Here is a 60,948-nt window from a genome sequence, read left to right as displayed (position 1 = left end):
AGAGGCCTGTCCTATGAAGCCAGATGAATGTTGCAGCAAATGTGGAATCTGATGTTTTAATAAACAGAGCAGTAAAATAAACATTGTAGTTCCACTAAATTGCTTTTCAGTGAAGTTGCTTAAAGTGCTGTTGTTTATTTGTAAGGTAACATCGACACATTAGAGTCTGAAAATTTAAACTGGACTCACTTAAACACTAAAGCTTACCATCCCACAGCCTGATAAAGGAGACATGAAAATCACGTTAGTTTGTCTGTAGATCAAAGTGAAATCAATTTCACTAAACAGATATTTTAGGTTAACTACAAATTTAACTGATTAGTTTTCTAAACTGTGTTCTAGAAGCTGCAGTTCAAGCAGAGTAAAAATGACTCAGCAGCAAATTAGAATCAAGTACAAAAACATTTACACATTTTTCTAACTCACTAAATTTCTATGTTCATTTGTAAGTAAAATGTGGTTTTGAAATGCAAATTCACTGCATTCTGGTTTTATTTACACTTTACACATTATCCAAACTTTCTTTAGTTGAGCTTGTAAAAATATATCTTGTCATACCTGGGTGATCATGATGGTCTTAATTTTTCTCCCTTGTACTCCACCCTTCTTGGCATATATCTTCATAAGGTTTGCCGAATAACTATCCAGCTGGGAGAAGAACTTGGACTGCAAATGGAGTGTCGTAATCCTCTTGAATTCTGCACTCACCTACAAAAGGCAGGATAACAATCCAATAGACAAAACTCAGTTTGGCTAACAAACACACACACATGGTCTGCCATACTCATAAAGAGAAATGTCAACATTTTTCCAATACAAATATTCCAGAAACATTTAGAGGATAGAGAAGTTTACATTTTCATGTGGAGAAATATTTTAGTAAATCAAAATGATGATGAGCAGTGATAGCCTCCATAAACAGTCACAGGAAAGATCTCCTTTAAAAACTCAGAAACATCAAGAGAACAACTAGAAGATGTGGAGGTACCACCCATAATGTTTGACTGACAGCTGATCTCTGTGCAGAAATGATGGAGAGAAAATAAAATGAAACTAAAATACAGATTTAAACCCACAATATGAAAGACTTCAGACTATTTCAGTTTAATCAACTCAGCAGTGTCTCCATAATTATGAAACCAAAGTCCAGCATAGAGTGGCTGAGTGAATGTGGTCTGGACTCTGTGGAGGAGAGTCATGGTTTCAGAGACGCTGTAGAAGGACAAAATACCTGCTCTGTGATCCAGGTACACTCCTACTCTGGAGGAACGAGGACCTGAGACAGGAGTTTGGATGTTGTTGTACCAAAATGTGTAACTGTTATTGTTACACTCTAATGCCCAAGATTTGTCATTACATCCAAAAACACATTCACTCCCACTCCCTGCTCTGCTGATATTCTTGTATGCGACTGCTACATCAACTCCTCTCCGTTTCCGCTCCACCTCCCAGTAACAACGTCTAGTCAGACTCTCTCTACTCAGGACCTGACACCTGTTAGTGAATCTGTCTGGGTGATCAGAATAAGACTGTTGTTGTTTCATTACTGTTACTTTTCTGTTCCCCTCTGATAATAACAATATTGTCTTTGCTGTGTTTGGATCCAGTGTGATTTCACATGAATATTTTAAGAATTCAGCTCTGGTCTTTGGCTCTGGTGGATCTGACAGTAAAACATCCACTTCAGTGACTGTCAGTGAGATGTTTGTCCATTCCTCTCTCAGAATGTCCTGTAGTTTATCTCTGACCTCTGACACAGCTGCTGTCACATCCTCAAAGTAGCTCAGAGGACGGATATTGATGCTGGATGAGTCTGTAGACTCACTGAGTGCTGACAGTGAGGGGTAGTTGTGTAGAAACTGGATGTGATCCTCTGTGTGTGAGAGCTGCTTCAGCTCAGCATCTTTCCTCTTCAGCTCAGTGATCTCCTGCTCCAGCTTCTCCTCAAGCTCTTTGACTCGACTCACTTCAGTTTCCTGCTGGGATCTGATCTGCTGCTTCACATCAGAGCTTCTTTTCTGGATGAGATGGATCAGCTCAGTGAAGATCTTCTCACTGTGCTCCACTGTTTGATCAGCAGACTGATTGATGGCCTCCACCTCCTGTTGAAGCAGCTTCACATCTTTCTCTCTGTCCTGGATTCTCTGCTGGATGTTTTGTCGACTCACCTCCAGCTCTCTCTGCCTCTCAGTCCTTTCTGCTGCAGCTGAGACTGTGTCGTGGCCTTTATGTTCATCCACAGAGCAGAGATAACAGATACTCTGCTGATCAGTACGGCAGAACATCTTCATCACCTCATCATGACGAGAGCAGATGTTCTCCTGGAGCTTCTTGGAGGGCTCCACCAGCTTGTGTTTCTTTAATGGAGCTACATCATAATGAGGCTGAAGGTGTTTCTCACAGTAAGATGCCAGACACACTAAACAGGACTTGAAGGCTTTCATTTTTCTTCCAGTGCAGACATCACAGGCCACATCTTCAGGTCCAGCATAGCAGTGATCAGCAGGAGCAGCTTGGAGTCCAGTCTTCTTCAGCTCCTCCACTAAATCTGCTAACATGGTGTTTTTCACCAGGACAGGCCTCGCTGTGAAAGTCTGTCTGCACTGAGGGCAGCTGTAGATTTTCTTCTTTTCCTCTTCATCCCAGAAGCTTTGAATACAGTTCATGCAGTAGCTGTGTCCACAGGGAATAGCCACCGGATCCTTCAGTAGATCCAAACAGACTGAACAGCAGAATTTTGTTTGGTCCATTTGATTCATGTGCTGTGCCGTTTCACCGTCTCTCAGTGACTGTCAGACAGTTTCACTTCCTCTGAACAGAAACAACCTCTGTGCTCTGAAGGGAAACAGATCTCTGCTCTTGTTCACCTCCTACAGGAAATGAGGCTCACCAGCAACTGCATTTACACCATGTTGTTTAGACCCATCCTGATACAGACACATCTGTGAAGGGAGGCACTAAAGAAATATTCTTACAGAGCGACGAAGAGCCATTCAGTTGATTACAGCATGCAGTAAAAGGTCTGACCCAGAAAATAATAAAAATAAATGACACTTTATATTTTGACATTTTCTAATCTTAGTTCATTCTCACACTTACAGAATGATGCATGGGAACAACTGCCTCCACTAAATCAAACCTATGTTCAAATGAGATTATGATCATTAAATAGTAACAAATATTTAAATTTAGCAATAACAAATGCAGATCGGTCCACAGTGTTTACAAAAACAAACAAACAAAACATTATTTTGTAGTTTTTCCTGTGTACACAGTCACAGTGGATTTTAAATGAAAACATCAAGATGTGCTTGAAATGAAAACTTTCAAGATTAATTCAAGGTTTTAGTAAAACTTTACCTGAACTGTTTAGTAATTTTTCACAAAGTGTCCATGTCAGTAATTCATTCAAATGTATTTTGGTCTTAAACTGATCCAGTAAATGTAACTTTGTCTCACCTACTTAACAGAGTATTTTAGTTGTTTAACTGTCATTATAACTAAACTGAACATCCAAAGCTTTTCTCACTGCAGTTTTGTTGTGCAGTTATAGCAGCACTTTGAATCATCCACAGTTTTATAGAACTGTCTGTTGAATTGTTGTTTTGTTTGGTGCGATGGTTCTTTTTATTTAAATAATTGATGATAATTTGATGTATTTGATTATTTATTACTGGTGCAAACAATTCATTTCTTCATGGTGCAAATATATAGTAGACTCAGGAGTTTAACTCAGTTTTCTTGCCCTTTGTTTATCGTTTCATTTAAAATCTTAATGGGTAAAGATCATCATAATTACATATGAAATTATATGTACAAATTATATGTTCCATTAGACTATTAACAGCCAGGGGCGATTCTAGGATCAGAGCTTTGGGGGTGCTGAGCACCCAGAGAGCTGCCCAGCCAGGCAAGATAAACGTTACACGTCACAATGAGACTTCTTCCCTGTCTCTGTCAGTCCCTGCATCCTTAAATGTCTCCAGTTGTCCGGAGTTCCCTCTGACTGTCTCCTTGGTGCATTTAAACCCCTGTTCCTCCCTGTCCTCATCGTCTGTTGTCTTCATCTCCGCTATCAGTCATCATAATTTTACCATCTCTGTGCAAGTCTGCAAATTTCTTTATTAAATCATAAGATTCTTAAATTCATCAAGTCTCTCTGTGCCTGGGTCCTCGTCTCAAAACATGACATCACTGTTTTGTACATTTTAACACAATTTAATCCCCACATTTGTGAAAGAAAAGCAAAACACTTTTTTGGGAAGTCTGTAACAAAACCATCAAATCTGATAAAGGTTATTTAAATGCTGCTCATAGTGAGTAAGAAGTAAACTGAGTGCATGTTTTGGACAGAGATTCACTTTTAATGTGTATGTATAATATAATACAGATACATAAAAAACACTCCCGAAACAGAATAAATTATTACAAAATATTAATAAAAAACTATAAAAATGGAGGCAACTTTGCCTGTGGTAGAATGTATACAATGTATGAAAAAACCTTTACTGCAGATACTAATTTAACTAATTTAATAATACTGATTTTGTGTTGTAAGTTTTATGAGTTTCATGCTTTCATAGTGGTATTTGGGAGAGCTTGACATTTTTCTCAGGTGGTACACACTGTAAAAAGTTGCCGCATAAGTCTGTATGCGGCAGTCATACAGACAACTGGACGGTCCAAAAGTTGGCCTACCTATTACTGGCTGAGGTTTTAGTAGAGTTGTGGGTGAACCACACAAAAATATATCATTAATTTTAATCTCCCCAATCAATGATAATGTTCTATTGGAATGTTGTTAAAGAGGGTCAAAAATGTTTCAACCCAGTTTGTTTTGCAGATTCTGTATAGCAGCTTTAATATAGGGCGAGCACAACTTCCAGACTGTATGAGTAAAATCAGGTTTTTTCTCTTTGTCAGTTTAACAGTTTCTGTTTTGCCTGTCACTGTTCCCTGTCTGTTTTCTTACCTGGTTCTTCCTGACCTTGTACTTTCTCCTCACATTCCCCTCTTTCCTCTCTTCCTCTTTGGACTGACAATCATACACAAATAGATTGTTTTCAATTAGATGAAAAAATTACATTAATATGAAAATTTTTTTTATTAAGATCACTAACGAAAAGTCCTCTCTCAGTGTACTTTCAACCAAAAGGCAAATAACCAAACCACATGTACACCTAATAAAAGATATAAATATTGAAACACTGATCCAACATTATCCTTTATTGACGGATCATTTGTTCTTACACTTTTACCTGAATGTGGCTCCTGTTTTTGAAAAAACTTCCTTATATCCATTATGAACCTGGCTGTCTCTCTCTATACACACACACACACACACACACACACAACAAGAGTTATAAGGTTAATGGGCATTCAGTCAGTTAGCTAGTTAGTATCCATTTCAAACAGGACAGTGGTAACAACAGCAGGCTACGGACAATTTTAAGTTTTAGATTTTAAATAGGCTGTATACATTTCAGTGGGAGCAACAGGACGGTCAAATGTCACTGAATTTACTACAGAGTAGGACGGATTGTAGGGTAGCAAACATCGTCGGAAAACATGTTTTCAACACTGCAGGTTACCTGGTGTAATGTTTTTCAGCTAAAAAGAAACATGACTCCTATCTAACTACATAAAGAGTAACTGAAGGTTAAATGCTGCTAATATGTCCCGTTTTAATCCAGGCACTCCATCTCCGCTCCGCTGCGTCTCAGCTACCATCGCTCTGGCAGCAACGACCCTAGAGCCAGAGTGGGGGCGAGCTGGAACAAACCATTTTGGGAGGGGGGAGGGGTTATCTATACTTTTGTTGTTAAAATGTTCCGTCTCAACCAAGTACTGTATGCTTTTTATATTTTTAGTAGTGTGTCACACAAACAGCAAATATTGTAAAAAAAAAAGTAAGAAATCTTTGGGGGTGCTTTGATTCAAAAATGGGCTAAAATCGCCCCTGTTAACAGCACAGATTATACAGCAAATATCAGATTCATGGATGGAGCCAGAGGTTAAATGACTGTTCAGTCCTCTTTAGGAAACGATCTTCATATGACGACAAACACGACAACAATCAGCTGTCAAACTGTACAAGAAGTTCACAGTAATGTAAAAGAAGTTATATCACTTTATTTTTAAATGTACGCACTCAGGGTCAGGACTGAAGACACTGATCGAGAAAATACTCTAAATAGAAATATTCACCTAAACATTCAAAATTATTCAATTGCATGAAATTAAATATGAACTCTCTACAATACTGGCTTCTGATTGGTTGAAAAAGCAGGTGCTGAACTTCAGAAGAGCTAAACCTGCAAAACTGTGTAAACCCAGAGTGGATGCTGCCCTCTGACCTTTCAGAAGTACGATCTTTTTATGAAGACACAGAGGCAGAGTTATTATTCATCACTTTAAAGATGATATTCGTTATATGTTCTTCACTCGTTGTCTAGTAAAGTCCAGAGAATGAGACACATCATTTCAAAACATACAGCTGCATGTTAGAGATCACAGAGTTCTTCAGTCTTATGAGAACTCATGGAGACTAAATGTCAGACACATCAACAGTAAATGTCCTTCCTCCCCCCGTGAGTTTGTGTCCTCCACACTTGTTTACACAAACATCTGAGGTTTGAACAGTGTGCAAAACCACATGTTACAAAGCTGCTGAGCTACTGAATACTGGAATATTTCATTCAATATCACCATCTGACCAAAGGACAAACACAGAGAGGATTAGAGCGCCAAACTTTGTTTCAAACTGTTTCAGATTTTAGAGGCAAAAAGCAGAATTTCTACCTGGACAAAGAAATCAAAGCAGGAGAAAAACAAGCTTTTTACATTTATTCAAAGGCATTATGTGAATGTACTCTGAGCCACAGCCTCCTAAAGTAAAGACATTTTATCATCTAAACCAGACAGAGTCATGTTTTCAGCAGTGTCTGTATCCTCCATATAGACCATGCCATGGTCCACCTCGGGTGACCAGGTGTCTGACTTTATGTGGGACTACACAGCGCTCAGTCCTTGTTTCCCTGTGCCACACACACATTGAGCCAATGTCCAGTTTTTTTATTGACTCTAGTTTCTGTCGATCGGTAGGCCCACAAAAAAACCCTGTACAGGAAGTAGATTTCATCTCTCTGATAAAAGGAGTTCTAATCCCTGATCCTGTGAGTCTGACCCAGTAGATAATATTTATATGATCATATTTATGCCTTTGTTGTTTCACAAAGGGTTAAAAACATTCACAGGTTGGACTGTGGTTCTCCTTTTAGTGTCTCTGCTGGAATTTTAACTGTGAACCTCTTAGATCCAAACTTCTGAACTGCTCATCTCACAGAGGACAAAAGGGAAGAACCCCGAATCTCTTCTTCACCTCACTTTCATACCTGCTCACCCTTTCTCCCCCCTTCCCTCAGTGAATGTCACATCTTCACACTTGGGCCAATCAGGTTGTTGAAATTTAATCATCCGATATTTACCCACACCTCATCTCTCCCTCTCTCTCTTTTTATCTGACGTACAAGATTTAACACAAAGTTTAAACTTTAAAATCACTCAAAATTCACATTCAAAAACTTAACACAGAATAAAACAGAGTAGCCCAGTAGTGGGACATGGTTCCAGCAACTCTGATGGTGACGGCCCGTTTGAAGCTGAAGCTCCGGCACGTGTGTCAAAAAAAAAAAATCAACACACTGCTTCAGAAACACTGTGCTGAGGCTTGGTTTGTCTGATCAGAGTCACGTGATCAATGACGTCTGAAGCTTCATTCAGCACGTCACTGCTTCAGTATCTGATTCAATTATTTATAAGGAATTGAATCATTGGTGGGATTTGTGCTGTGTTTTGGTGATTTTGTGAGTGAATCAGTGTGTGACATAATTATAGACATGGAGCCAGGAAGAGAGGACGCTCTGCCTGTTCCTAAATAAAAACCAGTTTATCAGCAATTCTACGGGTCTAATATGTACATAAGAATATGATATAAACATACTTATAACTGCATCTTCCCATCGAATGTTTTTTTTAATTTCCTTTCCCTTTGGAGCTAAAAGAGGCCACCCAAACACATGGGCTATCAATAGAAAGACAGGATTTCCTCTATTTAGTAGATCGAGACTTATTATGATAGCTCAAATAAGTCAAAATAGAGACCAAAAACAAATGTTTATCATAGAGGAAATAAATGAATAGGCTGGCTCTCAGGAGGATATAAACGTACCTGACTGCTGGTTAATTACTTAATCAGGTGGAAGCAGGGACCTCACAGCACAAACATACTCACAACCTATTATAACATTGTGTTTCACATTGTTATATATATATATATATATATATATATGTATATAATATTCCATTTTTTTATTAGTAAAAAACATCAAGAAGTCACAAGCAACAGGAGAACACACCATGTTTAAACAATGATTTATTATTTAAATAGACATAACATAATACCCTACCACACACAATTCTTATCTAATAACCTTTATTAATATCAAATCAATGCTGTAGAGATAAAAACTATAATTAGAATTATTAAACAACATATTTCCCACTTTGCCAACTACGGAAGCGCAGAGCTGCCACCCAGGCAAAAGAAAAATAGAGCCATATCACGTTATAATGTGAACTTTATTGTTCTAACAATATACTTTTCATGTTTGTACAATATAAAATCACGTTATTACAATATACATAACTATCACATTGTAACAAAAACATAATATTATTTTGTACGAATGTCATAATTATATTGTTTGAACAATAAAGTTTTCACATTATAACATATCTTTTATTTTTTGAACATGATATATATGTTTGCCTTAAAACATAGTGAAGTGGATGACAGTGCAGATCAGAGTTCGAGGAAATGGCTCGTTTATCGGAATTAGTTAAGTTCAGTTTTATCCTTGGATTGAGGCAAGGGGAGATTTTGTTATAACGTGATAGTTATGTTGTTCAAATGTGAAAAGTATATTGTTAGAAGTATAATGTTTTCACGTTATAATGTGATGTAGTTCTATTTTTCTTTTGCCTGGGTGGCAGCTCTACGCTTCCGTAGCCACCTGAGTACAATAAACTAATATGTTTATTCAATCCTCTCTTCAATCACTTGGTACCACCAGGAACTTTTAAAAGGGCACTCCAGCTCCCTGGGGACTCTTTTGGCTGGCACACCATCAAGAGAAACCACAGGTAAGACAATCTTATCGAAAAGGTTAGTGTAAAAGTATTGTTTTCCACCAGCTTCCCATACTAACTGAAATTTCTTTACTTAGACAGACAGTAGCAGCTGGAAAACTGCCCGCAAGGAAAACTTAAAGCCAAATAATCAATAAAACATAAAAAACCTATGTATGAGTGCCCTTTCCATTAAAATAAATATTAAAATAATCCATGTTATGTCTTCATTACTTAACCATTATATGGATAAGTAATAAAGACGACCTTTATTACACCCCCATCCTGCACTACACACTCACACACACCATGGTCAGACTCTTGGTAAGGTCTGTTATTAGAATCACTGTAATTCTATTTTCTGATTATTATACTTGTTAACTTAAACATATTTATTTTTATTCATTTAATTTGTTTTCAACATGCCAGTATTGATAAACTGAGCATAATTAAACATCAGTGAAACACATATAAGTTCTTGTAACTGGCACATATTTATCTTTAATATGTTGTTTTGATCAGTTTTAGGTGTTTGTGCAACGGTTTTAACCATTTTTTTTTCAAGATGGCGGCACGGACACAGGCAACGACTGCTTCCTCTCCCAACAAAACAGTGTTCACGTCTTTGTTTTGCTCTTTTTCTTCTTTTCTTTTTACAATGCGCATACAGTCGTAAGCTCCTCAAAATCAAGAGAAGCAAATCCATGAACTTGTCGATCACGGAAGAGTTACGAATCACACTGAGGAACTGTGGACTGCTTCGGTGGCATTAGAGCTGGGCGATATAAGATTTTTTCATATCACGATATGTTTTTTTCATTTCAGGTGATACGATATATATCACGATATAAGCCAAATAACTACATTTGTAAGATTTAAATGTGCCGTTGCTCACAAGTAAAATGTGAAATAATTAGCAGCTTGTTTTAATTAAAATATTTATTTCCCATAATAAGTTCAACAGGGTAGATGTACTTAAGGAACATGAGACTTCAGTTTCAGATAAATAAAGGCAAATATTGCAAACTACACAAAAGGCAGCCGCTAAAGCGTTTAAGTTTCAAAATAAAACAAACAAAACAGACCACTAAATTGTCAATTCCACTTAGAAACAAAATATTAATTCTAAAAATAAATCTTAGGTCGTTTTACAGAAGAACAGACAAAATTGACTAACTTTTGTCAATATCAAATAAACTGAGAACTAAAAGGAAATTCTCAATCTCTCCTTGTTGTATAGCTTAGCTTTTCAAACAGTTTTAACAGTTACTTTAGTCTGACAAAAGCCGAATGACGAATTAGCGCTTTCAGTCAGAGATTGAGCATGCACCGCTTTATTGTATTTCCAGACTTGCTTTCGGCACAATTTACAGTGCGCGCTACTCTGTTTTTTGTCAGACTTGAAATAGCTGAAATACCTTCACACTACGAAACTTCTGTGGCCCTTCCGTTCGACAAGCTCTCCGGCATTGGAACCATCATCTGTTTTTTCTTCGGTAACCTTCGCTCACGCTCTCGGTTGATTTTTCTCTAGTCAGCAAACTCATTTCCTTCATTACCCGGGCTGCACGGCTGCAAAAACAAATACACATGTGCGCCATGGCGCTTGTGCTGTACGTAGCAAGTCACGTGACGTGACGCTGCGGCTGTGATTGGTTCGGCTCTGCGCTACTTAATTTGGATTGGCTGTTCTTTTTTTTTTTTTTAAGATGACAAGAGAGATGAGGCCTATCGCAATAGTTTAATTTTTCTATCGAGAAAAAGTTATTTCGCAATACATATCGTTATCGTTTTATCGCCCAGCTCTAGGTGGCATCTACCATTAGTGACCCCCGCTACTAGATCTGGAAACGTCTCAGGTGGCGTGAGAGGAGACAAAAGAGGGGTAAGCGTGGAGGCATCCGGAGCAGGCTAGTGGTTAATCCACACAAACCTGCTATTCCCACCATCGTACTGTCCAACGTGCGCTCCCTGGACAACAAGCTGGATCATGTACGCTTACTTTTGTCCACCTTGAAGTCAGTGAGAGAGTGTTGTGTCTTCATCTTTGTGGAAACTTGGCATAACAATAACATTCCTGACAGTGCCATTCAACTCGACCGGCTAACATGCTTTCGAGCAGACAGAGGTCTCGCTAAAGGCAGTACTCCAGGAGGATTTCACAAAGCTTCAGTCACTCTGAGGCTATGACGAGGAATACAGACCATCACAGACAACAAGCCCACTCCGCAGACCGTTGTTGGTTCCATGTCTTTACCGGATGAGCTAAACAAATTCTTCGCTCACTTTGAGGCACAGACCTTCACCCCCGCACAGAAGACCAGCACAAGAACACTGAGTACGGGGGCTCCCCAAGGATGTGTGTTGACCCCCCTTCTCTTCACTCTGCTGAACCACGACTGCACACCATCACACAGCTCCAACCTTTTCATCAACTTTGCAGACAACACAACTGTGGTAGGTCACATCAGCAACAACTATGAGCCCTACTACAGGTGTGAAGTTTACTATCTGTCCGAGTGGTGCAGCAACAACAACCTGTCCCTGAATGTGGAGAAGACTAAGGAGATCTTCATAGACTTCAAGAAAACTCAAACCCTGCACACCCCACTAACCATCAGTGGTGCTGCCATGGAGAGGGTAAGCAGCTGCTCCAAGTTCCTGGGTGTGCACATCTCAGAAGATCTCTCCTGGTCAAGAAACACAGCATCACTGGTCAGTAAAGCCCAACAGCGACTCTACTTCCTCCACAAACTGAGGAGAACAAGAGCCTCAACCCCCATTATGAGCACAGAGGCACTGTTGAGAGTATCCTCACCAGCTGCATCACTGTGTGGTATGGCTCCTGCACTGGGTCCTGCTGGAAAACGTTACAACAGGTAGTGAGAGCAGCGGAGAGGATCATGGGTACTTCTGTTCCCTCCCTCCAGGACATCTACTGCACCCCCCTCACCTGGAAAGCCCTCTGCATCACAGGTGACTCCACTCATCTGTCCAACACCTTCTTCAGTTTGCTGCCATCAGGAAGGAGACTGAACAGCCTCCGGGCCACAACCAGCAGACTGAGAGATAGCTTCATCCATCAGGCTGTCAGGATGCTGAATTCACTCCCTGCTCTCACACACTAACTCCAGACCTGCATTAACCTCTTTCCTCTGAACCCCCCAAACATATAAACCCTGACCCACCACCATTACCTTTTCACTGACCGCCCCACCCCCACTTGCACAGGAACTTGCCCACAATCACTATGATTGTATTGGACTCTGCTGTTTAAATAATTGTATAGTATTGTATTGTGTTGTACATAAGACTTTTATTTTATTTTTTACCCTTTTATCTTTATATTGTTTTAGTGTACACTGGGGGCCATAGGAGGATTGCAGTTTAAAATTCTCGTGTATGACTGTACATATATGGTCCTTGACAATAAAGCTGACTTTGACTTTGATATAAATCACACTTCTGTGTTTAACAATTACAACACTTGATGCTGTTTTTCTGATTCAGGATTATGTGTGTGATGAGTTGGCCACACAGTTCTTATCTTTCTGCTTCACACACACACAAAACTGCCGAGGTTGAAGCTGGCTTCAGTCTCTTTCTACCCCAGGTCTCACCACATTTCCAAAATGTAAACTCTGAGTCTCATAAGAAATGTGGTTCAAAAAGATGTGCTGATCTATGAATGCATCCTTACTGAAAGCTAAAGATGTCCAGCAGACAAAAACAGCAGCTGAATGAACAGTTATCATGAGCGAGTGTACAAACACTATCACAGGAAATAACAGAAATAAACTGTAGTTTCCATTTATACCTGTAGTATTTTTTCAGCATCTTCCAATATGTCAAAATATGATTTCATTGTATCTGAAACAAATACAAACTTCTTTCTTTTCCCAGAATTTAGACAAATGAACAAAAAATAAATGATTATTTATTTAGGTATTAAAATAGGAAAAATCAGTTTAAATTAGAGAACCATTAAAACAAGAAATTAGCACAGAAATGCCAAAAGACAAAAACAGAACAATAAAGTGTCTTTAAAAATGATTCAAAAACAGTTGTAGGAGCAGTTTTATGAACCATGTTCTGTTAATACAGGGAGTGCAGAATTATTAGGCAAATGAGTATTTTGTCCACATCATCCTCTTCATGCATGTTGTCTTACTCCAAGCTGTATAGGCTCGAAAGCCTACTACCAATTAAGCATATTAGGTGATGTGCATCTCTGTAATGAGAAGGGGTGTGGTCTAATGACATCAACACCATATATCAGGTGTGCATAATTATTAGGCAACGTCCTTTCCTTTGGCAAAATGGGTCAAAAGAAGGACTTGACAGGCTCAGAAAAGTCAAAAATCGTGAGATATCTTGCAGAGGGATGCAGCAGTCTTAAAATTGCAAAGCTTCTGAAGCGTGATCATCGAACAATCAAGCGTTTCATTCAAAATAGTCAACAGGGTCGCAAGAAGCGTGTGGAAAAACCAAGGCGCAAAATAACTGCCCATGAACTGAGAAAAGTCAAGCGTGCAGCTGCCAAGATGCCACTTGCCACCAGTTTGGCCATATTTCAGAGCTGCAACATCACTGGAGTGCCCAAAAGCACAAGGTGTGCAATACTCAGAGACATGGCCAAGGTAAGAAAGGCTGAAAGACGAGCACCACTGAACAAGACACACAAGCTGAAACGTCAAGACTGGGCCAAGAAATATCTCAAGACTGATTTTTCTAAGGTTTTATGGACTGATGAAATGAGAGTGAGTCTTGATGGGCCAGATGGATGGGCCCGTGGCTGGATTGGTAAAGGGCAGAGAGCTCCAGTCCCACTCAGACGCCAGCAAGGTGGAGGTGGAGTACTGGTTTGGGCTGGTATCATCAAAGATGAGCTTGTGGGGCCTTTTCGGGTTGAGGATGCACAACAGGTGTATCTAACAAAAATGTGGCCAGTGAGTGTACATGGTACTTTTTAAATGGACAAAATGAACTGCACTGGCAGCTGCCCAGTGCCACTATGAATTAGTTAAATAATCACTACCATGGATAGTTTGGTGCATGATTCAATTAAATAAATATTACAAAAAAAGATCCTTATAGCCCTCACTTACCTTGATAATGTTTTCAATCTCTAAGTCCTGTTTGTCTTTCTCTTTTTCTGTCTTCTCCGTCTCATGGATAGTCAAGTCATCAGATTGGCTGCCCCTGCTGCTGCAGCTGCTGCGGGCGCTCCCGCTGCGTTCCCGCTGACTGTTTTCCCGCTGGATCCGTCTCTTCAGTTTGAGTTCATGGTGAAGGGAAGACTTTCCCTCACTCTGAAGACAGAGGGCAGTTTGAATGGCTGAATACCAGATGTAAAATCTTGGGTGTACTTTCCATTTAACTTTCCGAGTCAGACTGAATAGGATGGGTTATCTTAAAAAAATGAGGACTGGTGTAGCTTTACAGAGTAATTGAATGCATGTTTCAGAAAATATGTTAATCCCTTTTGGATAAAGTGGCTGACTGACCTCCACCTGCCGGAGCACCTCTCTGAGGGGTTCAGTAGCCGATGCCATCAGCTCAGTATGGAATGCACCACTGACTGGGAGAGTTTTGGTCCGCATGAACTTTAGGCGCCGAGAGTTTTCCTGGAGGAAATCCAGAGCCTGAGAAGTCAAAGAAGACAGCAGAAATGACAAGAGCAGCTCTAACAACTTTTTTGATGGTTGAGAGAAGACAGAAAAGAGAACACAATAGATTCACGGTATATTAAAGCAGCAAGAATATATGAATGCATTACCTGCTGGTGCCCTGCAATAACCCTGCCATCTGGAAACAGGTAGTTGGCCACAGAGCACACAGGATTCTCCATCCCCAGACTCTTGCAGTGCTCTTTTGCCTGCAGACAGGCATAATTATACTGATCCTGAGGTCTACCAATGACTGACAGCATCCCACTGGGAACCAGTTCTGAGGCCTTCTGCATAGTCTCCGCTCGCACCAGGCTGAGATGCAGGTGAAGGAAAAGGAGGCTGAACAACAGAAGAAGAGGATCAGGGAGCTGGAGCTGACACAGCAGCAGCTGGAAGTTGCCCTTAATATGGAGATCCAGGCTCGGCTGGAGGAGGAGAGGGCCAGACTGGAGCTTGAGCGGTAAAAATGGATTTCTAACTCTTATTATGGCCCTTTATTATTTTATTTGTGATGGAGATCTGATATATCCATGAGAAGTATTAACATTTTCAGTTGCTTCTTCCCTTTTTCCCCTCCTTCAGGTTGCTGCAGGCTGAAGATGAAAAGAGGAAACATTTCCAGCTCCTCCAGGAGCAGCAACGTACAATGCAAAACCTCAGCCCCATACAGGAGCTGTCAGATGGCAGTCCCGATGAGGACACCCCCTCAGCCCTCAACTCTGCCTCTCAGGAGCTCCAGGATCTGCAGGCATCTCGCCAAAGAAGCCACCAGCGTCTGGAGGTGAACAAGTTTGTTTTGACTGGCTTTGTGAGCAGCATCTTATTTAGTGCTCTTCTAAAACAACACTGAGGATGCCTGCATGATTTTTGTTTCCAGGAGGTTCAGGAGAGGCTGAGGAATGCCAGTCAACATGTACGGCACTGGAACATCCAGCTGAACCGACTGATGACCCCCATTACTCCTGCAGGTGCCGTATTCACTTTGCCTCTTTGCAGCACAGACTTCTGGAACAGAGTGTTAGTATAGTTAATAACAGTGTAGACCATATAATCTGTCAGATAATTGCATTAAAATGCTACAAAAGGCACCTACCCCCAAACATGTCAAGAGATTCATTCAGTGACTTGAATGAAAGAATCTGACTCGCCTCAAGTTAATTAAAATTAAAACTAAATCTTATTATGATTTAAACACGGAAATCTTAAAACGAAAAATAACCGCATGCACAGTTGTTACAGGCTGCAAACATGTTTTATACTGCTTTGAAGTCTGGGACAGCATCATAAGAGACATAACTGATCTCACCGTAGTCCCATGAAGACTCAAGATGAGTGTTTTCACGACTGCCATCTTGGTGTTTTGAAATCAGGCATGATGAATGAAGGGAAGAACTGTCTGTGAAGGTTCTCAGTCGTTCAGGTCATCGTAGTCTAAGGAGCTTGGAAAGAAAAGCATCTGGACTTCTTTAAGTTTCTTGAAGAGCGTTTCACCTCTCATTCAAGAAGCTTCTTCAGTTCTCTGAAGAAATTCTGAACTGAAGAAGCTTCTCAGATGAGAGGTGAAACATCTTCAAGAAACTTAAAGAAGTCCAGATGCTTTTCTTTTTAGTTAAATAAAAATGTTTTGGGGAATGTATATGCTTTTTAAAAACCAATTGCTTCTTACCTGATGCATGCTATAACTTTCAGCAAAACTGAACTAAAATTTGTTAACAAGCTTACCAAATAAGAAATGTTTTGTGAATTTTCTTTGCAGAGCGACTGGAAAGCCGGCTGTTATCAAAGCCCACATGCCCTAAAAAGGAGGACGCGCTGGCCAGTAATGAGTTCATCACTAAGTTTAAGATAAGAGTTGATCAGAATAGAGGCGATGATGAAAGTCTGGAGCATCAGTTGGAGGCTGCCAACCTGTCTGATGAATCGTTCGAGGCCCAGACAGAAGTCAACGGACAAATATGATCACAGACATTTTAAAAACGCGAGTTGAGAGTTAAGGGGGAAAAATATTGTAATAAGTATATATTTGAATTGCACACTAAGATATAAAGTGATGGCAGCGAGCACAGTGTTGCAGGATTTAATTAAAAACACATCTGACTAAGACCAACTGAAATTTAGAGTTGTGTATAATAAAGTTTATTCATGATTAATAAAACAAATCTGTAATATTTTTCTTTCTCTTTTGTCCATTTGAATCTCGCTACAGCTTAAATAAAAGAAAAGAATGTGTTTTGAATAAATTAAACTCTATTCTCTCTTTTTCTTTCTTTCTTTCTTTTCTTGGTGGGTTTTCATTTGCAATCAAACGCAACATTATACAATTATATAGTATAGTAAGAAATATCCTTTAACTTAATTTAGTATTTGTTTTTTAATTTTTGTTTTTATTGTTTCCCCTTCAGTTTTGTGCTTATAACATGTCTGACATATTATGCAGTAAATTATTTTTGCAATAACTTAACAGGCCATTGTGGGAGCCAACATTCACTTATCAAGGACATATTTGTATATTCTGTGGGCTGCTTTATGGTTGTGTCATTTAGAAACATAAGCCACAACAGACTTCCACCGGAGAGTACTTAAAAATGTATTTTTATGTAAAGATATTTTAATTAACTACTATATTAAGAGCGAACCTATTGTTACATGGATTAATTGTACAAACTGTAGAGAAATAAGTTTAAGCGTGCAACTTTTTATTCATTTTTAACTGTATTAATGTTTTTATGTTGATACAGCCGCCTCATATCTGTTTCCTCAGTGTTTTTTAAACCATGTACTCCATCTATGAGTAAGAACATGAATAAATTCCTTTCCAAATTTGTAGTTCTTTTTTCCAGCTGTTTTTAGTATATATGTAACATTTCTTTACACACAAATGCAGGTATTCTTTTGCACCAAGACGTTAAAGAAATGCTAAGAAAAAATGAAAATACTACATTGCAACCTGTGTGTGTGTGTATATATATCTGTATCGATATAGATATATATGTGTATTCGTACCCTTTTTTCATCATCTAGTTTCCTGTGCCAGATCTTCTACTGATCCACTGAGGCAGACATGTAAAAAAACATGAACTAAAGCATATTTCTGTATATAAACAGGACTTTAAATCTTTATCAACAGCTACTTAGAGGAAATTCTTCAATAAACTGCAACCAAAGGCTCAACTCAGAGGACAAAATCCAACCTGTTATAAATAGTGTGACAGCAAACTTTCTCTTGTGTAAAGTTACAAATAGGAGTAATTATCCACAGGAGCTTTTATACATAATGAAGTTATAATTCATCCTGTAGAAATTGTACATTTAAGCTATATAGTTCCCGCTGTGATAACTCTGCTATGAATGCCTCTTATTAACTTTTATGCTTTTACAACCCACTATGAGCAAACACTCAGCAACAGTGGGAAGGAAAAACTCCCTTCTTGAAGGAAAAAACCTCTGGTAGAACCAGGAAATCTGTCTAAACTAGTTGGGGGTTAGAGCAACAGATGCAAGTCTTCAGATCATTTGCAGTGTGACTGTCTTTGTGCACACTTTAACCTGATTCAGTTTTCTTATTTGTCAAAATGCACCATGGGTAAAAAAAAAAACAAAACAAAAAAACAAAACAAAATAGTAATGAAGGAGAATCCTCAGCAAAGATGAATTAAACAAGTTTTATTTTGATCAAATTTTACTTTAAGTAAAACACATCTTTATTTTAAAGTCATCAAATAAAGACAGTTTTGATGGAGCTCCTGACCCAGCCCAAGCTCTCTATGAAGACGAGGAAAAACTCCCCAGGGGGCCAGATCGATGGGAAGAAACCTCGGGAAAGCCCATTCAAAGAGAGATCCCCTTTCCTGGGATGGCTGGGGGGGTTACAGGAACTCCAAAAAAGCTAGATTTTTATTTATTTATTTTTTAAGATTGACCCATTCTATCTATTCCTGTCCAACAGAAAAAAGAAAGGAAGTTACTACAATGTATCATACTTATATGATAAGGTGTGAATTGTGTGTTTGTGTGTGTTATCTTAGCCAGGGGTGAAGCTGGAGCTCCTCCAGTGTTGGGCGCTTCTCCGGGACTATAGCTAAACATGCGTCCAAGAAATTCCGGCATTCTTGAAAGAAAGAAAAGATGAAAAAGATGAAGATGATAGTTCTAGTGATCCAAGGCATCAGTGAATCTGGAAGTGTGAAGTTTTCTTACCTGTGGACAGACGCTTTTTGATGCTCAGTTTCTTTGTGAGGAACCTCGCGGTACTAAAGTATCGTGCATGAAGCGCTTCATACAACACCACTCCCATTTGCCACACCGTGGTGGGTCCACACCTGTAGCAGCTCCTAATGTACCACTCGGGAGGGATGTGAAGAGGAGTGCCTAACAAACAGACACAATTGCAATTTCTTCTAAAACAAAAGACACAAATTGTTACATCTGTGAAAAGCAGGAGCAGAATATGTTACCATAGAAGATGCGATACAGAGATCGCTGTTTAACAAAGCAGCTCAGTCCAAAGTCAATGATGCGAACACGAGGCACATCTGAGCCGGTCTCAATCAGAATGTTTTGTCCCTTGATGTCCCGATGAAAGATGTGTTTATCCTCAAGTTCCTTTACAGCATCAACTAGTTGCTTCAGAATGACCTGGAAAAGATGAAAAACACAATAATGAGTTCATGCTTTTCTGCCTTGATTGAATGCTGTACAGTCTAAGGTTCTTCCAGTCAACCTACCTTGGCCTTGTCCTCTGTTAAAGTTCTTCCATTTTCTGCTTTGTATTTTTGCAGGTCCACAGCGGGGACAGGTCTCTCCAGCACCAGGATCAGCTCTTTGCCAAGGTCGAACCACTCCAGCAAGGACACAGGTGCAGATATTCCCACTGACCCTTCTGCTTCACCTGCAAGTTTAACCATAATGGCCACTTCCACTGAGAGCTTCTTCCCGCTTTCATCCTGAAATATTACAACAAAGTGGATGATGAGGAACGCCGCATTCAATCCAGTAATGTAAAACTGATTCAAGTGTTGGACGCTTACCGCCACTTTGCAGTAGACTTTATTTTTGGGAACGTGTTTGATGGCAACCTAGAAGACACAGAGCATTGGTGAGCATTTCCTCAGTATGACATAATGAAAGGTGGAAACACAGCAGACGTCTCAGTTTACGATATTATCCATTATCTGCGTTACTGCCTGTCTTACTACCATCATCTGAACACTTACTGGAAAACGATCTTCTATCCGGTAGCCAGCAAACACTGCTCCGCAGCCTCCTTCTCCGAGCTGGTGCTCCTCCACATATCTGGCTTGGAATTCACCTGAACAGACAAAACAACAAATCTTGTTTTATTACAGCTGTGACACAAATTACTCTCCTCTGTAGCCTAAATGTTCCTTTTGCCCTTCCCCTGAATATAAAACCCAAGCTGCTTGCTACTTACGTTTTTGGTCTGCCACTGATTTTTTGTCCTGGTCCACATTCCTTTTTTTTTCTTGGGTGACTCTCTGTTGTCTCCCGCGGCCTTTCTTTTGCCATTTTTTGCGCACACCTGTTTGTTATTCAAGTCTGGAGATGTGGAAAACACCAAAAGCACATCAGCTCACTGGATGATAGACACAAACACTAAACACTAATATCTTAAACCTAGCAACCACACTTAATCTACCCCCTTATTCAACTAATTAGCCTACCTTTACCAGAGTCCAACAAGGAGGATGCTTGCTCCTTGTCACCGCTCATATGGTCGAGAAGTTTAGCCTTCTTTGCTTTCTTTGTTGTGCCCTCTTCATCTTGCACAACCTTGCGCTTCACTCCTTTGACCACATCTGAGCTGGTGGAAGGACCAGCCTGCTCAGCGACCCTCCTCCTTTTTATTGGGGTCTTCTTTTCAGGACTGGCCTTTCTTTTAGCAGTCCTGCTCTTACAATCTATAAACGACAACAACACAGTGGTGAAAAAGAGTCCCCGACATCAGGACTGGAAGCAGTTTGGCAAAGAATTTGAAATTGCTTTTGCTTAAATTATCACAAGTTTATTCTTGGGATAAAAAAACTGACCAGTGCGAATTGATACTAGGTTTACTAAGTCTTAGATCTTGATGACACTTGTTGGTCTGTTTTTACTGTTGAGTCCAAGAATAAACTTATTACATTATTTTACCAAAAGACCGGTAACCTTTCTTTGATTAGACATCTTGTATTAAAGCTATTTTCAATCAAACATATGATTCAATTGCTCTAAAAATGATTCACACAGTGTCAACATTTCTAGGATTTGGATTTTACCAGGATTTGATTTTATTATTTTACTTACCTTGATCTCCTGAATCTTTCTTATCGGCTGGAGTGGTAATTTTTCTTGTTTCCTTTTTCATTGTAATTTCTGAGAACTTTTAAACTCGAAAATGTAAACCGTAATGAGTTAATATTGAGTTAATATTCCTTCAAATGTGCGCCCTTCAAATGCTTGACTTTTCTAACTGAATTCTGTAAGTGAGCTTTATAAGTAAACTCTGGAAACTACGGCAACACAACATAGAATCTTGCCTTTCAGTGACTTCACTGACTGCCAGTAGTTCAAAGTAGTTTACAGAAAAACACTCTGGCAGACAAAGCCATAATATTTCATATAATTCAATCATTTCATATCAATGAAACAGTTTCTTTCATTATCTTTCATCGTTTGTATAAAGACCTCATGTATGGATGACAGTATGAAGATTTGTGGTTGACCACACACTAATAAACACAGTGTCAGCTACATTGTCATCTGATTTAAAGTATTTATTATTGTACATTTAACTGTCATGGTACTGAGTCTGTGACCCAGTGTTTTGTGTTTGTTCATTTATATTCATTGATTATTCTTATGTATGTTTTTGGTTCTCTTTATTGTTTTCTTCTTGTGTTATATTCTTAGGCTTTAGGTTTCTGTTACTTTGCCTTGCCCCTGTGTCCCACGTGTCATGTCTAGTCATTCTTCTTTCCATGTTCCCCAATTTCTCCCCAGTCAGTCATGTCTCTGTGTCAACTCTGTGTCTTTGTAAAAGTCTCTTGTTTGCTGTTTTACTTTGATAGTCTTGTGTGCTATGTTAGTGTTTTCATGTCTGTCATCTAGGTCATCGTAGTCTAAGGAGTTTGGAAAGAAAGCGTCTGGACTTGAAGTTGCTTGAAGATGTTTCACCTTCTCGGATGAAAAGAACTTAAACTTTGCTTGAACGTCTTCAAGCAACTTAAAGAAGTCCAGACGTTTTCTTTCTAAGCTCCTTAGACTATGTTAGTGTTTTCAGTTTTCCTTCCCCATGGTCTTGTTGTTTGTGATTTCTGGCAGCTGTGCTCTCATCCTGTGTCTTATTCCCTCATTTATCCCTCTGTGTATTTAAGCCCATTGTTTTCCTCTGTTTGCTGTTGGGTTGTCTGTGTATCATCCATGACAATTAAATTAAATAGCAAATGCAACTACAATTTCAATGAGATTCATTCCTGGCATTCTACTGCGGTGGCTGAAAGTAGACACCAAGCATTATCACTGTAACTGATGTAAATATTGGACTTGGAGGGGATTCATCTGATAGACTGATGCAAACATTACTGTGAGGAAAATTTTGAATCTCCCAATTTTCTTTTTTTCTGAAAGAAAGAAAGTTGGTTACTGTATCACATTTGTATGGCAAGATGTGAATTCAGTATGCGTGTGTGTTTGTGTCAGAGAGGAGTTTATCTGAGCCAGGGGTAAAGCAGGAGGTCCTCCAGCATTGGGCACTTCTCCAGGACTTTGTTAAAACTTGTTTTCAAGACGTCTGAAATGAAAGAAGGACAAGAGATATCGAGATGATAATTCCAGTGATCCAAGCGATCACATTGATTTTCTGCAAAATTTTCTTTTTGAGAGTCATTCGGCTGGGCAGGGGGTATAACACATCTGCAATGCAGCAACATCTGCTCTCTGGGCCTGTGTGAGAGTGTTATCTCAATGGCGGGAATGAGGATGTTGGAATTTGGCATCTCAGGCACCAACTCATCTCTTTCCTTAACCGGGCTCACTAGAGATTGGTTTCAGCCTCTCTCCATGCTTTAAGGAGGTTGAGTTGATAAATCTGACTGGCCCCTCCCCTGTCTGACCATATCTCTTCATAGTCAACACCAATGTTCTCACCGTGTGACCATGAACGGTCCTTACCACTTGGCAAGTAATTTCGAGCTAGAAGAAGGGAGTAAGACAAGCACTTTATGTCCCTGTTAAAATACAATTACATTTGATCAAATATCACTAAGCAGTCCTTACCTTTAAATACAGCCTGGTTTCTTTCTCTTTCTTTCTATATCTCTGAGTGAAGTTAGCTCTCATTCTTTTCTCTTCCTGTGAAATACAGCAAGTGGAGCTTTAGCTAGCAACACACTGTGACACAGTTAGTGTTTGTTGAGGTGATAGAAATGCTGCATTTGAAATTACCTGCCACAACATTTTACTCCCTTTTATGTTCACTCCTTTTTTTCTGAAGTACCGCAAATTATGGGCACGTGGGGTTGTTCTGGTGTTGTGCTAAAAATAAATAAATCAAAACTACGGTACATGGTTTGCTCTTTCATCTCTACTGATTAAAACGCGACTGCCTTTCATGTGTCACTGTTTAGGCTCAAATCTCGTTGTTTGAAGGCCTGCAGTGACGTGAAATATTAACTTCCCCCAAATGCGTTAAACCCAAAGTAACGAGCTTGTTTTGAAAATATACGGAGTGGAAACTACAGATATTTGTTTAAAAATGTAGGGAGTAAAAATTAAGTACAGCAAGGAAGTTTTTTTTTTACTTTTTTACTTCCTACCTGTGGAGCCAATTAAGCTAAATTTAAGAAGTGCATGTCTGTGTATACTTAAAAGCTCTTATAGTTATTTTCACTTTGTAGACAAATTAAAGCACAGAAAAGAAAAACACGATACATTAGAGCATGACATACTTTGACCTGAGGTGGCGCTGCAGCATGAAAGACCCTGAACGTCAACCGGAAGAAGACGAGAATAAACTCCGTATAAACAACATGGCGTCTCCCTGTGAGGTGTCATGCCGAGCAGATGTCAGAGTTGAGTTCAAGCAAAGTTGACTCTTTTGGTGATTACAGTTTGTCCGGGCGGGCTGTGCGTCTTATTTCATCCGCAGACACGTCGTTGGATGAGGAACAGCTCATGTTGGCATCAGTGGCAGTCAGGATGGCAGCATCTTCCAGAGGGAAGGTCAGGTCGCTGGTCTCTCTGAGCAGGATGCTGTCCACCAACAAGCCCGGTTCCGCGGCTGGAGATTACCCTCCTCCGGCTGAAGCCCCCGCTTCTCCCCCGAACAGCGAGCCAGGCGCGGCGCCTCAGCGGAGACCCAAAAAAGACCCCAGCGGCTGCTCCGTGCTCCTCTTCCCCAGTCAGGGCAGCCAGTTTGTGGGCATGGGCATAGGACTTTTGAAATACCCCAACGTTAAAGAAATGTTCACCGTAGCCCAGAAGATCCTGGGTTACGACCTGTGTTCCAGATCTACTGGCGTTTAGATCAACTGGCGTTAGTCGAACAGATGTGTGGCAGTCTTGCGTTTCAGGAGCTGCTACCGACAAACCAGCAAAAAAACGCCAAATGTGTCACCTGTGACACTTGTGAGGTTATCTCAAACACACTCCGTCAGTCTTGATGCTGTTGAACAACAAAATGTTTAAAAATGTGGCGAGTTTACCTGGTGATATCCTCACGCGCGACGCGATCGCGAAAACAGCAAACAATTAACACCACGCCGATGTTGTTCACAGGACACCAAGAGTAAACAATCGGGAGACTCTTGTCGTCGTTATCGTTCCCCTCGCACGGTTTATTTCTCCGAATTCAGCGTTTTTGCTTCACAACTAAAGCGAGCAGTTTACTTTGTGCACTAACATGGAGTCGAGTCAACCAGCGCCACCTCTGGCCAAGTGCCACAGCCTACAGCCAGATCAACTTGTGACACACATCTGCAGCACGTTTGAATTCGTTTCATGCACAACACATTTGTACCTTTCAATTGTGTCTGTTTGTGCGTCATGCAAATAAACCTTTGAAAAGAATGAAATGACACTAATATTTCACTAGTGTTGTAACATCACATGTCGTTAGCGTAGTCTGTCTGTGTCTTTTCTCTGCGAACAAACATTTTAGAGTTGGTTGTTATATACAGTCTGTATAAGTGTGGTTAATATAATAAACATTTGTAAGGAGATGGCAGTTACTGTGAATGTACAGCAGGTGATTAGTAATAAACAGTCAGACAATGACCCTGACAATCTCATTCAGTCTTGCAGATTGAATGCACCTTCTGTGGAAAGTGGTACCACACAGTGTGTGTGGACTTCCCCTGTGCAGAAGGCGACTACAAATGTTGTGGGTGCTAAATAAACAGAAAAAAGTGATCCCTGTTGTCTTTGCTTACTGATTGTTTTTAGTGTTGACAATCCACATTGCTGCCATTGCATCTTTCAACATGTTTGTGGGTAGATTTGGATGTACCAGGGGTAAGTGCAGCCACTCAGCCTCTACTCAATGTGATCATAGCAGCAGGTGCAGATGTGTCACAAGTTAATCTAGTAGTAGGCTGTGGTACTTGGCCACAGGTGGCAGCAGTGGACTGACCTCCATTGGAGACTGCTCCAGCTGCTATGTGATAGTGGATCTGCTACAAATTGAAGATCATATGCACATTTTGGAAATTAACCCTTGTATTATGTTGAAGAACAAACAATTGACATTGATTTTGTTGCGGGTCATTTAGATCCGTACTGTGTAAATCCACTCAGAATTATCCAAAAACTGCAATAAAACAATAGCAACGTTATTTTCCATCAGATAAACATGTAGAACACAGACATACAACAGTTAGACTTTCCATAACTATTTTAGGAACAATTTGGTTTTTCGTTCTTACAAACTAGAGCAGGGCGATATGACCAAAAATATTTATCACGATATACATTTGAAAATTTGTGATAACGATATAACTGACGATATAATTGATACTAGACAAAATACTTTACAACTCCACAACTTTATTAGTGCAAAAAACCTCATCAATGTATTTTCACTTAAACAAGCAGCTATTTTTTATGTGCATTAAAGTTATATAAAAATTTAACAGTGCAAATGCAAATTCCTTGCTGACAGTTTAACCAAAAGGCATTTCCAGTGGAAACTGGCCGACACATCCTCAGCATAACCATGTATAATATCCACAAAACTTAAAAAGAGGTTATACACACACAATACGGTAATACTATGTTGAAGCACAGTACGTATCACTCCGCGAGGCTCCTGCCTACGATAGCCGTAATGCTCTGACAATCCATCAAGCCGTGCGGCTTCGTAGCTTAGCAAAGTCGTACTGAAACATCTGACAGATTTTCGAGCGCCGTGTACCACATAAAATCGTTTCGAGGTCAGTAAACACAACCAGAATTCATACATAAGGCGCACGGGATTATAAGGGGCACTGTCGATTTTCAGAAAAATCAAAGGATTGATTTTAAGTGTGCCGTATTTTCCAAACAACACGGTAATAACGACGGCCCGCTAGCATGCTCTACCAAAAATAGTGCTTTGTTGTGTATCTGACGGACGAAAGTTAAACCAGTTCCACACCACTGAAGTTGCAGCATTTTTACAAACCAGTTCTGGTTCATCCGTTTCATTTAACGATCCACTTTCGCTCTTCTCATTCTGCGTCGCCGCCATGTGCATATGTAAACAAAAGCACTGCGCATGCGCGTTTTACCCATATTCTATCGCGATATTTCATTTTCCTATCGTTGCCCAAAATTACACCGGTATTACCGTGAACGGTATGATATAGCCCAGCCCTATTACAAATACATTTCTTTTGAACTTGCCCAACGTTCTCAGTTTTTCAATGCTCAACATTTTCAGTTTTGTCCACATGATGGACAGAATGTAACTGTGTGCTTTCTGCAGATGTACTTCTTGCATTTCTCACAAAAAGTGCTTGTTTTCAAACAGGAATCTTCCTAACTAAGATTTAAAACAAAAGATTTCTACGTCTCCTCCAGTCTCACAAACAGATGACAAACCAAGTGACACACCTGAGTCACTGACTTTCTTAAATCCACTCACTCTCACTGGCTCTGTTTATTACTAATCACTGTGTAACTGCTGTGAATTCACAGTAACTGCCATCTCCTTACAAATCTTCATTGGATTAACCACACTTATACAGACTGTATATAACTACCAACTCCCCAGCCATGTTGATGGATTGCCTATATTGGCTGGAAATATTAATTTCCAGAGAAAAGACACAGGCAGACCCTGCTTATAGGATGTGATGTGACAACACTAATGAAATATTGATGTGTCATATTTGTCCAAGGCATATTTCATTGTTATGGAAAAAGAGAATATCAAAATCATGATGACCAATTGGAGTGGTGATTTCTATGACTTTGTGTATATAATTTGGAATTTTGAACAAATGTAGGCCAATAATAAATATATGATATCATTTCATTCTTTTCAAAGGTTTATTTGCATGACGCACAAACAAGAGAAAGAAACCAGGCTGTATTTAAAGGTAAGGACTGTGTTAAGGTTCAAAAATATTGAGAGAGGAAATCTAAAAATAACCACAGATCCAGCCGGGTGGTGCAATTAGACGGCATTTTAATGAATTACACATGTGTGAGTTCAACAACCCAATCAGTATTGAACTGTCTTACCAAAAGTCAAAACAAAGACTTTATAGAGGTGAGAATTGTACCGCCCCCTCTTCTGTTGCTAGGCAGATTTAATACAGCATACGTCAGCCTAAACCACAAATGTTCTGTCAACAACCTTTAACATAGTTTTAAAAGAACATAGTCTTCGGGTCGATGCTTCCCCTCAGCTCGTCTTCGCTGTCGCTCCATGAGCGCCTCCTTATCTCCCCGAACATCAGGTGGACTTCCTGTAACAGACTACCACGTACGCCTCGACTTTGCAGTTATAAACTCTTACCTAAATGAGTCTATCTGTGTGTGTGTGCACGTGCGGGGGCGCGTGCGTGCTGTGTACTGCGTACGTGTCGTGACCTTTCTATTTGTGTCTGTATGTGTGTGTATGTCTCGTCTGTCTGTCTGTTAATGTGAGTGCATCTGCTCTCTGAACAGTTTCACTTCTGCAAAAGCATGGCTTCAAACACATGTAACTTCCTGTCCCTGCAGTCTACACAGAAACATTTAAGATTATCGAAGCATTAGAAAAGCATTTAAAATTATAGATTCAACTCAACAATTTAAAATGGTTCTTCTTGGACTTGTAATAAAGACTAATATAATACCCATATATTTGAACATCTGAATGCATCTGGGAAAGCAACATCACTATTAACATGAAATGGTAATGATGATTATAAAAACAGCCGCAAATAATAGCAGGAAAATATTTCTATTCTTCACAACTGCTTAGTGATATTTGATAAAATGTAATTGTATTTTAACAGGGACATAAAGTGCTTGTCTTACTCCCTTCTTCTAGCTCGAAATTACTTGCCAAGTGGTAAGGACCGTTCATGGTCACACGGTGAGAACATTGGTGTTGACTATGAAGAGATATGGTCAGACAGGGGAGGGGCCAGTCAGATTTATCAACTCAACCTCCTTAAAGCATGGAGAGAGGCTGAAACCAATCTCTAGTGAGCCCGGTTAAGGAAAGAGATGAGTTGGTGCCTGAGATGCCAAATTCCAACATCCTCATTCCCGCCATTGAGATAACACTCTCACACAGGCCCAGAGAGCAGATGTTGCTGCATTGCAGATGTGTTATACCCCCTGCCCAGCCGAATGACTCTCAAAAAGAAAATTTTGCAGAAAATCAATGTGATCGCTTGGATCACTGGAATTATCATCTCGATATCTCTTGTCCTTCTTTCATTTCAGACGTCTTGAAAACAAGTTTTAACAAAGTCCTGGAGAAGTGCCCAATGCTGGAGGACCTCCTGCTTTACCCCTGGCTCAGATAAACTCCTCTCTGACACAAACACACACACATACTGAATTCACATCTTGCCATACAAATGTGATACAGTAACCAACTTTCTTTCTTTCAGAAAAAAAGAAAATTGGGAGATTCAAAATTTTCCTCACAGTAATGTTTGCATCAGTCTATCAGATGAATCCCCTCCAAGTCCAATATTTACATCAGTTACAGTGATAATGCTTGGTGTCTACTTTCAGCCACCGCAGTAGAATGCCAGGAATGAATCTCATTGAAATTGTAGTTGCATTTGCTATTTAATTTAATTGTCATGGATGATACACAGACAACCCAACAGCAAACAGAGGAAAACAATGGGCTTAAATACACAGAGGGATAAATGAGGGAATAAGACACAGGATGAGAGCACAGCTGCCAGAAATCACAAACAACAAGACCATGGGGAAGGAAAACTGAAAACACTAACATAGTCTAAGGAGCTTAGAAAGAAAACGTCTGGACTTCTTTAAGTTGCTTGAAGACGTTCAAGCAAAGTTTAAGTTCTTTTCATCCGAGAAGGTGAAACATCTTCAAGCAACTTCAAGTCCAGACGCTTTCTTTCCAAACTCCTTAGACTACGATGACCTAGATGACAGACATGAAAACACTAACATAGCACACAAGACTATCAAAGTAAAACAGCAAACAAGAGACTTTTACAAAGACACAGAGTTGACACAGAGACATGACTGACTGGGGAGAAATTGGGGAACATGGAAAGAAGAATGACTAGACATGACACGTGGGACACAGGGGCAAGGCAAAGTAACAGAAACCTAAAGCCTAAGAATATAACACAAGAAGAAAACAATAAAGAGAACCAAAAACATACATAAGAATAATCAATGAATATAAATGAACAAACACAAAACACTGGGTCACAGACTCAGTACCATGACAGTTAAATGTACAATAATAAATACTTTAAATCAGATGACAATGTAGCTGACACTGTGTTTATTAGTGTGTGGTCAACCACAAATCTTCATACTGTCATCCATACATGAGGTCTTTATACAAACGATGAAAGATAATGAAAGAAACTGTTTCATTGATATGAAATGATTGAATTATATGAAATATTATGGCTTTGTCTGCCAGAGTGTTTTTCTGTAAACTACTTTGAACTACTGGCAGTCAGTGAAGTCACTGAAAGGCAAGATTCTATGTTGTGTTGCCGTAGTTTCCAGAGTTTACTTATAAAGCTCACTTACAGAATTCAGTTAGAAAAGTCAAGCATTTGAAGGGCGCACATTTGAAGGAATATTAACTCAATATTAACTCATTACGGTTTACATTTTCGAGTTTAAAAGTTCTCCGAAATTACAATGAAAAAGGAAACAAGAAAAATTACCACTCCAGCCGATAAGAAAGATTCAGGAGATCAAGGTAAGTAAAATAATAAAATCAAATCCTGGTAAAATCCAAATCCTAGAAATGTTGACACTGTGTGAATCATTTTTAGAGCAATTGAATCATATGTTTGATTGAAAATAGCTTTAATACAAGATGTCTAATCAAAGAAAGGTTACCGGTCTTTTGGTAAAATAATGTAATAAGTTTATTCTTGGACTCAACAGTAAAAACAGACCAACAAGTGTCATCAAGATCTAAGACTTAGTAAACCTAGTATCAATTCGCACTGGTCAGTTTTTTTATCCCAAGAATAAACTTGTGATAATTTAAGCAAAAGTAATTTCAAATTCTTTGCCAAACTGCTTCCAGTCCTGATGTCGGGGACTCTTTTTCACCACTGTGTTGTTGTCGTTTATAGATTGTAAGAGCAGGACTGCTAAAAGAAAGGCCAGTCCTGAAAAGAAGACCCCAATAAAAAGGAGGAGGGTCGCTGAGCAGGCTGGTCCTTCCACCAGCTCAGATGTGGTCAAAGGAGTGAAGCGCAAGGTTGTGCAAGATGAAGAGGGCACAACAAAGAAAGCAAAGAAGGCTAAACTTCTCGACCATATGAGCGGTGACAAGGAGCAAGCATCCTCCTTGTTGGACTCTGGTAAAGGTAGGCTAATTAGTTGAATAAGGGGGTAGATTAAGTGTGGTTGCTAGGTTTAAGATATTAGTGTTTAGTGTTTGTGTCTATCATCCAGTGAGCTGATGTGCTTTTGGTGTTTTCCACATCTCCAGACTTGAATAACAAACAGGTGTGCGCAAAAAATGGCAAAAGAAAGGCCGCGGGAGACAACAGAGAGTCACCCAAGAAAAAAAAAAGGAATGTGGACCAGGACAAAAAATCAGTGGCAGACCAAAAACGTAAGTAGCAAGCAGCTTGGGTTTTATATTCAGGGGAAGGGCAAAAGGAACATTTAGGCTACAGAGGAGAGTAATTTGTGTCACAGCTGTAATAAAACAAGATTTGTTGTTTTGTCTGTTCAGGTGAATTCCAAGCCAGATATGTGGAGGAGCACCAGCTCGGAGAAGGAGGCTGCGGAGCAGTGTTTGCTGGCTACCGGATAGAAGATCGTTTTCCAGTAAGTGTTCAGATGATGGTAGTAAGACAGGCAGTAACGCAGATAATGGATAATATCGTAAACTGAGACGTCTGCTGTGTTTCCACCTTTCATTATGTCATACTGAGGAAATGCTCACCAATGCTCTGTGTCTTCTAGGTTGCCATCAAACACATTCCCAAAAATAAAGTCTACTGCAAAGTGGCGGTAAGCGTCCAACACTTGAATCAGTTTTACATTACTGGATTGAATGCGGCGTTCCTCATCATCCACTTTGTTGTAATATTTCAGGATGAAAGCGGGAAGAAGCTCTCAGTGGAAGTGGCCATTATGGTTAAACTTGCAGGTGAAGCAGAAGGGTCAGTGGGAATATCTGCACCTGTGTCCTTGCTGGAGTGGTTCGACCTTGGCAAAGAGCTGATCCTGGTGCTGGAGAGACCTGTCCCCGCTGTGGACCTGCAAAAATACAAAGCAGAAAATGGAAGAACTTTAACAGAGGACAAGGCCAAGGTAGGTTGACTGGAAGAACCTTAGACTGTACAGCATTCAATCAAGGCAGAAAAGCATGAACTCATTATTGTGTTTTTCATCTTTTCCAGGTCATTCTGAAGCAACTAGTTGATGCTGTAAAGGAACTTGAGGATAAACACATCTTTCATCGGGACATCAAGGGACAAAACATTCTGATTGAGACCGGCTCAGATGTGCCTCGTGTTCGCATCATTGACTTTGGACTGAGCTGCTTTGTTAAACAGCGATCTCTGTATCGCATCTTCTATGGTAACATATTCTGCTCCTGCTTTTCACAGATGTAACAATTTGTGTCTTTTGTTTTAGAAGAAATTGCAATTGTGTCTGTTTGTTAGGCACTCCTCTTCACATCCCTCCCGAGTGGTACATTAGGAGCTGCTACAGGTGTGGACCCACCACGGTGTGGCAAATGGGAGTGGTGTTGTATGAAGCGCTTCATGCACGATACTTTAGTACCGCGAGGTTCCTCACAAAGAAACTGAGCATCAAAAAGCGTCTGTCCACAGGTAAGAAAACTTCATACTTCCAGATTCACTGATGCCTTGGATCACTAGAACTATCATCTTCATCTTTTTCATCTTTTCTTTCTTTCAAGAATGCCGGAATTTCTTGGACGCATGTTTAGCTATAGTCCCGGAGAAGCGCCCAACACTGGAGGAGCTCCAGCTTCACCCCTGGCTAAGATAACACACACAAACACACAATTCACACCTTATCATATAAGTATGATACATTGTAGTAACTTCCTTTCTTTTTTCTGTTGGACAGGAATAGATAGAATGGGTCAATCTTAAAAAATAAATAAATAAAAATTTAGCTTTTTTGGAGTTCCTGTAACCCCCCCAGCCATCCCAGGAAAGGGGATCTCTCTTTGAATGGGCTTTCCCGAGGTTTCTTCCCATCGATCTGGCCCCCTGGGGAGTTTTTCCTCGTCTTCATAGAGAGCTTGGGCTGGGTCAGGAGCTCCATCAAAACTGTCTTTATTTGATGACTTTAAAATAAAGATGTGTTTTACTTAAAGTAAAATTTGATCAAAATAAAACTTGTTTAATTCATCTTTGCTGAGGATTCTCCTTCATTACTATTTTGTTTTGTTTTTTTGGTTTTTTTTTGTTTTACCCATGGTGCATTTTGACAAATAAGAAAACTGAATCAGGTTAAAGTGTGCACAAAGACAGTCACACTGCAAATGATCTGAAGACTTGCATCTGTTGCTCTAACCCCCAACTAGTTTAGACAGATTTCCTGGTTCTACCAGAGGTTTTTTCCTTCAAGAAGGGAGTTTTTCCTTCCCACTGTTGCTGAGTGTTTGCTCATAGTGGGTTGTAAAAGCATAAAAGTTAATAAGAGGCATTCATAGCAGAGTTATCACAGCGGGAACTATATAGCTTAAATGTACAATTTCTACAGGACGAATTATAACTTCATTATGTATAAAAGCTCCTGTGGATAATTACTCCTATTTGTAACTTTACACAAGAGAAAGTTTGCTGTCACACTATTTATAACAGGTTGGATTTTGTCCTCTGAGTTGAGCCTTTGGTTGCAGTTTATTGAAGAATTTCCTCTAAAGTAGCTGTTGATAAAGATTTAAAGTCCTGTTTATATACAGAAATATGCTTTAGTTCATGTTTTTTTACATGTCTGCCTCAGTGGATCAGTAGAAGATCTGGCACAGGAAACTAGATGATGAAAAAAGGGTACGAATACACATATATATCTATATAGATACAGATATATACACACACACACACAGGTTGCAATGTAGTATTTTCATTTTTTCTTAGCATTTCTTTAACGTCTTGGTGCAAAAGAATACCTGCATTTGTGTGTAAAGAAATGTTACATATATACTAAAATCAGCTGGAAAAAAGAACTACAAATTTGGAAAGGAATTTATTCATGTTCTTACTCATAGATGGAGTACATGGTTTAAAAAACACTGAGGAAACAGATATGAGGCGGCTGTATCAACATAAAAACATTAATACAGTTAAAAATGAATAAAAAGTTGCATGCTTAAACTTATTTCTCTACAGTTTGTACAATTAATCCATGTAACAATAGGTTCGCTCTTAATATAGTAGTTAATTAAAATATCTTTACATAAAAATACATTTTTAAGTACTCTCCGGTGGAAGTCTGTTGTGGCTTATGTTTCTAAATGACACAACCATAAAGCAGCCCACAGAATATACAAATATGTCCTTGATAAGTGAATGTTGGCTCCCACAATGGCCTGTTAAGTTACTGCAAAAATAATTTACTGCATAATATGTCAGATTAGAACATGTTATAAGCACAAAACTGAAGGGGAAACAATAAAAACAAAAATTAAAAAACAAATACTAAATTAAGTTAAAGGATATTTCTTACTATACTATATAATTGTATAATGTTGCCTTTGATTGCAAATGAAAACCCACCAAGAAAAAAAGAAAGAAAAAGAGAGAATAGAGTTTAATTTATTCAAAACACATTCTTTTCTTTTATTTAAGCTGTAGCGAGATTCAAATGGACAAAAGAGAAAGAAAAATATTACAGATTTGTTTTATTAATCATGAATAAACTTTATTATACACAACTCTAAATTTCAGTTGGTCTTAGTCAGATGTGTTTTTAATTAAATCCTGCAACACTGTGCTCGCTGCCATCACTTTATATCTTAGTGTGCAATTCAAATATATACTTATTACAATATTTTTCCCCCTTAACTCTCAACTCGCGTTTTTAAAATGTCTGTGATCATATTTGTCCGTTGACTTCTGTCTGGGCCTCGAACGATTCATCAGACAGGTTGGCAGCCTCCAACTGATGCTCCAGACTTTCATCATCGCCTCTATTCTGATCAACTCTTATCTTAAACTTAGTGATGAACTCATTACTGGCCAGCGCGTCCTCCTTTTTAGGGCATGTGGGCTTTGATAACAGCCGGCTTTCCAGTCGCTCTGCAAAGAAAATTCACAAAACATTTCTTATTTGGTAAGCTTGTTAACAAATTTTAGTTCAGTTTTGCTGAAAGTTATAGCATGCATCAGGTAAGAAGCAATTGGTTTTTAAAAAGCATATACATTCCCCAAAACATTTTTATTATGTGCATTTTGGAGAATAAAAGATTGTACACAATTTCCCTTTTTAAAGTAAAAAGATTATTAAGTCTAATTCTTACTTATTCAGTAGATTAAAGTATTGAAACATCATTATTCATAAAATATGCACATTACAAAATTAAAGTTATTCAAAAATTACTCAAGTACTTACTCCAATACTCACATTATTCAAGTAAATTTAATTTTTGCCAATGTAATGTCACATAAAATCTTAATCTGAATAAGGGATTTGAACTCCACTGTCACGGCCAGGGGATCAGCAGGCCGCTGACTAGTAGTGTTGTCTCTCTCTCTCTCTCTCTCTCTCTCTCTCTCTCTACTCATGGTGGGTTCACGCCCTCGGCCCACGCCCCTCTGAAGAGGAAACACCTGGGCCTCATCAGTGCAGCCAGCATTTAAGCCAGGGAGTGGCTTCTACTCATCGCTGGATCGTTGTGTGTGACTCGCGTCAGTGCTCTGAGCAAGTTCTCTTTTGCTTCCCTGTGCAAAACCTCTAACGTGTGTTTCCTTCTGTACATAGATCCCCTGGACCCGACTCTGCATTCCCCGAGCGGATTCCCTTTTTGTGTGAGTGTTTGGAGAGAGAGTCAGAAGAGGAGCAAGTGTCTTTCCCCTACCTGGATTTCCCCGGAGCCTTTTCCCTGTCACCGCTTTGTATATAGCACTATCCCCTGCACTGTTTGTATATACACCTGGTGGAACTGTAATAAATACTGACTGTGCCTCTGAGTCCTGTGTGTGAGTCCTCAAGCGAACCGTGACACCCACACAGATGAGAGCTTAGCAGTGAAGCTCTCTCTTAAAATTTGAGTTATAAAGTCAGATTTTATCACTGACAGAGATCCATGTTCTTTTAACATAAGAATGAATATTTGCTGAAATTGACATTAATCCAAGCCCTTAAAACACCATTTTGGATTAAGCATTTCCTTTTAGAAAAGTCTTCAATGAGCAGGAAGCTCCAGTACTGAAAAAGAAGCCAACATCAACTGCTAAACGTGCTAAAAGTAAGTAAGTCCCCGTAGACTCCTATGATCAAAACACATACAGTGTAAAAGTTATAGGTTACAGATCTGAAAAGTAAAACAAATGTCAAAGTGCAAAAAGACTTATGGTCCCATAGAAGTCTATTCCATTTGCCTGGAATTAGGTGAACAGCTTTGTGACAAATTTAATGGCTCAGTCATTTGTTTCATGTCATATTTAATAAAAGACTGACATGGTGGCATGTTGAATTGTCCATTTTGCACATATTTGGTCATTCTAAGCGTCAGAAGGGGAAAGATCATTCTGGGAATGCCTACTGGCGAAGGATGTGTGACTGACAAGTCCAGTGTGTGAAGTTTAACTACAGTCTAAGGAGCTTGGAAAGAAAAGCATCTGGACTTCTTTAAGTTTCTTGAAGATGTTTCACCTCTCATCTGAGAAGCTTCTTCAGTTCAGAATTTCTTCAGAGAACTGAAGAAGCTTCTTGAATGAGAGGTGAAACGCTCTTCAAGAAACTTAAAGAAGTCCAGATGCTTTTCTTTCCAAGCTCCTTAGACTACGATGACCTGAACGACTGAGAACCTTAACAGACAGTTCTTCCCTTCATTCATCATGCCTGATTTCAAAACACCAAGATGGCAGTCGTGAAAACACTCATCTTGAGTCTTCATGGGACTACGGTGAGATCAGTTATGTCTCTTATGATGCTGTCCCAGACTTCAAAGCAGTATAAAACATGTTTGCAGCCTGTAACAACTGTGCATGCGGTTATTTTTCGTTTTAAGATTTCCGTGTTTAAATCATAATAAGATTTAGTTTTAATTTTAATTAACTTGAGGTGAGTCAGATTCTTTCATTCAAGTCACTGAATGAATCTCTTGACATGTTTGGGGGTAGGTGCCTTTTGTAGCATTTTAATGCAATTATCTGACAGATTATATGGTCTACACTGTTATTAACTATACTAACACTCTGTTCCAGAAGTCTGTGCTGCAAAGAGGCAAAGTGAATACGGCACCTGCAGGAGTAATGGGGGTCATCAGTCGGTTCAGCTGGATGTTCCAGTGCCGTACATGTTGACTGGCATTCCTCAGCCTCTCCTGAACCTCCTGGAAACAAAAATCATGCAGGCATCCTCATCAGTGTTGTTTTAGAAGAGCACTAAATAAGATGCTGCTCAAAGCCAGTCAAAACAAACTTGTTCACCTCCAGACGCTGGTGGCTTCTTTGGCGAGATGCCTGCAGATCCTGGAGCTCCTGAGAGGCAGAGTTGAGGGCTGAGGGGGTGTCCTCATCGGGACTGCCATCTGACAGCTCCTGTATGGGGCTGAGGTTTTGCATTGTACGTTGCTGCTCCTGGAGGAGCTGGAAATGTTTCCTCTTTTCATCTTCAGCCTGCAGCAACCTGAAGGAGGGGAAAAAGGGAAGAAGCAACTGAAAATGTTAATACTTCTCATGGATATATCAGATCTCCATCACAAATAAAATAATAAAGGGCCATAATAAGAGTTAGAAATCCATTTTTACCGCTCAAGCTCCAGTCTGGCCCTCTCCTCCTCCAGCCGAGCCTGGATCTCCATATTAAGGGCAACTTCCAGCTGCTGCTGTGTCAGCTCCAGCTCCCTGATCCTCTTCTTCTGTTGTTCAGCCTCCTTTTCCTTCACCTGCATCTCAGCCTGGTGCGAGCGGAGACTATGCAGAAGGCCTCAGAACTGGTTCCCAGTGGGATGCTGTCAGTCATTGGTAGACCTCAGGATCAGTATAATTATGCCTGTCTGCAGGCAAAAGAGCACTGCAAGAGTCTGGGGATGGAGAATCCTGTGTGCTCTGTGGCCAACTACCTGTTTCCAGATGGCAGGGTTATTGCAGGGCACCAGCAGGTAATGCATTCATATATTCTTGCTGCTTTAATATACCGTGAATCTATTGTGTTCTCTTTTCTGTCTTCTCTCAACCATCAAAAAAGTTGTTAGAGCTGCTCTTGTCATTTCTGCTGTCTTCTTTGACTTCTCAGGCTCTGGATTTCCTCCAGGAAAACTCTCGGCGCCTAAAGTTCATGCGGACCAAAACTCTCCCAGTCAGTGGTGCGTTCCATACTGAGCTGATGGCATCGGCTACTGAACCCCTCAGAGAGGTGCTCCGGCAGGTGGAGGTCAGTCAGCCACTTTATCCAAAAGGAATTAACATATTTTCTGAAACATGCATTCAATTACTCTGTAAAGCTACACCAGTCCTCATTTTTTTAAGATAACCCATCCTATTCAGTCTGACTCGGAAAGTTAAATGGAAAGTACACCCAAGATTTTACATCTGGTATTCAGCCATTCAAACTGCCCTCCGTCTTCAGAGTGAGGGAAAGTCTTCCCTTCACCATGAACTCAAACTGAAGAGACGGATCCAGCGGGAAAACAGTCAGCGGGAACGCAGCGGGAGCGCCCGCAGCAGCTGCAGCAGCAGGGGCAGCCAATCTGATGACTTGACTATCCATGAGACGGAGAAGACAGAAAAAGAGAAAGACAAACAGGACTTAGAGATTGAAAACATTATCAAGGTAAGTGAGGGCTATAAGAATCTTTTTTTGTAATATTTATTTAATTACATCATGCACCAAACTATCCATGGTAGTGATTATTTAACTAATTCATAGTGGCACTGGGCAGCTGCCAGTGCAGTTCATTTTGTCCATTTAAAAAGTACCATGTACACTCACTGGCCACATTTTTGTTAGATACACCTGTTGTGCATCCTCAACCCGAAAAGGCCCCACAAGCTCATCTTTGATGATACCAGCCCAAACCAGTACTCCACCTCCACCTTGCTGGCGTCTGAGTGGGACTGGAGCTCTCTGCCCTTTACCAGTCCAGCCACGGGCCCATCCATCTGGCCCATCAAGACTCACTCTCATTTCATCAGTCCATAAAACCTTAGAAAAATCAGTCTTGAGATATTTCTTGGCCCAGTCTTGACATTTCAGCTTGTGTGTCTTGTTCAGTGGTGGTCGTCTTTCAGCCTTTCTTACCTTGGCCATGTCTCTGAGTATTGCACACCTTGTGCTTTTGGGCACTCCAGTGATGTTGCAGCTCTGAAATATGGCCAAACTGGTGGCAAGTGGCATCTTGGCAGCTGCACACTTGACTTTTCTCAGTTCATGGGCAGTTATTTTGCACCTTGGTTTTTCCACACGCTTCTTGCGACCCTGTTGACTATTTTGAATGAAACGCTTGATTGTTCGATGATCACGCTTCAGAAGCTTTGCAATTTTAAGACTGCTGCATCCCTCTGCAAGAGATCTCACTAGTTTTGACTTTTCTGAGCCTGTCAAGTCCTTCTTTTGACCCATTTTGCCAAAGGAAAGGAAGTTGCCTAATAATTATGCACACCTGATATAGGGTGTTGATGTCATTAGACCACACCCCTTCTCATTACAGAGATGCACATCACCTAATATGCTTAATTGGTAGTAGGCTTTCGAGCCTATACAGCTTGGAGTAAGACAACATGCATGAAGAGGATGATGTGGACAAAATACTCACTTGCCTAATAATTCTGCACTCCCTGTATTAACAGAACATGGTTCATAAAACTGCTCCTACAACTGTTTTTGAATCATCTTTAAAGACACTTTATTGTTCTGTTTTTGTCTTTTGGCATTTCTGTGCTAATTTCTTGTTTTAATGGTTCTCTAATTTAAACTGTTTTTTTCCTATTTTAATACCTAAATAAATAATCATTTATTTTTTGTTCATTTGTCTAAATTCTGGGAAAAGAAGAAGTTTGTATTTGTTTAAGATACAATGAAATCATATTTTGACATATTGGAAGATGCTGAAAAAACACTACAGGTATAAATGGAAACTACAGTTTATTTCTGTTATTTCCTGTGATAGTGTTTGTACACTCGCTCATGATAACTGTTCATTCAGCTGCTGTTTTTGTCTGCTGGACATCTTTAGCTTTCAGTAAGGATGCATTCATAGATCAGCACATCTTTTTGAACCACATTTCTTATGAGACTCAGAGTTTACATTTTGGAAATGTGGTGAGACCTGGGGTAGAAAGAGACTGAAGCCAGCTTCAACCTCGGCAGTTTTGTGTGTGTGTGAAGCAGAAAGATAAGAACTGTGTGGCCAACTCATCACACACATAATCCTGAATCAGAAAAACAGCATCAAGTGTTGTAATTGTTAAACACAGAAGTGTGATTTATATGTGGTTTTACTGATGGTTAACACAGTCACACAAACACCTGAAACTGATCAAAATATAAAACAACATATTAAACATAAATATGTGCCAGTTACCAGAACTTATATGTGGTTTCACTGAGGTTTAATTATGCTCAGTTTATCAATACTCACTCATACAAAAGTTTGTTATGTTTTATTGATTATTTGGCTTTAGGTTTTCCAGTTTTCCAGCTGCTGCTGTTTAATGTTTGCGTTTTTCCCTTCCAGTCACCTTTCTCACTCACTATGTGTTAATAGACCTCTCTGCATTGAATCATATCTGTTATTAACCTCTGTCTCTCTTCCACAGCATGTCTTTCATCGTGTTTTCCTTCTCTCACCCCAACCGGTCGCAGCAGATGGCCCCGCCCCTCCCTGAGCCTGGTTCTGCCGGAGGTTTCTTCCTGTTAAAAGGGAGTTTTTCCTTCCCACTGTCGCCAAAGTGCTTGCTCACAGGGGGTCATATGATTGTTGGGTTTTTCTCTGTACCTATTGAGCGCCTTGGCGCTATATAAATAAAATTGAATTGAATTGAATTGAAAGAAATTTCTGAAAGAAATTTCAGTTAGTGTGGGAAGTTTGGTTAAGCTGGTGGAAAACAATACTGTTACACTGACCTTTTGGATAAGATTGTCTTACCCGTGGTTTCTCTGATGTGCACGACAAAACAGTCTCCAGGCAGCTTGAGTGCCCATTTAAAGGTTCCTGGTGGTACCAAGTGATTGAAGAGAAGATTGAAAAGCCATATTAGTTTATTGTAGATTGTAGTCAGTTGGCCAAGCTTGTAATGAAAAACGGTTCATTACTGGAAGCTTTCATCACAGTCCTCTTTGGTGACATCTGGTGGACAAATATATGAAGAGCAGCTTGAGTCTGCAGCTTATAATGAACTGCTTCATTATAATTGCCCACTCTGCAGAGCTGACAGCTTGTGTTTGATGTCATGTGACAGTTCTGTGTGATATCGGGCTGATATGTTGCTTTGAACATGAATTTTTGGGGGGTGAAAAAATTATGTTATCATCTTTTTTTTTTTCTTTTTTTTTTTTCTTTCTTCTTTTTGCCTGTACCGTTTGGCTCTTTTGCCATCAGAATTATTGTCTAAAGTCAAAGAAAGATGCCCAACGGATTTACTTTACCAAATTGACCATCCCAGCCTTGCCGTAATGGTCCATTTGATTCACCTTTTATTGTTTATTGCATGGACGCGCTTGTTTTTTTAAAAGGTTCCTTCATGTAATGATCTGCTAGAGGGTGTGGGGGGCCACAGCCCCGTCCACCAGGGCATGAAGCAGGTATGGAGGAGATCAAAACTCCAGACATCCAGAAGCCCTCAGAACACAAGAGACCAAGGAAGACCAACAGAGGGGCAGCCGCGCCACTGTCCCAGAAAGAGCTGAGGAGAGTCCCAGATGAGGGCTCACTCAGCAGCCGCGGAGCAGAAGCCAGGGGGGGTTGCAGTGACGCGCCCGTGAGCTCCGCTGGCAGCCAGCTGTGCCTGAGTGACCGAGCCTCGGGCCGAGAGGCCGGGGCACCCCACCTCTGAAGTGGCCCGAGCGAGCCCCAGGCTCCAGGCCCCGATAAGCGGCCGCCAAGGAGTGAGCCGGTGTGTACCTGGACGCCCATCCCCAGACACAAAGAACCACCAACGCACCGATGTCTGAGGAAGTCCGCCACTGGCAGGGGAAGTGGTGGTGGGGGGAGATAGGCCTCCAAACCTTGGAGGGCCTGAGATGTCCCCAGAGAGGTGGCGTCTGATACCCAACCTGACATATAGACACAGACATACAGGCACACACAGATACAAACATCCATTCCCACCCTCATGCTCTCATATGCACTTACTCCACACTCAACCAACGTGGAGACAAAGAGACGCTGTACACACGATCACACTCCCCAAGCGTACTCTACGAACCGGGTCTAGGTACCCTTGCCCCTGGAGGGGGGAACTGCACCCAGACCCAGGTGGTGTTACCCTTTTCCCTGCGGTGGGGAGAGGCAGACCGCCCTGACTCCGCAGCAGCAGGGAGGCCCCACACTCCAGACCGCAGTCGGACGGCCAACTCCTTAAATTATGTTATCATCAATCAATCATGTGGTCAGAAGAATCTGTGCTTACCTTGCAGGAATGTTTTAAATTTACAGATTGGGAAGTTTTTATTCAGCCTTGATGCTTTGGTGGATGTTAGCTCATATGCAGTTTTTGTAAAGACATGATTATACCCCTTAAGCGTGCTAAAGTGTACCCTAACAATAAGCCATGGGTCACCAAATGCATCAAATCCTGTTTAAGGAAAAAGAGACAGGCTTTTAAAGAGGGGGCTGTTACTGACTTTCAGGCAGTCACCAAAGACTTGAAAATCGAGCTCTTGAAAGCAAAACAGATCCACAAAAAGCTTCTTGAAAGCAAATTTGCTGCAAAACGTTTTGGGTCTGCCTGGACTTGTATGAAAACCATATCAGGGTTTCAAAATCCCCAGAGCAGCAGTCAGATCATTGTAGACGGTTTTAAGCCAGACAGAGATTTGAATTTGCTTTATGCTCGTTTTAGTTCTTCTGAACTGAAACAGAAACTGAAAGATACTCAACACTTCATCACCGAACTCAGCGATGTCCAAAAGGCCTTTCATTCAGTTAATGTGAACAAGAGCCAGGGCCCTGATAACATTAGTGCCGCCTAATTAAATCTGGTGCTAGAGAGAGAGAGAGAGAGAGAGAGAGAGAGATCGATCGATCTCTCTGGACTTTACTAGACAACGAGTGAAGAACATATAACGAATATCATCTTTAAAGTGATGAATAATAACTCTGCCTCTGTGTCTTCATAAAAAGATCGTAAAGAGGAAAGATGCTGAGCTGAAGCAGCTCTCACACACAGAGGATCACATCCAGTTTCTACACAACTACCCCTCACTGTCAGCACTCAGTGAGTCTACAGACTCATCCAGCATCAATATCCGTCCTCTGAGCTACTTTGAGGATGTGACAGCAGCTGTGTCAGAGGTCAGAGATAAACTACAGGACATTCAACTGACATATTCATAGGGTTGATTTTTGAGACAATATATCATGAGGTAGTCATGATTTTGCAAATATTCCACCTTGTAGTGCAGTTTGCACGAATTGTTTTAAAAATGCACTCAGCCTACAAACATTACTGATGAGTCAAGATCTGCACAAATTGACAGAAACACTGAAGCAGCTACACATTTTATTCTTATTGTCATGTATGTCCTATTTGTCAGGTGACAGAAGAACCAACACAAAGCTCAAAGAGTAATGGTGACACAAGATCACAGGTGGAATTGGATGATGACTTCAAATTCAAATTCAAATTTTATTTGTCACATACACAGTCATACACAGTACGATATGCAGTGAAATGCTTAGACAACTGCTCGTGACCTAAAATAAAAGACTATGAATAGGATAGGAAATAAATATGAAAATTAAAATAAAGGCTAAATTTAACTAGGAAAGAATAAAATAAAATATAAAAATTAAAGTTAAAAATAAAATAACTGTACAACAAAATACACAATATAGAAAATATATATAATATAATATATAAGAATATATGAAGCACATGTGTGACTGCATGTATTTGGAATGTCTCACTGTTATTTATCAGGTGTCAGAGGCAGCTCTGCCATGTTGTAGCTCGGACAGAGGTGAAGAGGCAAGGTCACAGGTCACTGACTGATGATTTGGTGCTATAGATTAACTAGTATTTATTATCATGGCGATTGTTAGGCTGCTGATGTAAATTGATTCATTAGTGTATATTTGACGAAGAATCTGAATTGACATGTCTCACTTTTTATATGGCACGAATCAATGTGTTGTTTTATCAGGTAGCAATATGTCCTAGTGCAGTCAGAGGGGAAGAGCCAGGACCAAAGGTGAGGCACATCAAGCACATAGTAATAATTTTAATCTGAGGATAAAACGCATGTACTGAGGCTGAAAGAAGCTTCAGTGCTCTCAGAAGACTAAAAACATGGCTAAGGTTAACAATGACTCAAATGAGATAAAACAATGCTGCTGTATGTCCACCAGGAGAGACTGGACAGTATAGATGTAAAACAAATATGCCAGCAGTTTATCTCAGTTAACGAGAGGAGAAGGCATGTGTTTGGCTCCTTCACATAGTGGACATTAAGTTGTTGTGTGGGACACCAGTAGTCCATGTCTGTTGCTGTAACAGTAGGTCATGTTTAGAATAAAAAATCCCAGCTCACTGATTTGATCGGGGCAATAGTGCCTAAAATGTTGCATAATTTTGCTGAGAGATCTTTTACTTTGTGGTAATCTTAGATGAGTAGTTTTATGGACAAAAACCACCAGGTCATTCAGTGTTCCCTTAGTGCTAATGTGTAAGAGATGTTGGTGTACTATAACTGAAGTAATGTTGTTAAGTCCTTAAAGTCATATTCTTTTATTGTCATGACTCTATTTTTATTTTTGTATGATACCTGATTTATATGGAATATGGCTGAAGTAAACTAAAGCCTAAAATACTTAGTCAGTCATTTGTTTAATAGTAATTTAACATTATATAATTCACATATAAAACTATGAATTGTAATTTTAAATGGTTTAAAAGCATGCAGAATAGCATATGTAGGCAAGTGTATTTCTCCTTTATTTTTAATCAAAAAGTAAAGACAAAAAGGGGGAAAAAAAGAAACAGGGCAGGGTTCGGTGGTTGAATCATCCGTCCCCACCAATGCCAAAACCAAATCTACGCCCTTGGAGTAAACTTTTAAAAGTAAGTACTGAATATTATGTTACTTATTTATGTGCGAATGTTTAATAACGAAGAACATTAAAACATTACTGTTGGCCACATGTCGGCAAAGTTATGTGACATTAGCGATGTTTGTACTAACTTGGTTTTAAAGCCTTTACTTTAAAATATACGCCGTTCAATAGTTGACGTTAATCTTACAGAGAATGTGATGATTTTATGGATATTTAAAGTAAACACTGAGACAAATTTAGTAATGCCAACATATTAAAAGAACAATATTTGTCTCTCATATATATAACACAGATATATATACAGTGTCAAAGAAACCTGTCTTTGAGTGAAGATTTAAGGTGACAGAAAATATAAATAATATAAATAAATGCAGCTTGAATCTTTACTGAAGCTCAGTATTTGAAACAGAGTTCGTTCACTGCTGTAATAACTAATAATGATTGAAATCATAACTTTAATATTGGCCATATTATATTTACATTACCAAAGTGAGATGACTTTAGTCTCATGCACAACATTAGCTAATTGTTATGTACTAGCTAATCTTAAATGACTGTTCAGTACAGAAATGAAGCCCAACAATCATGATTTCACAGTCCCGTGGTCTCAGCCTCAGATACTTATCAAATCAAAGCTCATGTAGAAACAAACAAACAAATGAACAAAAGATTTTGTCCTTCATTTCTGTCAAACAAAGCTGTATGAAACGTTTCCAGCTGTTAGTGTCATGGTTGCTAGGCAACCTGGGCAGCGCGACGGAGGCTAGACCGTCCCATTTCACAAGCCTCGCACTTCCGGCCTTAGCGGTCTTTGAGTACGCGGCCCTTGTGGACCGTTAAGGCTGCGTACTTTAAGGCTGCAGACCCTGAATTGGGATACAGCCTATCTCCTCCCCTCTGAACCCTCCTGACTGCCTCAGCATAACTTATGTTGTGAGTAACCTTGACCTGCTCAACCTCCACGGCCTTCTTCCTTACCTCACAGCCTCCAAAACTCACCCTATGCTGCCCCCCACAGTTACTGCATTTATCCTGAACATGATCTCCACACTCCTCAAATCTGTGCTCACCCCCACACTTGGGACACTTCTGCTTCCCCTTACAGACTACAGCTATGTGTCCATATCTCTGGCATTTATAGCATTTAAGGGGCGGTGGCACGAATACTCTCATAGGAAAGCTCATGCACCCTATTTTAACCCTGTCTGGCAACACAGTACCTTCAAATTCCAACAAAACTGACAAACTACTAACCCTTTCCCCATTCACAGTTTTTAACAGTCTCTTTACTCTGCTGACCTCGCCTCCCTGAATACACCGCTTTAATTTCTCCAAATCCTCTTCTACTGGGATACCTGTAATCACCCCTCTGGCCGTTTTACTGTCTCCCATTACCCTTCTCTCTTGTACTGTCTTTTTACAGATACTCTCAGCACTCAACACATTGTTCTTCTGTTCTGCTGACTTGACCACTACCAATAAATTCCCATCCCTCAGAATCTTAGCTAGAAGAACCTCTCCAAACTTCTTTTTCAATTCTCTAGATACCGCTATTGGGCTCAACTGCATGTCCTCATCCTCCCTCCTGAATTTCAAAATTATCTTAAATTCCTCCCCCACCGTCTTCTTCCTCACGACCCTGGACCCTTCATCCAAGCTGTTCTCTTCCAAACTCCGTTTACTGGTCTGCGACCCAACCAAACCTGCCTCCTCTCTCCTGCTTCTCCCTCTTCCTGATCTTCCCCCGCCAGCAACCGGAGTCCATTCACCAAAATCCATATCATCGTCCTCATCTACCAGAGACGCCATTCCAGCCAGTCACATATCAGTTTATGCCAACTTCCACAATCCGTGATCCAAATCTGTAGTCCAAAGTCCAAAAACTAATCAATTGACTTAAGCCGTATGGAATGTCCACCTTCAAATTTCCTGCACTCTCCTGCTCCTCCTCTGCCCCGGTCACAGGAGTCATGCTGCAGCATGCCCTTTCACAATAAGAGTCTGAACACATATTTTAGCCATTTTACCTGAATTAACATAAAAATACCATGAATTAGCAAGTTTTTTAAACTTTAGCATGTTTTTAAACACGAATGAAATACTATACCACAAATTATATCATTGCTGATGTTTTTTAATGAGTTTTTTAACCATTATGATCTATTTATTGACTATTTATCACCTATAATATATTTCTTATGACGGTTTTTACTAACAGCCTTTCATTTATTGACACCTATGTTAATCAGGGTTACAAATACATTTACCAAGAGCCTGTACAGGGCCTCGGTCTCCTGGTGACATTGTGATATATATTTGTGTGTCATCTGCATAGCTGTGATAGTTTATTTTGTTATTCTTTATAATCTGTGCCAGTGGGAGCATGTAGATGTTAAACAGAAGAGGTCCCAAAATGGAACGCTGGGGAACTCCACATGTGATACTTGTCTGCTCAGATGTGAAGTTACCTATTGATACAAAGTATTTCCTGTTTTCTAAGTATGTTTTGAACCAGTTTAGTACAGTTCTTTAAAGACCTGCCCAGTTCTCCAGTTGTTTGAGTAATATGTTGTGGTCAACTGTATCAAATGCTGCACTGAGATCCAGTAAAACTAAGACTGACATTTTTCCACACTCTGTATTCACACATATGTCATTAAACACTTTGGTCAGAGCAGTCTCTGTCATGATTCGTCTGTGTGGCAGGCAGGAATTGGACCCAAACACAAGGTCACGGAGGCAGGAATGAACTCAAAACACAGCTTTATTGCTGGAGAGAAAAACCATACAAACTAAACTGGAAACTATAACGTATTACACGGAGAAACACAGCCATGAATGAGGGAGAACGCGACACGGAACAGAGGGAGACTCGGACATAAATACACAGAGGGTTAACGAGGGAAGTGGGGGCACACGGGGAACACAGGTGACACTGATAATGATAACGAGACACGGCAGGAAAAACACAACACTGATGTAAACTGACAGGAGACTGTCAAAGTAAAAACAGGAAGTACACAGAGGCGCAGACAGGAAGGGAGGAGAGAACATGGGGAGAGCTCAGACATAACGGGCTGGGGAACAAGTGGAATAAAACATGAGGGGAACGAGGCATGGCAACTGGGCTACGTGGAGGAGGACACAGGGTAAAGACATGAGGGGGGATTCTAATAAACTAAACTGAACAACCTAGGAACCACAGCATAAATAGAGAACAAAATACAAAAACACAAGAAAACTAAGAACGCTGGGTCAAAATGACCCGGGACCATGAAAGTCTCAGTGCTGTGGTTCTGTCTAAAACCTGACTGGAAAGCATCAGAGTAGTTATTCTTTGTTAAGAAGTAACTGAGCTGTTGAGAAACTGCCTTTTCAATGATCTTACTTGAAAATGGAAGATTTGAAATTGGCCTGTAGTTGTTCATTTGTGTCTTGTCAAGATTGTCCTTTTTCAGTAGAGATTTAATTACAGCAGTTTTTAGTGGTTCTGGAAACTCACCTGACATTAAAGAAAAGTTGACGATCTGTAACAGGTCTGACTCCAAAGCCTTTGAGACCCTTTTGAGAAAACCTGTTGGCAGGACATCTAAACAGCAAGAGGAGGAGTTCAGTTGATGTAAAATGTCCTCCAGGTCTTTGCTGTTAATAGGGTGAAACTGTTTGATGGTGTTTAAACAGTTTTTTGGTGGACACAGTACATATCCTGAATATGCTGTTGATGTACCAGTTGCTTGTCTAATCTTTTGGATTTTGTCTGTGAAGAATTTGGCAAAGTCATTGCAGGCCATGGTCGAAGTTCAGCTGCCACTGACACAGGAGGGTTTGTTAGCCTGTCAACTGTAGAAAATAAGACCCGAGCATTATGACTGTTTTTGGTGATGATGTCAGAGAAGTAGGACCTCCTCGCACTCCTCAGTTGTAAATTATAATTGTGAAGTTTCTCTTTATAGATGTCATAATGAACCTGGAGGTTTGTTTTTCTCCATCTGCGCTCAGCTTTCCTACACGCTCTTTTTTCATTTTTCACCAGTGTGGAGTTTCTCCATGGAGACTTCTTCCTTCCAGAGATAATCTTCACCTTAATGGGAGCAATAGTATCCATTACATTTAACATTTTAACACTGAAGCTATTGACGAGCTCATTGACTGAACCTCTGAACAGATCAGGTGTTAATGGGAAGACCTGGGGCCTGTTCTTCGTACCTCGCTAAGTAAGTTAGCCGGATTTGAATGTTGACGATTTCGCGTGATCTTGGATCGTTCGGTTCTCCGAAGCTCATCTGGGGCTTGCTGTCATAGCAACAGATCCGTAAGCGTAAACCTGCTCGGGAGCAGGTTTACTTTATGTAAACAGGATTAGATCGCGGCCACTCAGGTATGTCCGCTGCAGTTATATGAAAGCAAGAGCGATATTTCGCCACTGTTTTACCATAAATAAATATTAGCAATGTAACTAAAGATAATGTATTTGATTCTTTTATTGATTTCATACAGATACATACAGGTCATTTCCGAAAAAAAGGGAAATGTACTATTAATCATTCTATTACATGTAGTAGATTATGTCAGATGTAATTCATATTTTAGGGTAGTAATAGTAAATTACTACGTGCAATCAAGATGAGAGACCACGGCTATAAAAGCGAAGGTGGATTTGGGAAGTCTGTCGCAGCCATGTCCTGTCCGTTTGTACGCGAGCAACCCATTGCGGAAGGTGCAAGATTGATAAGGAGAGTTTACAGAATTCAGCGGATATTGCGGGATAGACGGGATCCTTTAGCTCAGCGCGACAGTGTGCTCATAGAGAGATATCGATTTTCCCGTGAGGGTATTATTTACTGTCTTTCTTTCTCTCTCTCTCTCTCTCTCTCTCTCTCTCTCTCTCTCTCTATAGATATATATATATCTCCCAACTTACTGTGCATGCTTCAGTCACCCCTTGCATGGGAACAGGTAGAAGTGATGGAGTGTTATGTAAAACTACACAAAAAAAACCCCACAATGTCAATAAATGTCACAGTACAAACAGCATTTTAATTAAGGCAACAACCAAATATTTTACATTGTACAAATAGCACCAGTTATGACGGTGCTGCTACTGCACCCCGGCTGCTGGTCTAAGGAAGGGCTGCCCCCAGGGATGCCCTCAACAATGGGTCTGGTGGCATTCAACCCTAGGGCCAGCTCCTCTGCCGGGGTGTGACGAGGGGGTGCAGGACCACCACCTGTCTTTATTTGCTCTGCCCCTTTCTTGGTTGCTGTTATAAACAAACAAACAGATTATTTCAGGGTCTCTTTTCAAGAGACTAAAAGCAATATAAGTGATAAATATTACCATTCTGTAGAATATTCTTATATTTCACTTTTACTTGTTCCCATGTTCTAGTGGGTCCTGTTGTGGCTCTAATGTGACAGAGGATATACTGTAATATAATATAATATGATATAATGTAATATAATATAATAAATTACTTACGAGTTTAATTTGTCAGCAACTTTCTGCCAGCCCTCTCTCCTTGCTTTTGCAGCCTTTGCAGTGTTCCCCTGCGTTTTAATTAAACTCTGAAACTCCTGATATCCCTCAATCAAGAGTTCTTGCTCTGCTGCCGAAAAATACTGAGCGCGCTCCTTCGACATCTTCGCCGACCAATCACAGGGTTGCCGATCAATGTTTCTACTATCGATGCGTAGTCCCTTTTAAGCCACCCAGTGATCTCAGATTACTTCATCCAGCTATACTAATCGTCAACAACAGGTGTGTTCGGAGAACCGGATTAGCGAGCTCAAAGTTGGCGCGATGATTTGATCTTGGATGTGTCATTTGATCTTGGATGTAGTAAGCGAGGTACGAAGAACGGACCCCAGGTTAAAGATCTCACTACTGTTTTCAGTGTTTGTGTGCGCTAAAATTTTACTTTCAAAGAAAACACAGAGATGATCAGACAGGCCCACATCAGACACAGCAACCTTTGAAATGCTCAGGCCCTTGGAGATCTGGGGCCTGTTCTTCGTACCTCGCTAAGTAAGTTAGCCGGATTTGAATGTTGACGATTTCGCGTGATCTTGGATCGTTCGGTTCTCCGAAGCTCATCTGGGGCTTGCTGTCATAGCAACAGATCCGTAAGCGTAAACCTGCTCGGGAGCAGGTTTACTTTATGTAAACAGGATTAGATCGCGGCCTCTCAGGTATGTCCGCTGCAGTTATATGAAAGCAAGAGCGATATTTCGCCACTGTTTTACCATAAATAAATATTAGCAATGTAACTAAAGATAATGTATTTGATTCTTTTATTGATTTCATACAGATACATACAGGTCATTTCCGAAAAAAAGGGAAATGTACTATTAATCATTCTATTACATGTAGTAGATCATGTCAGATGTAATTCATATTTTAGAGTAGTAATAGTAAATTACTACGTGCAATCAAGATGACAGACCACGGCTAAAAAAGCGAAGGTGGATTTGGGAAGTCTGTCGCAGCCATGTCCTGTCCGTTTGTACGCGAGCAAGGAAGGTGCAAGATTGATAAGGAGAGTTTACAGAATTTAGCGTATATTGCGGGATAGACGGGATCCTTTAGCTCGGCGCGACGGTGTGCTCATAGAGAGATATCGATTCTCCCGTGAGGGTATTATTTACTCTCTCTCTCTCTCTCTCTCTCTCTCTCTCTCTCTATATATATATATATATATATATATACTTACTGTACTGTATATACTTACTCCCGACTTACTGTGCATGCTTCAGTCACCCCTTGCATGGGAACAGGTAAAAGTGATGGAGTGTTATGTCAAACTACACACAAAAAACCCCACAATGTCAATAAATGTCACAGTACAAAAAGGGGTGTGACGAGGGGGTGCAGGACCACCACCTGTCTTTATTTGCTCTGCCCTTTTCTTGGTTGCTGTTATAAACAAACAAACAGATTATTTCAGGGTCTCTTGTCATAGACTAAAAGCAATATAAGTGATAAATATTACCATTCTGTGGAATATTCTTATATTTCACTTTTACTTTTTCCCATGTTCTAGTGGGTCCTGTTGTGGCTCTAATGTGAAAGAGGATATGATGTAATATAATACAATGTGGAATAAAATAATATCACATGATATAATGTAATATCATGGATCACTTACGAGTTTAATTTGTCAGCAACTTTCTGCCAGCCCTCTCTCCTTGCTTTTGCAGCCTTTGCAGTGTTCCCCTGCGTTTTAATTAAACTCTGAAACTCCTGATATCCCTCAATCAAGAGTTCTTGGTCTGCTGCCGTGAAATACTGTGCGCGCTCCTTCGACATCTTCGCCGACCAATCACAGGGTTGCCGATCAATGTTTCTACTATCGATGTGTAGCCCCTTTTAAGCCACCCAGTGATCTCAGATTACTTCATCCAGCTATACTAATCGTCAACAACAGGTGTGTTCGGAGAACCGGATTAGCGAGCTCAAAGTTAGCGCGATGATTTGATCTTGGATGTGTCATTTGATCTTGGATGTAGTAAGCGAGGTACGAAGAACAGGCCCCAGTAGGTCCAGAGTGTGTCCTCTATTATGTGTGGCCTCTGTTACATGCTGAGTCAGCCCAAAGTTGCCCAGAGTGTTACTCAGGTCTTTAGTCCCTTTGTCCTGAGGGTTGTCCACATGGATGTTAAAATCCCCAACAATAATTACACAGTCGAAATCAACACAGATCACAGACAGCAGTTCACTGAGGTCATTAAAAAAGTCTGTGCAGTATTTGGGAGGCCTGTAAACATTAAGAAACAATTTTGGATGGGGCCTTCAGCTGTAAAGCCACATATTCAAAAGACTGAAAACTTCCAGGAGATGCTTACATTGAAATGATTCAATTAATAAGACAGCGACCCCTCCTCCTCACCTGCTCACCCTGGCCTCACTGATAAAACTGAGGGGTCGTCTTGATGAGAACAGCTCCACTGTTACTTTGGTCCAACCAAGTTTCAGTTAAAAACATAAAATCAAGGCTGTGCTCAGTGATTAAATCATTAATTATAAATGTTTTCCCAGCTAAAGATCTAACGTTTAATAAAGCCAGCTTAAGTGTTTTAGAGGTATTATTTGCCCCCTCGTGTTTGGGAGCAGTCTGTGGCACACAAGGTATGTTTACTATATTTAAAGATCTTTTAGTGTGCAGCTCTCTGTGTTTTGACCAGGCCACATGTCTCCTTCTGTCACCTAAAAGTACAGAAATTTTAAAGCCTTCTAATAAACAGGGTCCCAGCTTGTCCTGGGAAAAGTCACCACTGCCATAATCCTCGCAGCCCGGACCCTCCACACATCACACATCAGACTGAGGAGACAACTCATGATGGTGGTAAGGAGGGACTAAGGGGGGTGGGGGCAGGGCTGGGCAATGTAACTTTGACTGCTCTGTTGGGGGCGTGGCTCGATGGCGAACATTTGGCCGCTCTGGTGGGGGGTTTATGGGGGACAAAAAGGTATTGGGCCGGGGAGTAGATCTAAGCCCAGCATTGACCCGCTCAATCATCTCCTCAGTGAATTTCAGGTGTAGGGAGGAGGGAGAAAGGGAGGGGGAGGAGGGTGATGACCTGTCAGGGGTTTGGGGGGCTGGGGAAGGCCGTGGTCCCTGGTCCTGGTCGTTGGTATTGTTGAGAGAGTTGGAGGCAAATAAGGACCCCTCTTCTTGCCTCTGAAGTCTCTCCTTTTGGAGGCTCTTCCCAGGTGGGGGCAGATAAAGCTCCTCCTCAAGGTTTGTGCTGGGCTTTGTTTGTTGCTCCCTATGAGATAACTCCTCGTTTATCTCAGCCTTGGCACCAAGCACATATGGATGAGGTATGGAATAAAACAAGTTGGAGGTGAACAGTTTCATCCCTGATTTGTTAAAATTAAATCCATTTGCTTTAAACAGATGCCTGCGTTCCCGTAAAATTTTAAAATTGCTGATAAAATGCACTGAGTAGTCAGCACATGCTGGTATATGCCATTTATTTTGTGCAAACAACCTGCTGAATCTCTCCTCTTCTAACGGGTGGTACAGGTCCACTGATGAATACAGCTGCATTCAGAGAGTTTACTGCATTTAATAATCCAGTAAAGTCCCGTTTCAGATCCTCCAACTGTTGTTTGGACACATCGTTTGACCCTGTATGCAGAACAAGTGTATAATGCTTAAGAGCAACAAACCAAAGAGTCACAACTATAAACAGCCAATGATGAAACACACATGATGCATTTAAAGTTTAAACGCGCAAGTTTCTGTTCAACTGTAAAATATTCTCTGTAATGTAAATTGTTCTGCTCTCTGACAAACCATCAGAGGTGCAGCACGTGTATCATTTGGTGTTTGAAGCAGAAACAAAAGCAAAGAGTTAAAAGAAGACACATTTGAAGAAGAAGGAAAATGAAAACAAGACGTCACTGAGCAACAACCTGACAGAACGAGAGCCAACAGTTTACTATCAGAACTGAGGCTGATCATTAACAGGGAGCAGCAGGTAACAAGGTCATCAGCAGTGGAGGAAAGTATGGGAGTAATACTCAGCTTCATATTTGAAGATACTCGAGTATCTTAGCTGCAGGTCTGGAACAATGGTTTTATTTCCTTTCCCATTGAACATCTCACACAGCCCCTCATCTGTGACCCTTAGCAAACCCACTGGATATCTACCTGTACATAAAGGAGATCAGATCAGTTCCATCTAGACCAGCTGTAACAGGAAAATGCTGCTTACACTTTGATGCATCAGTTTCAGTTTGTCATATAAGACAATATATCAGATTGAGGCATTATTTTCCTGCAGTGAGTAAATCTACTTTGTACTTTACTCTTTTCTTTTAGGTAAAGGGTCTAAACAGTACTTGTACACTGTGGAAATCCCATAAGAACGTCTCCTGAACTCTGAAAAATAACAAAACAAAGACTAAAAGGAGGTCATGGGTGCTGATGATGATGATGATGATGAAGAGGAGGAGGAGGAGGAGTAGCATGCATTTAAAAAGTGACTGATGTCCTAGAATACAACAGAACAGTTTCTCTACAAACTTATGAAAACATGACAGTCGTGCATTAGTTTGTATTCTTATGATTTCAAAAAACGAGGGAAAAATCTCCTTGAAATCCACAATTCCTTTTTGTTATTTCTTAGTGTGTGACGTATTTTATTGGCTTTATGATTGGTGCAAACAGTTTCCTGATTCATAATGGAAATAGATTTTAGACACAGGAGGAACACGCAGTGATCAGCAGGAGCAGCTTGGAGTCCAGTCTTCTTCACACTGAGGAGGGACATATATGCAGGAACAGTTGTCATAACTGTTACAACCACCAGATGGCGAAAGAGTCCCACTGCAACTTTAAGCCATGAGGGATGTGTCTTGATGTTTGCTTGTGATAAATCTGCTTTATGTGAGTCTTTTTCAGAAAGTAACAGTAATATGTCTGATTATATGTCTTTAATCAGTAAAGTCTCGCTTTGCTAGAAATCAATAAATAATAAAATTGTAAACATGCAGCTGTATGTTAGAAGTCAAAGGGTCCTTAAGTCTTCTGTAAATTGACGGGGATCAAATGAAGGACACAAGTATCTGTTCTTACTCTAATAAATGCTGCTTTAATATCCAACAGACTATTTTCCTTCCTCATCAGCAGTAAACAGCTCGACTCCGTCTGTGCATTTGTGTCCTCCATACTTGTTCACACAGACATCTCAGGCTTGATGCCACGATGCAGTGTAGAAACCTGACAACCCTCTGACTCATGTTCAAATGTTCAAGGACATTTCTCAGGATCATGTATGACCCCTTTTTGAAATTTGGACTTTCATTTATAATATTTGTGTTTCTGAGTCATTTTTGTGGAGACTTCTGTCCAACGTAGTGTCCAAAGCTTTTCTTCACCCTCTTGTCAGATGGTCAGCAACAAAACTCTGTTCCAACCAATGTCTGATAAGAGATGAGACACAGCAGCTGAGCAAATGATCATTTCATGCTGAAGACATCCTCAGACAGAATTAAATACATACATAAACACAGCCTGGTGCCAATAACACAGCTAATGACACTGCTGTATCACTGGCTTTACTGATTAAAGACCATATCTGAAGGAAATCTTTGAACACAACAGAAAGTGACCTTTTAAACCTGCGACACTGATGCTGCATTCAAGGACCATTACAAACATTTGAAAGGACTTAAGAACATCAAGAAAATGTGACTTGTTTCTCTGTAATGAAGCTGTTTTAGTGAAGAAAGTTGAAAGGTCACAGAGCGACTGCTGAATCTTCTGCTCTAAACATGAACTCTGAACTTTGTGATGTTTCAGGAGGAAAACTGCTTCAGTTATTCTCTCAGATTAGTTTCATATTTTCTGCATCAGATTTGAGTGAGATCCTGGAATGAAGACAGAAGAAAAGACTTTGTTCAAAGTTTGATTTATAGTCAAACCTTCCAGTTTATTCACACAATAAAACATCAACACAATATATGAATTCATTCATTAAAATCACAGTTTTTCCTCATTTGTTTGATGATTTTGACAAAAACAAACACAAACACACACACATGGTCTGCCATACTCATAAAGAGAAATGTCGACATTTTTCAATACAAATATTCCAGAAACATTTAGAGGATAGAGAAGTTTACATTTTCATGTGGAGAAATATTTTAGTAAATCAAAATGATGATGAGCAGTGATAGCCTCCATAAACAGTCACAGGAAAGATCTCCTTTAAAAACTCAGAAACATCAAGAGAACAACTAGAAGATGTGGAGGTACCACCCATAATGTTTGACTGACAGCTGATCTCTGTGCAGAAATGATGGAGAGAAAATAAAATGAAACTAAAATACAGATTTAAACCCACAATATGAAAGACTTCAGTCTATTTAAGTTTGATCAACTCAGCAGTATCTCCAATTCGCCAAAGCCAAAGTCCAGCATAGAGCGGCTGAGTGAATGTGGTCTGGACTCTGTGGAGGAGAGTCATGGTTTCAGAGACGCTGTAGAAGGACAAAATACCTGCTCTGTGATCCAGGTACACTCCTACTCTGGAGGAACGAGGACCTGAGACACGAGTTTCAATGTTGTTGTACAAAAATGTATAACTGTTGTTGTTACAATCTAATGACCAAGATTTGTCATTATGTCCAAATCCACATTCATTACCCCCTCCTTTTCTGCTGATATTCTTGTATGCAACTGCTACATAAACTCCTTTCCCGCTCCACTCCACCTCCCAGTAACAACGTCTAGTCAGAGTCTCTCTACTCAGGACCTGTTTATGTACAGTGAATCTGTCTGGATGATCAGAATAAGACTGTTGTTTATTCATTAATGTTACTTTTCTGTTCCCCTCTGATAATAACAGCTGTTTGTTTGCTGTGTTTGGATCCAGTGTGATTTCACATGAATATTTTAAGAATCCAGCTCTGGTCTTTGGCTCTGGTGGATCTGACAGTAAAACATCCACTTCAGTGACTGTCAGTGAGATGTTTGTCCATTCCTCTCTCAGAATGTCCTGTAGTTTATCTCTGACCTCTGACACAGCTGCTGTCACATCCTCAAAGTAGCTCAGAGGACAGATATTGATGCTGGATGAGTCTGTAGAGTCACTGAGTGCTGACAGTGAGGGGTAGTTGTGTAGAAACTGGATGTGATCCTCTGTGTGTGAGAGCTGCTTCAGCTCAGCATCTTTCCTCTTCAGCTCAGTGATCTCCTGCTCCAGCTTCTCCTCAAGCTCTTTGACTCGACTCACTTCAGTTTCCTGCTGGGATCTGATCTGCTGCTTCACATCAGAGCTTCTTTTCTGGATGAGATGGATCAGCTCAGTGAAGATCTTCTCACTGTGCTCCACTGTTTGATCAGCAGACTGATTGATGGCCTCCACCTCCTGTTGAAGCAGCTTCACATCTTTCTCTCTGTCCTGGATTCTCTGCTGGATGTTTTGTCGACTCACCTCCAGCTCTCTCTGCCTCTCAGTCCTTTCTGCTGCAGCTGAGACTGTGTCGTGGCCTTTATGTTCATCCACAGAGCAGAGATAACAGATACTCTGCTGATCAGTACGGCAGAACATCTTCATCACCTCATCATGACGAGAGCAGATGTTCTCCTGGAGCTTCTTGGAGGGCTCCACCAGCTTGTGTTTCTTTAATGGAGCCACATCATAATGAGGCTGAAGGTGTTTCTCACAGTAAGATGCCAGACAGAATAAACAGGACTTGAAGGCTTTCATTTGTCTCCCAGTGCAGACATCACAGGCCACATCTTCAGGTCCAGCATAGCAGTGATCAGCAGGAGCAGCTTGGAGTCCAGTCTTCTTCAGCTCCTCCACTAAATCTGCTAACATGGTGTTTTTCACCAGGACAGGCCTCGTTGTGAAAGTCTGTCTGCACTGAGGGCAGCTGTAGATTTTCTTCTCTTCCTCTTCATCCCAGAAGCTTTTAATACAGTTCATGCAGTAGCTGTGTCCACAGGGAATAGCCACCGGATCCTTCAGTAGATCCAAACAGACTGAACAGCAGAATTTTGTTTGGTCCATTTGATTCATGTGCTGTGCCGTTTCACCGTCTCTCAGTGACTGTCAGACAGTTTGACTTCCTCTGAACAGAAACAACCTCTGTGCTCTGAAGGGAAACAGATCTCTGCTCTTGTTCACCTCCTACAGGAAATGAGGCTCACCAGCAACTGCATTTACACCATGTTGTTTAGACCCATCCTGATACAGACACATCTGTGAAGGGAGGCACTAAAGAAATATTCTTACAGAGCGACCAAGAGCCATTCACATGATGCAGGGTGTGGTATGTTTGATTACATCATGCAGTAACAAGTCTGACCCAGTTAAAGTTTAATAGTTTATCTTTACTTGGATGTTTGAAATTTGACAGTCAACACTCAGTAAGTTCATTTTGTATTTTAAAAAGTTCAGCAAAGTTTAGGATGCTGTGATGAATAAAAATAAATGACACTTTATATTTTGACATTTTCTAATCTTAGTTCATTCTCACACTTACAGAATGATGCATGGGAACAACTGACTCCACTAAATCAAACCTATGTTCAAATGAGATTACTGTACAAGACAGGCAGCAAGCTGGATTTCTTGATTATTTTTTTTAATATAGTAAAATATATGTAAAACTATTAAAAAATCCAAATACAGATAGTTTTCTAATTCTACATTCTTTAGTAATTTTTCCTGTGCACCAACATGGATTTCGAAACGATACATTAATATGTGCTTTAAATGCAGACACTCAAATATAACTCTAAAATTTTTTAAACTAATTCAACATTCACACTGAAGACACACAGTAGACATAAGAATCAGTTTTCATGAACTTTGTTTATTCTTTCATTTAAAATCTTAGTGGTAAAGATCATCATAATTACCCATTAACTTTCATGTACAGCTTAAATGTTTCACTACACTGTTGGCAGCAAAGATTACACAGCAAAGCCGATTAAACTAGAAGCTAAACGACTCTTCAGTCCTCTTTTGGAAGCGGTCTTTAAACGACAAGCATTAACTTTTGTCCTAAACTGTATAACCACCAGATGGCGATATTTATTAAGGTTGGCTGTGTGGCAGGCAGGCAAGGAGGAGTGGTGGACCCAAAATGCAGGACTCAGACTTAAGGGATGAACTCAAAATACTCAGCTTTATTTGCTGGCACGGGAAAACAAGCATACAAAGCAAAGCAAACTAAACTAAACTAAACTAAACTAAACTAAACTGGGAAACAACATAAACTCACAGGAAACACAGGGAGATCCACACAGCATGAGGGACGACGCGACACTGACTCAAAGAAACACAGGGTTTAAGTACACTGGGATATAACGAGGGGAATGAGACACAGAACGAGGGCACAGCTGGGAGAAATCAGAACTAACGAGACAAGGAAGCAAAGCAGGACAGATTCACATAAGACCCGGACCTTCAAAGTAAAACAGGAAACATAACACAGAGACGCAAACTTGACAAGGGGATACAGCTGACAGGGGAGACAGAGCAACTAGAGAACATAGACATAAACCATAAGACAGAACTTAAGAAACCAGAGACTAGAAATGATAAATGATATAACAAACTCAAAACCTCTGGGTCGACCCAGGCATCCTAACAATATTAGTTTGTAAGTAATAACGACCTGAGCCACAGCTGCTGATCGAATGATTATTTCATGGTGAGGAGATCCTCAGACAAAATGAACTTAAATACAGATTAATAACAGTTTGCTAAAGATGGAAACTCACTGCAAGGACAGAGTACTGCGTTTTTTCACTTTGACATTTTTGTTTTCACATTGAATTTGAACATTTTTCTGTTATTTTGCAAATTCTCCTATTTTATATATTTAAATAAAAAACTCAAGAGAAATTCTTTGGTAAGTTAAACATTTTTTGGCAAAACTGTTTTTGAGGGCAAAGCCAAATATTCATCCCATTTCACCACCTGAGAAACATTCCCCACAGCAAACAGGTTTCACAAGTCTTTACACGTCTCTTCTGTTAATCAATGTCTAAAAGTGAATTGACACGTTTAAGGTGTATTGCTACTCTCAAGTGTCAGTGAAATATTCAATCTAATTTTACATGTTTTTGTTTTATGGAAGTATTTTTGTGACCTTCAGTAACTCCATGTTGTGGACAAAATCTCCACCAACAGCAGGGAACAGTTTCAATAATTTGCAAAACTGGACAAACTCACAAGACACAGAAAACTAACAAAATAAAGCAGGAAGTGACGCACACTGAGACTCAGACATGTGGGTTTGATGGACTGGGGAATAAACAGACCTGGAGACAAAAGGACAAAACACAGATGATATCAGAAAGACGACAACAGGAGAGACTAAAGACAACACAAAGATGAGACAAACACAGACTAGATATGAAAAGGGGACAAACGTGAACACAAACAAGAACCAAAACCTAGAAGCATAAGCAACAAAACTCAGAGGCTCTCAAAACCTGAACATAACTATTTCATAATTCTGAA

The 60,948-nt window shown here is 40.2% G+C and overlaps 7 protein-coding genes and 3 long non-coding RNA genes across 12 annotated transcripts; 4 read left to right on the top strand and 6 right to left on the bottom strand.

The window, feature by feature from the left end:
- Positions 1-811: 811 nt before the first annotated feature.
- Positions 812-2,964, bottom strand: LOC109195492 (tripartite motif-containing protein 16-like). Its single transcript, XM_019347624.2, has one exon. It carries the CDS (start codon positions 2,757-2,759, stop codon positions 1,095-1,097), a length of 1,665 nt encoding a protein of 554 aa, XP_019203169.1. The 5' UTR covers positions 2,760-2,964; the 3' UTR covers positions 812-1,094.
- Positions 2,965-5,287: 2,323 nt separating this feature from the next.
- Positions 5,288-5,825, bottom strand: LOC112842985 (uncharacterized). Its single transcript, XR_003215075.1, has 2 exons — positions 5,592-5,825; positions 5,288-5,320 (listed from the first exon to the last, which is right to left on the bottom strand). It is a non-coding gene; the product is annotated as an uncharacterized LOC112842985 (long non-coding RNA).
- Positions 5,826-14,766: 8,941 nt separating this feature from the next.
- On the top strand, positions 14,767-17,007 carry LOC109195444 (differentially expressed in FDCP 6 homolog). The gene is made up of 4 exons (XM_019347493.2): positions 14,767-15,321; positions 15,444-15,642; positions 15,739-15,829; positions 16,618-17,007. Exons 1-4 carry the CDS (start codon positions 15,179-15,181, stop codon positions 16,818-16,820), a joined length of 636 nt encoding a protein of 211 aa, XP_019203038.1. The 5' UTR covers positions 14,767-15,178; the 3' UTR covers positions 16,821-17,007.
- A 1,502-nt stretch (positions 17,008-18,509) lies between these two features.
- LOC109195501 (serine/threonine-protein kinase pim-2) lies at positions 18,510-21,952 on the bottom strand. Its single transcript, XM_019347637.2, has 9 exons — positions 21,165-21,952; positions 20,543-20,779; positions 20,293-20,417; positions 20,075-20,169; positions 19,889-19,936; positions 19,586-19,804; positions 19,316-19,496; positions 19,059-19,229; positions 18,510-18,969 (listed from the first exon to the last, which is right to left on the bottom strand). Exons 6-9 carry the CDS (start codon positions 19,763-19,765, stop codon positions 18,878-18,880), a joined length of 624 nt encoding a protein of 207 aa, XP_019203182.1. The 5' UTR covers positions 19,766-19,804; positions 19,889-19,936; positions 20,075-20,169; positions 20,293-20,417; positions 20,543-20,779; positions 21,165-21,952; the 3' UTR covers positions 18,510-18,877.
- A 306-nt stretch (positions 21,953-22,258) lies between these two features.
- On the bottom strand, positions 22,259-23,830 carry LOC109195508 (uncharacterized). 2 transcript variants are annotated; one of them, XR_002057095.2, is made up of 4 exons: positions 23,807-23,830; positions 23,304-23,393; positions 23,136-23,210; positions 22,259-22,650 (listed from the first exon to the last, which is right to left on the bottom strand). It is a non-coding gene; the product is annotated as an uncharacterized LOC109195508 (long non-coding RNA). The 2 variants fall into 2 exon arrangements; XR_003215064.1 differs by lacking the exons at positions 23,304-23,393; positions 23,807-23,830 and having other exon boundaries at positions 23,136-23,297.
- Positions 23,831-29,476: 5,646 nt separating this feature from the next.
- LOC109195496 (serine/threonine-protein kinase pim-2) lies at positions 29,477-32,920 on the top strand. The gene is made up of 9 exons (XM_019347628.2): positions 29,477-30,264; positions 30,650-30,886; positions 31,012-31,137; positions 31,261-31,355; positions 31,494-31,541; positions 31,626-31,844; positions 31,934-32,114; positions 32,201-32,371; positions 32,461-32,920. Exons 1-9 carry the CDS (start codon positions 30,204-30,206, stop codon positions 32,550-32,552), a joined length of 1,230 nt encoding a protein of 409 aa, XP_019203173.1. The 5' UTR covers positions 29,477-30,203; the 3' UTR covers positions 32,553-32,920.
- An 826-nt stretch (positions 32,921-33,746) lies between these two features.
- Positions 33,747-38,317, bottom strand: LOC109195499 (differentially expressed in FDCP 6 homolog). Its single transcript, XM_019347631.2, has 4 exons — positions 37,490-38,317; positions 37,169-37,367; positions 36,981-37,071; positions 33,747-34,813 (listed from the first exon to the last, which is right to left on the bottom strand). The coding sequence occupies exons 1-4, from the start codon at positions 37,630-37,632 to the stop codon at positions 34,611-34,613; spliced, it is 636 nt and encodes a 211-aa protein (XP_019203176.1). The 5' UTR covers positions 37,633-38,317; the 3' UTR covers positions 33,747-34,610.
- On the top strand, positions 34,820-35,704 carry LOC109195512 (uncharacterized). Its single transcript, XR_002057099.1, has 2 exons — positions 34,820-35,422; positions 35,496-35,704. It is a non-coding gene; the product is annotated as an uncharacterized LOC109195512 (long non-coding RNA).
- On the top strand, positions 37,657-46,810 carry LOC112842970 (uncharacterized). Its single transcript, XM_025900663.1, has 5 exons — positions 37,657-37,842; positions 37,977-38,114; positions 38,310-38,513; positions 40,499-40,554; positions 46,453-46,810. Exons 1-5 carry the CDS (start codon positions 37,657-37,659, stop codon positions 46,808-46,810), a joined length of 942 nt encoding a protein of 313 aa, XP_025756448.1.
- Positions 46,811-56,355: 9,545 nt separating this feature from the next.
- LOC109195490 (tripartite motif-containing protein 16-like) lies at positions 56,356-58,843 on the bottom strand. 2 transcript variants are annotated; one of them, XM_019347621.2, is made up of 2 exons: positions 56,874-58,843; positions 56,356-56,496 (listed from the first exon to the last, which is right to left on the bottom strand). In XM_019347621.2, the coding sequence occupies exons 1-2, from the start codon at positions 58,489-58,491 to the stop codon at positions 56,432-56,434; spliced, it is 1,683 nt and encodes a 560-aa protein (XP_019203166.1). In that variant the 5' UTR covers positions 58,492-58,843; the 3' UTR covers positions 56,356-56,431. The 2 variants fall into 2 exon arrangements, with proteins under 2 accessions (XP_019203166.1, XP_019203165.1); XM_019347620.2 differs by having other exon boundaries at positions 56,362-58,842.
- Between the last annotated feature and the right edge of the window lie 2,105 nt (positions 58,844-60,948).

The sequence above is a fragment of the Oreochromis niloticus genome, linkage group LG18 (assembly GCF_001858045.2).
Source record: "Oreochromis niloticus isolate F11D_XX linkage group LG18, O_niloticus_UMD_NMBU, whole genome shotgun sequence".
NCBI lineage: Eukaryota > Metazoa > Chordata > Actinopteri > Cichliformes > Cichlidae > Oreochromis > Oreochromis niloticus.
The sequence above is the reverse complement of the archived record's forward strand: the minus strand, read 5'-3'. Positions and strand labels throughout refer to the sequence as shown.

Coding starts and splice junctions, on each gene's coding strand:
- LOC109195492 (XM_019347624.2), bottom strand. CDS start 2,759: ATGAATCAAATGGACCAAACAAAATTCTGCTGTTCAGTCTGTTTGGAT.
- LOC109195444 (XM_019347493.2), top strand. CDS start 15,179: ATGCAGGTGAAGGAAAAGGAGGCTGAACAACAGAAGAAGAGGATCAGG. Junction 15,322..15,443: donor GCCAGACTGGAGCTTGAGCG/GTAAAAATGGAT, acceptor CCCCTCCTTCAG/GTTGCTGCAGGCTGAAGATG. Junction 15,643..15,738: donor GAAGCCACCAGCGTCTGGAG/GTGAACAAGTTT, acceptor TTTTGTTTCCAG/GAGGTTCAGGAGAGGCTGAG.
- LOC109195501 (XM_019347637.2), bottom strand. CDS start 19,765: ATGGTTAAACTTGCAGGTGAAGCAGAAGGGTCAGTGGGAATATCTGCA. Junction 19,230..19,315: donor TCTGTATCGCATCTTCTATG/GTAACATATTCT, acceptor TCTGTTTGTTAG/GCACTCCTCTTCACATCCCT. Junction 18,970..19,058: donor CAAAAAGCGTCTGTCCACAG/GTAAGAAAACTT, acceptor CTTTCTTTCAAG/AATGCCGGAATTTCTTGGAC.
- LOC109195496 (XM_019347628.2), top strand. CDS start 30,204: ATGAAAAAGGAAACAAGAAAAATTACCACTCCAGCCGATAAGAAAGAT. Junction 31,356..31,493: donor GGATAGAAGATCGTTTTCCA/GTAAGTGTTCAG, acceptor TGTGTCTTCTAG/GTTGCCATCAAACACATTCC. Junction 31,845..31,933: donor TAACAGAGGACAAGGCCAAG/GTAGGTTGACTG, acceptor CATCTTTTCCAG/GTCATTCTGAAGCAACTAGT.
- LOC109195499 (XM_019347631.2), bottom strand. CDS start 37,632: ATGCAGGTGAAGGAAAAGGAGGCTGAACAACAGAAGAAGAGGATCAGG. Junction 37,072..37,168: donor GAAGCCACCAGCGTCTGGAG/GTGAACAAGTTT, acceptor TTTTGTTTCCAG/GAGGTTCAGGAGAGGCTGAG. Junction 34,814..36,980: donor GACCCCCATTACTCCTGCAG/GTGCCGTATTCA, acceptor TTTTCTTTGCAG/AGCGACTGGAAAGCCGGCTG.
- LOC112842970 (XM_025900663.1), top strand. CDS start 37,657: ATGCAGAAGGCCTCAGAACTGGTTCCCAGTGGGATGCTGTCAGTCATT. Junction 37,843..37,976: donor TTATTGCAGGGCACCAGCAG/GTAATGCATTCA, acceptor TTGACTTCTCAG/GCTCTGGATTTCCTCCAGGA. Junction 40,555..46,452: donor CCGGTCGCAGCAGATGGCCC/CGCCCCTCCCTG, acceptor CCCATCCCTCAG/AATCTTAGCTAGAAGAACCT.
- LOC109195490 (XM_019347621.2), bottom strand. CDS start 58,491: ATGAATCAAATGGACCAAACAAAATTCTGCTGTTCAGTCTGTTTGGAT. Junction 56,497..56,873: donor GCCGCTCTATGCTGGACTTT/GGCTTTGGCGAA, acceptor ACCATGTGTGTG/TGTTTGTGTTTGTTTTTGTC.